This window comes from Halichoerus grypus, chromosome 5 (assembly GCF_964656455.1).
Source record: "Halichoerus grypus chromosome 5, mHalGry1.hap1.1, whole genome shotgun sequence".
NCBI lineage: Eukaryota > Metazoa > Chordata > Mammalia > Carnivora > Phocidae > Halichoerus > Halichoerus grypus.
This window is the reverse complement of record NC_135716.1, coordinates 97,301,878-97,372,887: the sequence shown is the minus strand read 5'-3', so window position 1 is coordinate 97,372,887 and position 71,010 is coordinate 97,301,878. Positions and strand designations below refer to the sequence as shown.

At 43.5% G+C, this 71,010-nt stretch overlaps 2 protein-coding genes across 4 annotated transcripts; both read left to right on the top strand.

Moving 5' to 3' along the window:
- The first annotated feature begins 13,593 nt into the window (after positions 1–13,593).
- On the top strand, positions 13,594–20,655 carry GPR61 (G protein-coupled receptor 61). Of its 3 annotated transcripts, none has more exons than XR_013447997.1 (4): positions 13,594–13,707; positions 16,292–16,351; positions 16,623–18,855; positions 19,524–20,655. XR_013447997.1 is itself a non-coding variant. In XM_078072634.1 (3 exons), the coding sequence occupies exon 3, from the start codon at positions 17,245–17,247 to the stop codon at positions 18,598–18,600; it is 1,356 nt and encodes a 451-aa protein (XP_077928760.1). In that variant the 5' UTR covers positions 13,594–13,707; positions 16,292–16,378; positions 16,623–17,244; the 3' UTR covers positions 18,601–18,874. The 3 variants fall into 3 exon arrangements, 1 of the variants encoding a protein (XP_077928760.1); XR_013447996.1 differs by having other exon boundaries at positions 16,292–16,378; XM_078072634.1 differs by lacking the exon at positions 19,524–20,655 and having other exon boundaries at positions 16,292–16,378; positions 16,623–18,874.
- A 2,105-nt stretch (positions 20,656–22,760) lies between these two features.
- Positions 22,761–69,136, top strand: GNAI3 (G protein subunit alpha i3). The gene is made up of 9 exons (XM_036109866.2): positions 22,761–23,022; positions 51,457–51,499; positions 51,611–51,752; positions 56,297–56,454; positions 58,385–58,513; positions 61,608–61,737; positions 62,150–62,303; positions 67,662–67,875; positions 67,966–69,136. The coding sequence occupies exons 1-8, from the start codon at positions 22,905–22,907 to the stop codon at positions 67,850–67,852; spliced, it is 1,065 nt and encodes a 354-aa protein (XP_035965759.1). The 5' UTR covers positions 22,761–22,904; the 3' UTR covers positions 67,853–67,875; positions 67,966–69,136.
- The last annotated feature ends 1,874 nt before the right edge of the window (positions 69,137–71,010 follow it).

Genomic DNA, 71,010 nt, shown 5'->3' with positions numbered 1-71,010 from the left:
AGGGGCTTCTGCATTGTCATCTCCACAAGTTAGCATGAATATAAAATAGATTATGAGAAAGCTTTAGAGATGCAGAATGAATGAATACACACATGTTAAAATCTGTTTTTCAGATTAATCCAGAAATAACTTCATAAAATTGGCCCTATAACTCGATTAGACACATTAAAAGTGCTCTGTTTTATTGAAACAGATATCTTTAGGTTATCTGAATGTCTGTGGAGTTGATTTCAACGTGTGATGAAGACAAACTCTTCAATAAATCTAATCCTTTAAAAAAATTATGGAATATGTCCTTCCTGTTCTCTTTCCCTTTGATCTGGATGGAGGATTTAGCCAGTGCAGTTGGTGTGGTCGGGAGAATTGGGGGCAAGATTGGGCTGGGCCCACTGGCATATGTGGTGAATCTGGAGCAGAGAAGATGACCTATGCAGTCAGGAAATTGATCGCAAGTAGAGCAATTAAGAAAATTCTTAAAATATTGAGGATAACGGGAGCCATATTTTTCAAGGCTAGTGAAAGGAGTTACATTTATGGAAAGGGAATAAACCCTATGGCAGTAGATCAGAAAAGGGGTACCTAGTTTGAACTCATGTTTTTAATATAAATAGCTGTAGGTGTGTGTGTGTGTATGTGTGTATGTGTGTGTTTACACATATATTTCTAGCTCTGTCTGCTATGAGGTCTTAGAAGCAGTGTTAACCCAATAGCAGCGAGCATACCAAGCACCCAGATCTTGACCTCTAAATATCATTTTCCACTAAAAAGAACCCGGCTGATCAGCCTGGAAAGGACTAGATGAGCCTGGAGCATCTGTTTGTGCTGTAAAGTAAGGATGTGCTCAAAGAATGATGGGAACATGTCCAAAACATACAGAATCCAGCTTGAAGAGTTACCCACAGGCCAAGACTAGGACAAGTGAGGCATCAAAATAAATAATTTTATTATTAGGTTGTAACAGATGAGTTAATATAGACATAGTAAATAGATGGGGAGAAGGGAAGGCACTACCTTGCATTAGAATGCCAAATGACAAGAAGAAGAAGAATGTAGCAGGAGGGGAAGAATGAAGGGGGGGAAATCGGAGGGGGAGAAGAACCATGAGAGACGATGGACTCTGGAAAACAAACTGAGGGTTCTAGAGGGGAAGCGGGTGGGAGGATGGGTTAGCCTGGTGATGGGTATTGAGGAGGGCACGTTCTGCATGGAGCACTGGGTGTTATGCACAAACAATGAATCATGGAACACTATATCTAAAACTAATGATGTAATTAATGTATGGGGATTAACATAACAATAAAAAAATTAAAAAAAAAAAAGAATGCCAAATGACAAATTTGAATGGGGTCCTCTGGAATAGATGGTAGTTTTGTATCCATGTTAGTTTCCCGATTGTAATTGTTGTACTCTGGTTCTGTGGGAGAATGTCTTTGTTTTTAGGAAATATACACTGCAGAGTTAAGAACGAAGGGGGCACCATACCTGCAACTCACTCTTGAGTGGCTCAGAAATTACATATGTATGTTATATGAAAGAGGAGGAGGGGAGAGGAGGGAGGGGAAGTGCATGGGACATACTTGCAAGGAAGCAAGTGTGGTAAAAACGAAACACAAATCGAGGAACTCAATGAAGGGCATAGAGGAGTCCTTTGTACCCTTCTTGCCACTTTTCTATAAGTTTGAAACTGTTTCAAAATCGAAAGTTAAAAACATCATAGACTATAGTAGTACGTGGTATATGGGAGGAGTACAGCACTCAGGACGTGTGTGCCTTTGGTCTGAGGCAGGAGGGACCCTTGGGGAGGGGTGGAAGTGCACGGGAGGTGAGAAGCAGTCAAGCGTCCTGGAAAGCAGACAGGATTTGTGATAAATGACCCAGATTGTCACCTAGGAGTTGGGTGACCTGGGAAAAGGCACTTCACCTCTCCAAGCCTCGGATGATAGTGTCTCCCAAGAATGCCATGTGGCTTAAATAATAGTACATGTAACAGTCCTTTGAAAGTCACAAAACGTGATACCAAATATAATCATAAGTGGTATCTGCTTTCTCTCAGCAAACTACAACTAACGAATGCAGAACTACCCCTTGGGTCCTGACGTCTCTTTCAGTTCTTCATCTGGTTCCCATCACGATGTTATTGTTCTCAAAAAGATCACTCTGTTAATGGACTGAGTACTGAGGAGGCCTGGCGCCTAGGAAGGGGGGCAGTCGATGGCAAGGCCACCCGACATGGCCACGATGCACGCGTCTGTATCGTGTGCAAGCCTCAGTTTTAGGCGCCTTCTCTGCGAGCAGAGAGACCCCGTGGGGACTGCTGAATGCTGTTATAGATTCATAAACATCTGCTAGTGGGGCCTGGGAAGTCCCTTCTAGAAGGAAAGCCCCTTTGCTTCTGTCACCCCTGACAACAATGCTCGTGCGCACAGTGTTATGGTAAAAACCATTCTCTGGCAGCTCAGGATTCAGAGTCCTCCGGCCACGCAGATGAGCTGACAGCAGCGCGCGGTCGTAAAAAATCACCATTCCTGTCTGTACGCTTTCCAAAGCCTCTCACTGCCCTTCCCTCATGTGGGCCTCAGGGCCACAGCAACCTGCGCAGCTCGTTGCTCCCTGTATCTTTTCACAGATGAGGAAAAGCTGACAGTCCGAGAGAGGCCAGGACTGGCCCCAGTCCACAGAGCTAATAAACGGCACTGATGGGACCTCAGGCCAGGACGTCAACTGTGGCCCTCCTTACCGCGACACTCTGACTGGAGATGGCCTCTCTCACTCCCTTTCCATGACCCCTTACCAGCCTCCGGGCACTGCTTCCCTCTGGCTCTGCTCTGAGCTCGCTCACTACCACAGTGGTCCGCTGCAAAGCATCCTATGCTAGAGTTCCTCTCCAGGCCATCTGGCCACCCCCTTCGCCCACATGGTCTTGTGAGAAACACAAGGCTTCAGGGTCTTTGCACCTGCTGCTTAAGGATGTCACTCCCTGGGGCACCTGGGTGGCTCAGTCATTAAGCATCTGCCTTTGGCTCAGGTCATGATCCCAGCGTCATGGGATCGAGCCCCGGATCATCAGGCTCCCTGCTCCGCGGGAAGCCTGCTTCTCCCTCTCCCACTCCCCCTGCTTGTGTTCCCTCTCTTGCTGTGTCTCTCTCTGTCAAATAAATAAATAAAATCTTTAAAAAAAAGAAAAAAGGATGTCACTCCCTGTCTGGAGCCAAGAGAGAAGAGTGAGGATGAGGCTATCCTGCCAGGGGCTTGGGGAAGCTGTCCCCAGGAGCTCATCTAGTGTCCTCTCTGATACCCAGGCCAGCCGCTGTGTCATCTTCTAGTCCATGTAGACATTTCCTTCCTCACCATGCCAGCAGAAGGAGCAATGTTTGATTTCTTCTAGTTCACTCCATCCCAGTGAATCAGGCTGGAGCAAGTTCCAGCAATGCCCCGTTATCACGAGGCTCCCTCTGCCCTAAGTGCTGTTTGGACCCAGACAGACGGACAGATGAACATCAGACACAGCAGAGCCCAGCTGGTCTTGGCTTGATCCCTTGAGTAGCAGCTGCTCCTGACCCGAAGGAGGCTCATGGGAGAAAGTGCTGCTTCTGGTGGCACTGGTGTGACCAAGGAGCATTCTGATGGGCCCCAGGTCCCCTCTGTGTTCTGAGAGCCCTGTGAAAGAGGGTGCACTCGGGGTCTGTTAGAGACAGATTTGCTGGGTTTGTTGGGACATGCTGGATGGGTCACTAGACCTTGAATGGAACCAACACCAACCACCTCGTAGTTGGCAAACCCGTCTCAGATCTGCCTTAACCAGCGAGGTGTCACTTCTCACTGGGACTCAGCTTCCTCGTCTGTAACGCGAGGAATACATTTTAAGGGCCCTTTCCCCCTTTCTGTACTTCTCGTTACTATCAATCTGCAGGCTCTTCAGGGCTGGAGCCCAGCCCGCAGGATCTCAGGTCTGGAAATCAGACCTTCTGACTCTCATGCTCTATTCACTGCTGATTCTAGAAACCAAGACTACCGTGGTACATTTGGGGAGCAGAGTGCAGTGCCTGGCCTCTGTTCAGCAGGGCAGGGAAACTGCCCAGGAACTCAGCATCTGGATCCAACAGGACTTCCCACAATTGGGGCTGTTTCCACGCGGTGGGGCTGGGGGCCGGGGTGGAGGCAGCGGGGAGGGGAGTCTGGAGTCCAGCAGTCTTCTCGACTCTCCTGGTGAGCCAAGCCTCCACCCCTGGCCTGAGGACATGTGTCCAAGAGAGACCCTGGGGTAGGTTAGAACTCAGTACAGGACAAACAGGAGAGGAACAGAGAGAGCTAGCACCATTTGACCGCAATCAGCCAGGCAGAATAGAGCTCAGGATATTTTGGAGGTCTCTTCCAGCCTTGACACTTTATGACTCCATAAATAAAAAGCTGGTTCACTTCACCCTGAACTCGCCTCTGACAGTGGGGCTCCTGGGGTCAGGCTGTGGGGACAGTTTTCCTCCTGCTTGGGTGCTGCCCAGCTGACCTGCTTCCCGGGGCCAGGAGGAGAGAGAAAGAGAACGAGACCTATCACCTCTTCCCTCCCTCCCCTCCTCTCCCAATCCCCTAAGGATCAGAGCATCCCCTGCCATCTCCCCACCCCACAGGAAACCAGACCTAGCGGAGTCCAGGGGCATCGAGAGGTGGGCCTGGGGCCAGCAGAAGCAGCTGCAGGTGTCATCTTGCTGTGGGGGTTGAGAGAAGCTGGACTTTGAAGGTCTCCTCTGAGACCGACGTGGGTAACCCGAACCTCTTTCCTGCCTCACTAACGCCCTGAGAGAGGAGACTCAGAGGGTACCCGTGGGCCGGTTAGGGTCCGCTCTGGAGCCACCAGTCTGTCACGCCAGGCTGGAAGGAGCTGAGCTTTTGTATGAGCATTCCAAGGGGCTCAGCTCCTGGCAGCCCAAGCCCAGAGAGACACACAGGCCAGCGAGTGCCAAAGGAGGGGCCACGGGGCTGCTTCCCCCACAGACAGACGGGGTATTGATCCTGCCTGTGTGCCCCCTCCCTCTCTTCACTTCATGGTGCAGCTAATGGCCTGGAAAAAACTGGCCAGCTGTTCCCCAGCTGTGATATAATGAGCTCAGGGACGATCAATGCCCGTTCCGGTGTCTAATTAGGCCGGGGAGCTGGCTGGGGTGAGAGTGCGGCCTGTTTCCTGAGGGCACCACTTCCACCCCAGTCCCCAGCTGCTGTCTGCTGGCAGCCACCTGGGCCCACGCATCTGCGCCCTGGAGGAGGGGGCAGGGCTTTCCAGTGGCCCTGGGGAGTCTCCTGACCCAGAGCTCCTTCTCTAGCAGCAGAAGCAGGGACTCTATCACCATGTCAGGTGGGGGTGGATAGGCTGGTGGGGAGAGCCTGGCCTGCAGGGGAAGCTCCGGAGTCCCAGCATGCTGTCACAGCCCTCCCTCCATCTGGGTCTGTCACTCTGTACAGTGGCCTTCAATCCCAACCCTCCGACCCCCTGCCCCTGAGACCCTGCCTGGGACCCTCCCCACCCCTGGTCCTGCATGCCCAGCCCTGGGACTCTAAGGAAGAGGCTGCGAGCAAGTCTGGCTCCTGGCCCGGGCTCCCTCTGCTATTTATACCCTCAGTCCAGGGAAGGGTGGATCAGATTCTCAATGTGCTCACTGCAGAGGAGGAAGTGAGGGTGGAGAGAGAGATGGAAAGGGAAAGGTGTTCACTGAGGCAAAGAAACAGAGAGGTAGGCAGCAGAGGCCCAAGGTGAAGAGGCCGTGGGACTTGGAGAGTCCTAAGAACCGAGAGCGAATTCTCCAGAGAGATCAGAGGAGGGAAGCCAAAGAAGAGACAGAAAAGGGAGAAATGGGGCCATGGGGAAGAAAGGAGATGGGATCCAAGAAGCAGGACACACCCTGTGCTGGGTAGAGTCAGGCCCCAGGTACCAGATCAGATGCCCCATCCGGGTAGGTGCTGGCCCGGGTGTCCAGGGGCCTGGTGTGAAATTACAGGCGTCATGAGAATGGCTGCGGTCAAGGAGGCACAGGGAACAGGGCTTGTCTGGAGTTGGGCAAGGACCTTCCCCTAGAATCCAGGCTGTGGGTGCTGCTTTCTGGGGGTGAGGGTATGGGCAGGGAGCTGGGAGCAGAGGTCAGAGCAATGTAGGGGGGAGGAGAGGAGGTGACTGTTGGGGAGTCCGGAGTGCAAAGGCCTGGGACGGAGGGACCTAAGCCTTCTGGCGTCTCCACTTTAGGCAGCCCAATCTGGCCCCAAGGCCTTTTGGGTAGCCTGGGCCTAGCTGGTGACATTCTTCAGGCAGCCTCCAGCCTTCCTACTATTCACATAGTCATATACAAATCAGTCCACTGGAGCTGCTTGGGGGGGTGTCTTTCTGGGGCCCCTTCCCGGTCCCAGCACTGCATTTCTTCCTGACTGTGATTCCCAGAGGAATGACCTGGTTTGTGGAAAGTAGAAGTGCCCACTGCTATTTCTTGCACCTGCCCCCTGCCCCCAGGGCCCTGAATCTTTCAAGCTGTCAGGGCCCTGGCCAGAGAAGCCTCTCAGGGACAGCTGCTGACTCAGACTCAAAGTCTAGAGTTGCAAAGGACCTTAGGGAAATCTACAAGCCTATCCCGAGCACTCCATTGAAACTGAGGCTCAGAGAAATTAGGAGAGCAGCCCCAAGTGCACTGCTCACTTGTGTGGATGCTGCCTCTGGACTCCAAGTTCAGTGCTCCTGCCAGGATGCCAGTCTGTCCATCTCTTCCTAAGCCCCTCCTAGGAGTAAGAGGGATTTTCTCCTGGGACCTTGGCCCTCTTGCTTGGACCTCCCAGCAGACATTGTGGGAAGTCAAAGAGGTGAAAAGGTCGCGGCGCACAGGACAGCAAGTCCCCCAGGAGAGACAAAACCCGTCAGGCTGTCCAAGGTAGAAGCCTGTCCCCTGGAGACTTCAGTCTCTGTGGCCAACACTGCCCTCTTGTGGCTGCTGGCCGTCAGGGCAGCCTGGAGGATGGCTCCTCTTCCCAGCCCAGGCCCTCTCTCTCCAAGGACCCCTGCCCTAGTGCAGGGCGGATTTAGACCCTGCAGGGCTACCCTTCCAGGCCAGGCCATCTAGAGGCCGAGCTTTCACACACCATTCTCTAATAGGGTCCTCAGGCTGACCATCACCCGCCCTCTGAGGGGCCACTTAGAAGCCATCTCTCCAAATCCCTGAGGAGCCCTGGCCCTTCCTTGGACTGAGGGGCCTAAGAGTCGAATGTGGGGGGGTCCTGTGTTTAGGTGGATCAGGAATCCATGGGGAGGGCTTTGTAGAAAAAGAGAATGTCTGGGAAAGAGGCCACAGGGCCTGCATCTCTGTGCCCAGCAGCGTCCAGCCTGCAGAAGGAAGGGTCAGGCTGCCTGAGGGTTCAACGGGGTTGATGGGGTGAGGGCCCCTCGCTTAGATGGGACTGCACCAGAAATGTAGATCAGGGGCGCCCCCAGCCCCCAAGTCAGAGACCAGGCCCTGCTGGCGTGCTCTGTGGAGCCCAAGTTGGGAAACCGAGCCCGGCTCTTTGTTCTTAGGCCAGAGCAAAGAACCTCATTCCTGCACAGGAATGAGCAGCTGGGTGGCCCAGGGCGCTGTGTCCCTGCAGATCAGGCTGGGCAGCTTCTTATGACATCATGAATCTAGAGGGGAGAATTTCCAGGCACCCAAATGACCTTACCACTCCACCCTTCACCTCCTCCACACTGAATGGACGGGCAGGTCGCTCTGAGAGCCCCACCTGGGGGCACGAGTGTCATATGATCTCACTGCTTCATCTCTGACCTCCCCTCTCCTCCCAGTTGACTGTGTTGTATGTTCACGGACACACTGTCCTTGGTGACCTGTTTGTTTTCCCTCCTTCCTCCAGGCCTGAGGGACAAGGACAATTCCCAGCCTGGAGTTCAACCCCTCACTCTGGAACTTGTGAGTTCAGTAAATACTTATTACCTGACTCACTAAAAAGACAGAAGACGGCACATCGGAAGCCCTTCATTTCCCTGCTCAGAACATTTTGCTGTGTTGGCTTTTCAGACTAGCTTACCCACAGCCTGGCCAACCTACCTGTCTACTCTCCTTTCTTCCCAACACGTGGGTTATTTTTCGGTCAAACTGGGTAAGTCACAGCGCCCTGATATTCCCTAAACTTGCCTGTCTCCATGTTTTTTCCAGACCAGCTCCTTCCTCCTTGATTCTCCTCTTCCTGAACCCCCTTCATTTACTGCCAGTTAAAATCCTACCCTCCTTTAAGACCCATGCCTCTTCCTTCACGGAGCCTGCCCAGATTTCCTGAGGGAGTGGGTTCACTTTTTTCCCTTTAAATCTCCACAGCACTTGGACTCTCCCTGGAAGCTTATAACCTGCTTCATCCCCATCCTAGATTGTAAGCACCAAGAGGGCAGGGTTTGTATTCCTTTCATCTTTGTACCCCTCCCTCTCACCCCCTACACAGAGCTTTGCATATAGTAGGTGCTCAATAAACACTTCTTGTATTGGGTGAAATGGAGTTTGCTGTTTGGGCTGCTGGGAGCTGAAAGAGGTGGGAATGGGGTGCTGTGGAGCTTTAGGAGACTATCGGAGTGGGCTCAGAATGGGGAAGCAAGGACCTGTATAGGGAAGTAAGTGGGGGGTCTGGCTCAGAAGTTGCTGGGGAAGAGGAGCACTTTGCTGAAGAGAAGAGGGAGCTGGGCCGGCCTTGAAGATGTGGTGGGTTAAAGAAGGGCACCAGGTGTTAGGGGACCACAGGTTGGACCCCAGCATCAGGTCTGATGGACCCCAACTGTCTGCAACCTTAATGACAAGCAGAAAAGGGAGTAGGAATCCGGAGGCTTGAATTCTGGTCTCCTTCACTGGTCAGCTGGGTGGCCTTGGGCAAGTTGCTTCTCCTTTCTGGGCCTCTTCATCTATAAAATAGGTACCTGACCTCCTATGACCCTTCAAGTTATGTTATTCTGATTCCATGTCAAGTTTCTGAAGTAGAGGGGTGCTGATCGATGGTGAGTTGCACATGCCCCCCCACCCCCCCGCAGGACCAAGCACCGGGAATGGCCCTAACTAGGTCCTGGACAGCCCCAGAGAAGGTGACAGAGCCCAAAGCTGCGGCCTGACTCAGAGGATGTAGAGGTTGGGGGCAGCAGAAGACAGTGTGCCCAATTCAGAGTGAGTAAAGTGCCCAGCAATCAGAGCACAGGGCAGGGTTTTCAGGGACTCCCCTTCCTTTGCTGTGCTTCCCTGTCCTCGTCCTTGCCACATCCCCAGACTCAGTAAATACAGATCTGGAATTTGAAGCCCAGCTGCTCAACTGTGTGGCTCTGAGAAAGTCACTTAACCTCTCTGAGCCTCACTCCCCACATTTATGAATGGAGTGACTCAAATTAACTCAGAAGATTGTCGTGAAACTGTGAAATTGCCCAGGACTGTGTGTCCTGCTGGATCTCCCCTCCCTGAGTCTGGAAAAGGACAACTGATACAGAAGCCTTCACAGGCCACAGGGCCAATGGTTCATGGTGCTTTGCAAGCGCACTGGGGTGGGGTGGGGCATGGCGAGGGGTAGGCAGATGGTGGGGAGGTTGGCAAGGAAGAAGAGGGAGAGGGGTATTGCCCAAGCAATCCCTGACTGCTAGTGAGGAAGGCCCACTCCCCCTGCAGACTGATCTATTGTGTAATCGGCAAGGGCCCAGGAGCTTTCTGTAATTTTTCTTTGGGGGTCCAGCATTGAGACCAAGCTGATGGATGAAGGGGGGGCTGTATGGGGAAGGCTCCCCAGTCTCATAGCAGGCCTGGCCTGCACATGCACTGTGGGTGTTCCTGCCACTTTTTTGAGCCTGGTTCATCCAAGGCCCCCAGTTTCTAATCTGGTTGGGAAGGATTTATTTTTGGGTCCCTGTAACCTAGCAATGGGCTCACATGACCAGTGGCAGCTGCAGGCTGAATATACCGTTGGATCTTGGCTCCTGGCAGGGGGTGTAGGCCAGACTGTGGGGGAATAAAGGGAATGGAAAGGCTCTCACCTCTGCTTTCCTCTGCAGCCCCCTCAGCCTGGTCCCCAGATGGTGGGCACAGGGCGTGGGAGCCTGGGGAGCAGACATGGCTGGTGTTGGCATAGGGGCTCTGGACAGCCGGGAGCTGCAGTGGGGCGGGTCCAGCTGTGAGCCTGCTGTCGCGTGGGGAGAGCTGGGTGTCCATGTGGATGTAGGGGGTGCAGAGAGGATGCGATGCTGGTGTCCTGGGGGGCAAGCCCAGGCTGGGGGGAGCAGGCAGTTGAACCGACAGCCTGTGTTGTGGGATCTCAGGGACACCCCTGGTCGATGCTGGAATCCCAGCATTCAGCTTCTTCCCTTTGTTCCCTGTTAATATCCCTGCGAGAGAGAACACATTAGCTGCTATCAGTGTGAGTGGATTTATCAGCCTCTTTCCTGCGAGCAGGTTTCAACAGAGGCAGAGACAACAGAGGAGGGCAGTGGGTGCCACTAAGCAGGTGAGGGGCTCCCGGGAGGGGGCTGTGGGTGCATAAAAGGCATTCGATAGATATTTATTGAAAAAGTGGATGGATGGATGGATGAAAGAGAAACTTGGTTAGCTTCCTGATCTTCTCTTCAGGCGCAGGAAAGGGTGGCTGGGGGTGGATGTGACCCCATCAAGAGGTGCTGGTGGCCAAGGGCAGGACAGGGCCACCCCAAGGAGCAAGTCTGGGATGGAGAAATCAGACCTCAGCACCGGGGGCCCCACCACAATACTGAGGAGAGAGGTACCACTGACCCCAATGTGACAGGAGTCCCCTCCTGGGCATATGTGCAGCATGCTGGGCCATGGATCTCTGATGTGGTTTGTGGGGCCACCCCAGTTTCTCCACCTCTGTCTTCCCACGTCCTCCATTGCACTAACCTTTGAAAGGAAGGATTGGTAGGGTGGGGTGGGGGAATGTAATGTCAACAGCTACTCCAAACCCTGATTGAGATCATTTGATGAGATACAGCATAAGAAGTGCCTCCCCGATTGGGCGCCCCAAAACTAGTATCATCACCATCATCATCATTACTATTTTTACTATTATTTTTTAAAAAGATTTATTTATTTATTTATTTGAGAGAGAGAGAGAGAGAATGAGCAGAGGGAGGGGCAGAGGGAGAGGGAGAGAGAGAGAATTCTCAAGCAGACTCTCCACTGAGTGCAGAGCCCCATGCGGGGCTCGATCCCAGGATCCTGAGATCATGACCTGAGCGGAAAGCAAGAGTTGGACGCTTAACTGACTGAACCACCCAGACGCCCCTACTGTTTGTATTATTATCATCAGCTGCCCTAAGGCCAGGAAAGGCAGTCTCCCCTCCCTCCCCACTCCCAAGCCAAAATGGCTTCCAGCAACTGAGATGATGCTCCAGGATCCACAGCCTCATTGGAACCACCTTTCCTAACAGCTCTATGGGAGGGGCCTCAGGACCTGGAGACTTGGCCCGCTGGCTACATGCCAGTTGTCTGGCCAGCCGGGTAAACTGTACCAGCTCCCCCAAGCCTGAAAAGAAGGATATGTTTGTATTGCAGGCTTCCTATCCCTATTCAATAACCTGGGGGGTGAAGAATTGTTGCCCATTTTAGAGATAGAAAAACTAAGGAAGATAGAAGAACTAAGGCACAGATGGCCAACGCACCGGCCAAGGTCTTACCACCAACCAGTAGAGTAGAGCCCAACTAGAACCAAGGTTTTCCTCCCAATCCAGTGCTCTTTCTATAATCCTGTGCTGGTGAGCCTGTGTCTGCTCTGGTTCTTTCTCAGGCCTTGGAAGGGGGCCATTGGCTGGGCCCCTGCAGGAAGCATATGGGTGCTGATCAGGCTTTACCCGATCCCGGAGGGTTTGACTAATCTCAAGATGTTCTTGCCAACATGGCGGCACAGGGTTTAATAGAAACCATTTTGCTGTCTACAGGTTTACATTTGGTATTTTAATTTGATTTCCCTGTACTAAGGTGTGTGTTTTGTTTTCGGCTGTTTCCTGGAAGGCAATGGCCACTTCTATGGAATAGGCTTCAGGGCTTCAGCCCAGAGTCTCATGGCAGGTCTCCAGAGAGGTCCTGGGGCATGGAGGAAGGGGTAGATGCTTTGGCTTCAAACAGACTTGGGTTCAAATATTGGCTCTGGCACTTCCTATCTGTGTGATCTGGAGAAAGTCACTTAACCTCTGCCTCCCATTTCCTCATCCATAAAATAAGGTGCATAAAGGCTGCCTCATAGAACTTGTGTGAGGATTGAAGGTACTGTATGTGAAGAATTTGGCACTTGTAAGAGTCCAAGAAAGGGTTTTGGGGGATACTGGTGATCACTACTTCAGCTCTGGGCTGGTCGGTGGTCTCTTCGTGGTTGACCTGGGGCCCGGAGCAGCCACCTTGCCCTCTCTGGGTTTTCTGAATAAGTCATTGTTCTCATGGCTCTTTGGGTTGAGTCTGGTCTTTCTTCCCTTTTGGAGGCAGAAGGAGTTTCTGGACGGGCAAGTCTCAGGGCAGAGGGCTCTGGAGTAGGTATCACGCCTGAATTCCTGGCCTAGGCTCACGGCTCTGCCATGCGTGGCTTTGGACGACCTCTTCACCTCTCTCGGCCTTAGAAACATGGATGCTTCAGCCTGTAGCGTGTCTTACAGCTCTGCAATGTTAGGATCCTATCCTTGGGTGTCAGTCACGTAGCTAGGGGAACTGAGGGTTTCTTCATGGTGGGAAGCCATGTGCCTCCATCTCACTCCCAAAATGCTCATCACTTGGCCTTGGACCCTCTACGGATGGTGTTCCGTGCAGCTCAGTCCAGTCCTACAGATCCAGAGCAATCTGAGCCTTCCCGAGGTCCTGGTGCCTGCTCTGTCTTCAGGGAACAGTGTTCTGGTGGCACCACATGTGGGGGCTCATGGGGATGTTAGATCCCCCCATTTCCATCCGTTCTCCCAGCCCATACCAAATATACATATACAATCTAAGAAACCGATAGTAACGTGCTTTCTGAGGGACAAATGCAGGGTTAGGACAAGGCCTTTAGCTCCCCTTCAAACCTGAATGCTACTCCTGAACCTATTGGCTGTACATATTTGGCAGCTGTCAAAGGAGCCGGACCCTGGAACCTTGGCCCCTGCCAGGCCTAATCCCGGTACTCTGTGTCTCCCCTGACGGGCCCGCTGCAAGAGCATCTTGGTTCTGATGTCACACAGAAGCATACAATGGCAGGCCTGTCAGGAGCCTCAGGATCATCTATCCTATATTCTCTCTGAACAAACCAAGGCCAGAAATGGGAAGTGACTTGCCCAAGGTCATACAGCTAGTAAGTGCCAGAGCCACTTAAGGATTTAAGAAAATCCTTAAATCTGGATTTTCTGACTCCGAGTACCCTTTATACTTCATCAGGCTGGCCAGGAGGGTCTCTCCTGCCCCCAGTCACCTGGCCCCATGAGCGTTTTGCGATCCCACTCCAGCACCCCAAGAAACGTGACGGGGGTTGGAACCACCCCTGAGCATTCTCCCTGGGGGCACTGGTGCCTGGCTCCTTGCTTCAGAAGTGGCTCCAAGTGGCTGGGTGGGAAGCAGGAGGCCATTAGGACCCAGAAGCTCTTGGAGCATCCTGCTCTGCCGGCTGCCTCTCACCGCTCACTGCAGTGGTTCAGGCTTCAGCAGCCTTGGAGAAGCATCAGCTGAGAGGAGCAATCACATGGGAGCCGGGAGCTGCTCAGCCAAGGTAGGAGTTGCTGACTAGGCCAGGAATGGGGGCCAGTCCCAGGGCCTGATGGTGAGTGCTGAGGTACTCTGCAGGAGCCTAGCTCTGTGTCCCAAGGACCAGCCAACCCTACCTTATGCTGGGCAGTTTCGTCAAGGGATGGGCTCCCAGTTCTCTCAAAGGCAGTATTGGGGTGTGGGCATCTCTGAAGCCCAGAGATGGGCGTTGATCTCCTGCCAGAGGGAGTACCCACATCCTAAGGCAGACAGGGTTCCCCATCTGTCTTACTCCATGTCATAGAGATGGGTCCCCCGCATCCTAGGAATGGGTCCGTTGGTATGTAGGCTGATGGGCAACTCTGCATCCTGGGCGTGGGCAACTCTGCTGTGGAGAGGTGTGGTTGCCCCCTGGAGATCCCCCCTGGCTTAGGAGGGCCATGCTCTTGTCTGAAGGAAGGCCGTGCTCGGATCCTTGGGAGGGAAGCTCCGAATTTGGGGAACAGGTGCATGCGAATCCCAACGACACCTCTGTGGCCTTAGGCTGGGCACTTATGCACATCTTGCATCCTGACACAAGGATGTTTGTAACTTGACCATGCCCCGTCTAGGGGGCCAGACCTGAGCCCCTATGGTGGCAAAGCCTGCCAGGTCCTGAGAGGTCCTGGAGGTGAGGGAGGGCTTGCTGGCAGGAAACAGTGGGAAGACAAGAGCGTGTGAGAAGGCATGGTGATGTGAGCTAGGAGTGGAGTGAGGCTCTCTGGGCTTCCCCCCTGACACTGTGATGCACAACCCTCCCCTCCTCAACCCCCATCCATCAGTGAGGGAATGCTGGCGAGCAGGAATGTTGGTCCATCTGTTATGACGGAAATGGGAATCCTGGAATTTAGAAGTCAGTGTGGAGATCCTGGCCGGGCCGAGGGGGTTCTGGAAATGAGAATTGTCCAATGTCTTCTTGTCTAGGGCTTCATCATGGCTGCACAGTATCCCCTCCATCTCCACGTGGAAACCATGTCTGCTTTCCTCAGTCTGGGACCCTGGGTGGGCCTTGCTGGCAGACTCTTGATGTCCATGCAGACACGGAGGGCCTTTACTCCTTTAGCTCCCAGGGCCTCCGAGCCACGTCTTCTGGGCCCCACTCCCAGGTGGAAGGGACGAGGAAGCCACAGCATGGAGAGTAAGGGGCAAGGATGCCTCTCCTAGCGTTGCTTTCTGCATTTTTCCTGGTAGACTGTCTTATGAGCAGCTGATGTCTCCACTTTTAAGCCCTCTCTTCACCTTCTCTGTAGACCCTGAGTCTATGTGGCTATTTTAACTGTGAAATGAGCTTCCTGTTATCCCTGCAGAGAGGCACATCCCTAGGCAATTGTCCAAAGTTAGGGCTGCGCCGAGTCCAGGAGACCAGGTTACCCTTTCCAGAGCAGAGTCCCCTGGCTAACACACAGTTGACCTACTGAGTGTGCTTGGAGCAGGTATTAAGGGGGGCAGGGACTCAACAAACCAGTGTGAATTTGATTCACAAAGTTATATCAGGCACCTATTGCATGCATGGCATGCTTGAAGTTAAATTCGTGCATGGTTGGTGGTAATGCCCAAACCCAAGGGTGGTTGTAAGGCTGTAACTATGGGGAGGGAATGCGGATGGTCTGCCCCATGTGGTCCACTTTATCGCAGTCAGAGAATTGATGGGTTTTTAGACTGAGCAACCCAGGAACTCACAGAGTCATCAAATGTTGTCAGATATGGGAATCTTGGAGGTCATCCAGTTCAACCTTCCCATTTTACAGACGAGGAAACCGTGATCCAGGGAACTTGGGACTTGTCTACAGACGGCCCATCAGACTCGGCATGTCCATAGTTTGCCTCAAATTTGCATATTTTCCCACAGTATACTGGGAGAAACTGGACTGCAAGAATCGGATATGGAAATAAAAATACTTTTTAATTGCATTATTATTTCAATTATATGCAAACTTAATATGGATAATGAGACACATGAAACATCTGATCTGCCATTTGGTCAGGAGAAATGAGAGATGCCGAAACCCCAGACTTCTTCCCCTCCCCATTCCTTCCAGTTGTCTTCTCTGCTTTATACTCAACCATTTCCACAGTCACAGTGACCTACCCACTCTCAGACACCTACTTCTCCCTCCTTGCTCTGGAATGTGCTAACAGTCCAGGGCCAAGAGAACTCTGGGCCAGGGATCTGCTCCAATGATCAGAGATCTGGGGACCCAGGGAGTGGGAGGTTAGGAGCATTTCCTCTCCCACCTGCAGGGGTACAGTGGCCTTGAGAAGCTGATGAGTGGGTGAAGAAAGGCAGCTTTCAAGTGACCTATGCCCTTCTGCTTTGGGGGCAGTGGAGGCTGGATGGGCTGACATCCCAGTTTCCTTCCAGCTGGGACATTTTGATTTCACTGTTCCTTCTCAACAGCCCCCAAATGGCAGCTCTTTGTCTTGAGGATGGTGATGTCACAGGAGACTAAAGCACAGTCCTTCCCCCTTTCAGGTGATCTCTTCCCAGTGGTAACCCCAGAGCACTGACAGACGTTTTTAGAGATGGTTCAGATTCAACAACTATTCACTGAATGCCTATTGCATTCCAGGTGCTGTGGAGGGCACGGTCAGGTGGGCTGAAGTACTGGCCCTGGAGCCGGGGCACCTGGGTACGTACCCAGACCTTGCCGCCTTTGGTAAGTTACTTGACCTCTCTGGGCCTCAGTTTCACCAACTGCAAAATGGGGATGAGAGTAATACCTACCTCACAGGTTGTGTGAGGATTAGAATGAGCTTATTTATGTACAGTGCTTAGAACAGGGTTTGGTATTTGGAAACCGCCTTTATAAATGTGAGCGCTTATGGGTAGTATTGTTATGAAGTCTCACAGGACCCTCCAAACACAGTCATGAAGTAGCTGTTATTCCCTTCATTTTCCAGATGCCTTCATGAGGAAACTGAAGTCCAGAAGAGTCACAGAGTCAGTAATTCCCAGACCTGGGTCTGGAAACCAGATCTCGTGTCCCTTCTACTCCCCAACAGCTCCTGCCATTCTGAGACAAGAAATCAGGAAATTTACATAAGCAACTTGAAAACTGGGGTACTATCCCGGAGTTCAGTGGGACCCTGGGAGAGGGAGAGAGAGGATTTAGAATCTCTGGATAACAGTCCCTGAGAGAGGAGAAGGGTATGGAGAACAGAGGCAAGGAAAAGAAAAAGGAGCGAGAGACCACTCAGAAGGTGGAGTGTTGAGTGAGTGAGGCTCCAGCATCTCTCACGTCTCCTGCTTCTCCGAGGTCACCAAGGCAGACCAGAGCCACCTCTTGCCAGAGAGGAGAGATGAGCTTCTGAGCGCTCAGTTCGGTGGTACGCACAGCCCAGCCTGGAAGGCCGGCGATTAGAGCCCATCCGGGAGGCTCCAGCAGGAGGCGCCCTCTCCCCCCCCGTTCCCCCCCCACAAAATTGGCAAGCCTGGGCCTGGGCTGGCCATCCCAGGGTCACTGGACTAGGATGGGGGATGGGCCTGTGACAGGAGGTGCCCTGGGTGTCCTCTTTCGGCCCCATGGAGTCCTCTCCCATCCCCCAGTCATCAGGGAACTCTTCCACTCTGGGGAGGGTCCCTCAAACCCCAGGTCCCTCTACGGCCAGTGGGGTCCCAGAGGTGGGGCTGAGGGACGTGGCCTCGGAATCTGTGGCCCTCTTCTTCATGCTCCTGCTGGACTTGATCGCTGTGGCTGGCAATGCCGCTGTGATGGCTGTTATCGCCAAGACACCCGCCCTCCGAAAATTTGTCTTTGTCTTCCACCTCTGCCTGGTGGACCTGCTGGCCGCCCTGACCCTCATGCCCCTGGCCATGCTCTCCAGCTCTGCCCTCTTTGACCATGACCTCTTCGGGGAGGTCGCCTGCCGCCTCTACTTGTTCCTGAGCATATGCTTTGTTAGCCTGGCCATTCTCTCGGTGTCGGCCATCAATGTGGAGCGCTACTATTACGTTGTCCACCCCATGCGCTACGAGGTGCGCATGACGCTGGGGCTGGTGGCCTCTGTGCTGGTGGGCGTGTGGGTGAAAGCCTTGGCCATGGCCTCTGTGCCGGTGTTGGGAAGGGTCTCCCGGGAGGAGGGAGCTCCCAGCACCCCCCCAGGCTGCTCGCTCCAATGGAGCCGCAGTGCCTCCTGTCAGCTTTTTGTGGTGGTCTTTGCTGTCCTTTACTTCTTGTTGCCTCTGCTCCTCATCCTTGTGGTCTACTGCAGCATGTTCCGAGTAGCCCGAGTGGCTGCCATGCAGCACGGACCGCTGCCCACATGGATGGAGACACCCCGGCAACGCTCTGAGTCTCTCAGCAGCCGCTCCACTATGGTCACCAGCTCGGGGGCCCCCCAGACCACCCCGCACCGGACGTTCGGGGGAGGGAAGGCTGCAGTGGTCCTCCTGGCCGTGGGGGGACAGTTCCTGCTCTGTTGGTTGCCCTACTTTTCTTTCCACCTCTACGTTGCCCTGAGTGCTCAGCCCATTTCGACTGGGCAGGTGGAGAACGTGGTGACCTGGATCGGCTACTTCTGCTTCACTTCCAACCCGTTCTTTTATGGATGTCTCAACCGGCAGATCCGGGGGGAGCTCAGCAAGCAGTTTGTCTGCTTCTTCAAGCCGGCTCCAGAGGAGGAGCTGAGGCTACCTAGCCGGGAGGGCTCCATTGAGGAGAACTTTCTGCAGTTCCTTCAGGGTACAGGCTGTCCCACGGAGTCCTGGGTTTCCCGACCCCTCCCCAGCCCCAAGCAAGAGACACCTGCTGTGGACTTTCGAATTCCAGGCCAGATAGCTGAAGAAACCTCTGAGTTCCTGGAGCAACAACTCACCAGCGACATCATCATGTCGGACAGCTACCTCCGTCCCGCCCCTTCACCTCGACTAGAATCATGACGGGCTTCTGGCCACTTGGAGGGAGATGGGGCTGGGGCCACTTATGACTGAAGGAACACCTTGTGGGATCACCTGTTCCCGGCTAGCAGGGGCTGGGGCTGGGGTCTCTGCACACAGCTTTTGCTTAGTGTTTTCTGGGTCAGGAACAATGCCAACAGGATGAACGTGTGGCAAAAGCCTTGGACATGGCTATGATCCTTGACTACTGGGGGAGGGAACCTGGTGAGATGGTAATGAGAATAAAGGGTCACAAAGGTGAGATGATTCCTTTCAACCAGCGAACTTTCCATGCCTCAGGAAGCAGAGAGACTCCCTAAGGGTAGGAGTTGGAGGATATAGAGCGGCAGGCCAGGTTTGGAGTTATCCTGGGGATTCTTTAGGATATTTCATTTTTCAGTGTAATTGTCCAGGGCAGTAATTGTACCCAAGCAAGGTAAGAAAATGACCTGTGTCTTCTCCTTTCCTTGTTAGGTTTAAAAAAACCTAAATAAAGTACAGCTTTATTTGAGTTAATGGATCTTTTTCTAGTTTTAGACCTGAGGTTTCCTTAAACTGAGAGGGCCAGCTGGGTATATTCCTTTCCCAAGTTTGGCCAGAAGCAAGGGGAAAAGCAGGGTACAAAGAGGAGAAGGCAGGAGAGCTGACTGCAGCTCTCTCCCACCCTCTGGGAACAGCCCTTCTGTTCTATTTTGCTGTCTTTCTCCTGCACATGGGAGATCAAGCTTCCGGCTTGATCTCAGCAAAGGCAAGGATACAACAGGATGGCTCTTTCTCCTTATTTTTTAGAATGAAGAAGTGGAAAGATTGGGGGTTGGGTGGCTGAAGGTGGGGGTTAGCATTTGAATTGCTAAGGTGGGTGGATACAGAGAGGCCAAATAATCACCTTGACCAATAATACTGTAAATCTTTTTTTTTCTTCCTAGGAGTGGCCTCCCTGATCTCTCTCCTCATGGCAGTGACCCACCTCCAGCCCCCTGGACAATCGGGTACAAGAGACTAAGGTTGGGAATGGGAAGGGTGGGGTTTCTATGGTCCATTAAATGCCTCCCTACTCCCATTCATCGCTCTCAAAATTAGCTTCAGTGACAAAGACTTAAATCTCTCTCCTATCTGCAGCCCTGGGCTGGAGAGAGGGCACGGGAGTTGGGTTCAGCTGTTCACTGATTGAGACCGTAGGAACTTGTTGGCTGGTATCGGTGGTGGTATTTGCAAGGGAGGGGAAATAGTTGCAAACTGGACAGGATGCCCATCTGGGATTACCTGTCCATCCACTTCCCTCAGTTGAATCAAGTAACATTCAAGGGTTCAGGCAGGAACAGAGGGTGCTTTGATCTGTATTTGGACAAATTCCTGCCTCATTGAACATTAAAGGGTAAGATGGGCTGATGGGAGTGGGATAGTCTCCCCTTTGAACGGCCAATAAATACTTATTATAAAAAGTTATACTGATATCAACATTTACTATTTCAGTTCAATTCAGTGCATAATAGTTGAATACCTAGTATTCTATGGGCCCACAGAGTCACTGCCTTTGAGGAGTTCATAGTCTAATTTTATCAGGTACCTTGTATTTTTACAGAGCTTTTGTATCTGGTAAAGCACTAAAGAATGTTTGAGAAATATATTGGAGAATATATTGGAGCTCAGTCCACTGCAGTAAAGATACCTACATGGAAGCTTCCTGTGGATTGTGGAAAGTGTGAGGGTTGTAAATGAAACTCTAGTTGAGGAAAAGAATTTATTAACTGAAACTGGGCAAACAGCTTTCCCCTTTAGATGTAGGAAAATTTACAGGTTTGTCTTCCTACCACCAGACTTACTTTAGTCTAGAACCTATTACACTGAGGAAATCCCCTAGATAGGAGAATTTTTCGTGATTGAAAAGCATGTAATTCTCGCTCTCCTCCCTTTTAAGATAAACTCATAAGGGAGGCATCTCATTCGTAGATAAGGGGAAAAAAACTCTTCTTCAAACATCACAGATCGGCTAGTAGGCCCTAAGTATTGCCAGCAGGTGGCAGTGTGAGTCCAGTGGAAACAGGAAAGGTGCGTGCATGGGGGAGGTGGGGATGGGGAGAAGGAGTGAGGAGAGGGGAGGACAGGAAACATTGCCGGGCAGCCATTTTGTTAATTTATTTTGCCTTTTCCTGTGACTTTGCCCTCCAACCCTTCCTTCACATACATCAAAAAAGAAAATTTTAAGTGCAAGGATATCTCTAATTCGGGCTGATATTTCCTGACACTGTGATCTCACTGGTGTTTATTACAGAATTTGACATAGGCTGGTTCATTTGCATTTATTTTTCCCTGTCTGAGTGGATCATGAAGGAAATAAAAATTTCTCTTCTATTATGCTGAGAATTCTCCCAACAGTTTCTGCCATGACCACCTTCCAGTTGTTTTCTAGTCACCAGGATTGCTTGCTAAAGTTTGCTATCTTGGCTATGAAGGCTGTTCCTGGACAAAATTTGACCTCTCTAGTGGGCTCAAGAATCAACAGGCTGAGACAACCGACCCGTCAGTTACTTTTCCTGCACCTGGGTGGTGTTGGGGTAACTCTCAAGCCTAGATGAAAACTTTCTGTTGTCAGGTCTCCCCAGGTAACATCTTATAGTGGCATGGTAGAAAAGGGGTGAGTTTGGAGGCAGACATCTACTTACTCACTGTGTGAACTTGGGAAAGATGCTTAATTTCTCTGAGCCTATTTTTTCATCTGTAAGAATGGGGGTAACATTACCTACCTCACAGGGTTGTTGTGAGGATTAAAAGAGATGACCATATGGAAGAACCTAGCCATACCTGGCCAATAGGTATTCAATAAATATTGGTTTTTCTTCCCTTTCCTCTTGCCCTATCCCCCCATAAGTATTGATTATGGGAAAGCCATCCTTTTTATTGTAACAGTCATTTGAGAATGAGTAGGAGGCTTTTCAAACTTTGAAGAACTGGCATTACTAAGTTACAGTGGATGAAGTTGTTTAAGGCGGCTCTCAAGAAATCCCTCTAATCAATGAAACATCATCATATAGACCTTTCTGTTGGGACCTTATATGCTAAGGTTTAAATTCCATTAGGGAAATAATTTTTAATCCCAGGGAACGGTTTGGGGGACCACAAGAGTTCTCCTCTCTAGAATATATGGTGAGAGTATTTGTGCAGCTATTTGGCAGTAAAGGTAATTCAGGGCCACTTTCACGGGTAGTACCCAGGATTATGAATGAAAAGGCTAGGAGTCTGAGGCTTTCATGGAGGTTTATTTTCAGGTGATGCTAGAGCTGAGAGACAAATCTACTAGAACTTCCCTTTTTGGGTGGTACTACAACAGGAAATTTCAGTAGGGAGATTCACAGGATGCACTGGTTTGTTTTGGGGTGTGGGCCTGAGGTTAACTGATCTTGGTAGGAGTCCGAAGCCCCTAAAGCAGGATCATTTATCCGCGCTAAAACTGGCTTATACTGGAGAAAGGTAGCACGGAAATCTTGTGGAGAACTACACTCTTACCTTTCAGGAAATAGAATATTGGGCGATTTCAGGTGGCCTTTTGTCAACATAGTCGCTGGGCAACTCGTAGGTAACGGCACAAGGACCGGGATACATCCTGAGAGCAGGAAGCGGTGGGACAGAGGGGAGGGCAGAAGGGGATGCTAAGGTCCCAGGCGTGGTCGGCCTTACAGATCTCAAGATGTGAAGCGTGGCCGGCCCCAGGCTCTGCTGTTTGTTCCCATCCCGTAGATCGGGCTGAGACAACCCCGGCAGTGTCGTACACTTGGGAAGGGGCTTCGGGTCTCCACAGCCAGAGATCAAAGGGGCTTTCTAACCAGTGAGAAATTCCCAGCAGAAATTCCTGTGCGGGCTGGGGACTCTTATTTGGGAACCCCCAGCCCCCATCCAAAGCCGGCTTGACCTCAGGAGGGCGCCGCCAACTGGGGAAGCCAGTCCCTAGTTTTTCTACATTTATCCAAATAAGGCAGCCGAAAAGGAGAAGAGGCACTAAGGTCGAGCCGCGTACCAGGTGCCCGACAAGACATCGCTACTCCGGGAACCACCGCTCGGACTCACAGGTCCTCTCTCCGTACTTCCGCTTTCCATTGCTCCTCCTCTACCCCAGCTGGAGAGTTTTGAGCAGTAACCGCCGTGGGGCGTTGCCGGAAGTGTCGTAACGCCGGATATCCGGTTCCTTCGGGCGCTCAAGGAGCTGACGGAGAGGGCCGCCGCCCAGCAGTAGACGCTGTCTCAGGCACCCGAGTCGCAGTTTCCGCGGTGTGTGAGTGAGCCCGGGCTCGGTCCCCTCTCCCGCCGCCGCCATGGGCTGCACGTTGAGCGCCGAGGACAAGGCGGCGGTGGAGCGGAGCAAGATGATCGACCGCAACTTGCGGGAGGACGGAGAGAAAGCGGCCAAAGAAGTGAAGCTTCTGCTACTCGGTGAGGGGCTGGGGGCGGGGCTGGCGGGACTGGCGGGGTGAACGGGAGGGTTTAAGCACTTGGAGCCCTGGGGGGTGGGGGGTGGGGGTCTGGCCCGGCCGGCTGAAAGGACCCTGGAGGGATCTGGAGGGCGTGACGGCCGTGGGGCGGGGTGTTGGGTTGGTTGCTTAGGCCCCGGAGGGCGTGCTGAGGGGGTGGGGTTTGGGGTTGTAGGAATTGGTCTGGAGGGAGGGTGTGACTCCGTGCTGGAATTGGCGTTTAGTGGAGAGAGTTTGGGAGTGTGGGCAGGAGGACTTTGAGACTGTGTTAGGAATACGCGAAAAGCTCATAAAGGAAGAGCTGATATTAGGGAAGGTTTTACAAGGGGTTGGAGTATGTTGATAGCAAAGAGGACGGGATAGAGTGTGGGGGGCTTGTATAATGGCTTATGAGTTTGGAGCGTGGTGATACTTTGACTAGGATGAAGTTGGGATGCTTGAATGATTAATATAAATAGAGGGGCTGGGACAGAGTGATCACGTAAGGACCCTGTCATTTATTATGAAGTGGGCATTTTGAACTGTCGGTAAGGTGGAGGAACCCTGGATTACTCAGGAACGTGAAGGTGTGTGGTTGAGATAACTGACAACAGTTCTCGGATACAAAGGAAAAGAGCTTGGGTGCAGAGGCTGTCTATATTTCCACCTCCTTCTATCATTTTTACTCTCTTAAGGCTTTATAATTCCTTCCCTTGTTTTTGTAAAAAGGGAAGGTGGTGTGAGCTGAGGAAATTTAAGGACTGGCTGGTTTGAGGTTTGTGGCAAAAGATGTAGTGGACAATAGATTACATATTGGGAGTTGCTGAATAGTTGCTAGCGATGATGTGCAGTGGGAATGGAGTTACCTTAGGATAAATTATAAAATTGGATACACTATAAAAGCTGTGACAGACTTCTGGTGAGCTGTCTCTCCAAACTAAAAACATTGACTTCAGAAAGTTACAGTTTATTTTACCCGACACTCGTTTTGAGCAGCTTTTTTTTTTTTTTTTTTTTAAAGATTTTATTTATTTATTTGACAGCGAGAGAGGGAACACAAGCAGGGGGAGTGGGAGAGGGAGAAGCAGGCTTCCCGCAGAGTAGGGAGCCTGATGCGGGACTCGATCCCAGGACCCTGGGATCATGACCTGAGCCAAAGGCAGACGCTTAACGGCTGAGCCACCCAGGCGCCCCTTGAGCAGCTTTTAGGTATGGTCAGATGCATTTTACTCAGCATGATTAGTTTAAAGATTTTTGAAACTTTTTTTTTTTTTAGATTTTATTTATTTATTTGAGAGAGGGCAAGAGTGAGAGAGAGCATGAGCCGGGTGAAGGGCAGAGGGAGAAGCAGACTCCTCGCTGAGCAGGGAGCCGGATGGCGGGACTTCATCCCAGGTCTCCATCCCAGGACTCCAGGATCATGACCTAAGCCGAAGGCAGACACTCAGCAGACTGAGCCACCCAGGCACCCCGAGACTGGTTTCTAGAGGCTCAGTAAATCATATAAAGTACCCTGGCATCAGCTTACCAATTAGTTAAGTCACAGTTTCTTTACTATTAGTATTTTCTACGGTTCTGTTAGAGAAGAATAAGTAGGAGTAATGGTTTCTGTAAGTAACAGAACCTTCTTTTTCGCAGTAGAACTTTTTTTTTTTTTTTAAGATTTTATTTATTTTTCAACAGAGAGAGAGGGCACACAAGCAGGGGGAGTGGGGGAGGGAGAACCAGCTTCCCGCGGAGCAGGGAGCCCGATGTGGGACTCGATCTCAAGACCCTGGGATCATGACCTGAGCCGAAGGCAGACGCTAAACGACTGAGCCACCCAGGCGCCTTCAGTAGAACTTTTTAAAATAATTAATTTTTGAGAAAAAGAAGTTGCTTTAGGAGAAGTGCCAAGTTTTCATGGTGTAAAGCCCTGGAGGACAGAATGCACCACCATAACCCAAGCCTTATTTTGTACTCCAGGATGTGCTAGGTGCCCATGCTAGTCTCTTCATGTTAACATACTTAGTGGTTTGTAGATTGCAGAAGCCTAGGAGCGGCTCTTTGGATATAGGGGGAAAGTTATGCATTGGAGCTTGAGCTTTTGGTTTGAATACCTGACCTTTCATGACACATGAATTCAGATTGTAATTCTAGACTGCCACTCTCTGTTTAACAGGTATGATTTGTGGATGAGCATGGTCTGTGGCACATAGTAGATGCTTCTTAATATTTGCTAGCATGAACCACCTAATGTTGGACATTGCTCCTTGGGCTCTTTCAGATGTTTAACTTAAACCATAATACTCAAGGCATTAACATCTGTGTTGATTGATTGGTTATGAAATTAAAGGTATATTTTCATCTTCTGTAAATGTTTTGATTTACATTAGCCCATCAGAGATCCCCTCAGGACATTAGCCTATTATAATACAGTTGTAAACTGTGAGGCTTTCTTCCAAATGGCAGGATTTGGCAGGCAGAATTTAGGCAAGCAAATGTCTGGAAAAATCTTTATTCGGGACTTTATAAATAGTGCATTTAATTAAAAACAAAATTAAACTCATGATGACTTCGCGAACTTCAAAAGCAGTAAGTAAAAATCAAAGTACTAAAACATTTGCTTTTAATTTTTATCAATTTCATTGTTTTAAGTAAGATTTTTTTAATATTCTTGAGCAAGTTAAGTCAACAAATATAAATAGTTGCAGACACAGATGCTCTTGCTTGAACCATATCATAATGCACAGAAGTTGAAGTATTTTCTGTAAACAGAACACACTCATCACAGTATATGGATAACTTTTTTTTTTCCTGTAGAATACCTCCTTTGATGCACATGCAAGTAATTTTTACTTCATCACTGTGAAACTGTCAAACTTAGTCTAAGTTGAGATATATTTGGTTACCTGTGTCTCTCCTGGCACATAATAGGTGTTCATTAGATATTACTGTATTTTCTTTTTTGGAGGGATGTAGTTTAGTATAATGAGTAACAACATGAGCTATGAAGTCAGACTATTTCAAATTCTAATTCCCATTTACCAGCTGTAACCTTGGGAAAGTTATTTACTCAATTTTGCTCTGCTCCGTTTCCTCATCTTTAAAATGGAGAAAATAGAGGCACTATAGGAGTGCTATGAGCATTAATGATAATAATGTAAAGTGGAATACAGCCTGGCACATAGGATCAGCTCAGTGAATATTAACTATTATTGTTATTATTAAATCAAAAAGAATGTTACAGATTATAGGTACTATAGAAATTAAAATTAAGAAGCCAAGGTGGACAGGGGCGCCGAGTGGCTCAGTCGTTAAACTCCTGCCTTCGGCTTGGGTCATGATCCCAGGGTCCTGGGATCAAGCCCCACATCAGGCTCCCTGCTCAGCGGGAAGCCTGCTTCTCCCTCTCCCACTCCCTCTGCTTGTGTTCCCTCTCTTGCTGTGTCTCTCTCTGTCAAATAAATAAAAATCTTAAAAAAAAAAAAAAGCAGCAGCTAGGGTGGGCAGAATTAGTTAAGGAATACTTAAGTGTTAGAATTTTTTTATCACCTTTGATTTGAGTTTCCTTTAGGTGTGTTATTGGGAAGATCTTGATAATGTCAAATTAATATTTAATCACAATATTATGTAGAAAGACAAAATTGTATTATGCAAAGCTTCCCAACCAGAGTGCAGTATATAGGATGGCATACAAGTTGCTGTTTGTAAATTTTTCTATAGTTTTGAAATTTCATTTTTTTAATTTTAATTTTTTTTAAAGATTTTTATTTATTTATTTGACAGAGAGTGCAAGAGAGCATAAGCAGGGGGAGCTGCAGAGGGAGAGGGAGAAGCAGGCTCCCTGCTGAGCAGGGAGCCCCTTTGGGGGCCTCAATCCCAGGATCCTGGGATCACAACCTGAGCTGAAGGCAGACACTTAACTTATTGAGGCACCCAGGTGCCCTTATAGTTTTAAAATTTTAAATCATTTCATAACTTTTTGAAATTTTGCAACGGTTGAAATGATATTTGAACATTTTTAGTATGATTTCTTTAAACTTTGGGAACATGGCAATTGCAAATATTTTATTAGGAAGGTTTATGCTAATTCGTATTTAATACCATCTGTAATACTTTGTATTTTATTTTTCATGTCATAATTTTATGATATAAAGAAAATATACATTATTTTTACTTACTTTAATAAGCCTTACAAATATCATTTTCAGTGTGTGCCATCATGTGACAAAAGTTGGGAAGCACTGGTATAATGAATGGATAAGAGTACTGCTTTCAGAGTCGCATAGAAATGAATTCAGTTCCCACCTTTATTTACTAGCTATGAGACCCAGAGCATATAACGTAGTCAATGAATCTTATTTTTCACATATATATGATGGGGATGATGATGTCTATTTTATAATATGCAATAAGATAATATATGTAAAATGCTTAGCAAACAAGTATTCAGTATTGGTAGCTTACGTTATTATGATAATGTCTGTGAAAGCTTATCATTTTAGCTACTTTTTTCAAGGGTGTTTCAGACAAATAATTTGAAAAAATAATATATTCTTTTCAGAGGTCTTCAAGGAATTTTAGTAAATACCACTCTTGTGATACTTATTAAAAGGAATTAAATATTATAATTAGTTTTATAAGTTATTGAATGATTTACTCCTGTGCTGTTTTAGGTTTTTATTTCTTGATAATTCCCCTTAGCAGATCTTGAGAGAACATTATTATACAAAATGAGATTAATGCTTTGTTCTCTAGGATTTTTGTGGTGGTGGTATGGCAAAAATTAAGTTGCATGCAGAGAATTGGAATCCTCTAATTCACTTAAACCTTATACAATTTTATTCACATTTAAATATCTGTATTTACCAGCTAAATATGCTTATTATTGAAAGTTAGTATTTTTGATAATTAGAGAGTTGTAATACTGAACTTTTCCTTTAATTTAGCCCACACTAGCTTCTTAATTTGAATTTTTATACTACCTATAATCTATAGCATTCATTTTGCTTTAATAATAACAGTACTACTGTTATTGTTTCATTAAATTCTCATAGGATGATATTCTTTATAAGGTTTGCCATTTACTGGGCATAAGATTCATAGACATGACATTTCTTTTGAAGATGTACCTTGTGTCTGGCAAAAAAAAAAAAGAAACTGGCATAAAAAATAGAAATTTACATTTCAAAGATAGGTTTGTTTTTTATATGCACTTAACTGTTCTTTGTGTCTTTTATTTATTTATTTTTTTAAAGATTTTATTTATTTATTTGACAGAGAGACACAGCCAGAGAGGGAACACAAGCAGGGGGAGAGGGAGAAGCAGGCCTCCCGCAGAGCAGGGAGCCCGATGCGGGGCTTGATCCCAGGACTTTGGGATCATGACCTGAGCTGAAGGCAGACGCTCAACAACTGAGCCACCCAGGTGCCCCTGTGTCTTTTATTTAAATGTATTTATCATCACTTGTTCAGTCTGGAAATATGGACCTTTTCAGGAATTACAGTACTGTAATATTCTCCAAGTGTGCTAATTCTGAAGTAAGTACAGAGATGACCGTAGAATAGGGTCTTAGTACTTAATAGATTTGACAAGGGGTGCCCCGGTGGTTCAGTCGGTTAAAGCTTCTGCCTTCAGCGCACATCATGATCCCAGGGTTCTGGGATCAAGCCTTGTGTCAGGCTCCCCGCTCAACTGGCAGCCTGCTTCTCCCTCTCTCTCTGCTACTCCCCCTGCTTGAGCTCTCTTGTGCTCTCTCACTCTCTCAAATAAATACATAAAATCTAAAAAAAAAAATAAATTTGACAAGCGTGTAACCTTTTAGTCATTCTTGCAACTGTCCATGCTTTGTCTTTCTATGTTTAGTTAGTTTAATTTAGTTTAATTGGGAATGGGGCTTGTCAGGGAAGGTGGGGAGGAAAAGATGCCTTAAGTACTCAGGAACTAGAATATTAGCAGTAAAGACCAAAAAATAAAAATATGGGTCTCATAAGAAGTGTTTAGAGCAGTGGATACTAAATTTGTTCAGGTAACTGAAGTTTGTTTTAAAATCTTGTTTTCTAGTGAACAGAATATAGTAGACTAGCAGTAATAAAAGTTCTTTGAACTGGTAACTTAATTCCTAAATCCCATGTAGTGTAGGGTTCAAGAGCAAAGATACTGAAAATTGGGGGATTTATCCTAATCTCTGAGCTTCATTTTCCTTTTTCTGATCTCAGGGGTCTCTTGTCTGTGATGTTAATATTATTAACCAGATTAAATATTTTAGCAGGGTTATAAAGAGGGCTGTTTTTGTGTTGTTATTTTTCTTATTCCTGAGTTTGACTGAAATTAATGTAATAAAGCTGTTTAGGAGGATGGTTAAAAACCTGAAAGACATAAATTTATGAAGTGCCCATAAAGTAGATGTTTAAGAGAATTTAAAGAGAAGAAACTGTTGTAGTGTTTGATTTTCCCTCCAGTTTTAACTGTCTTGTTTTGGTAAAATTCTTTTTTGGTGTTTAGCAAGTTAGAGTTATCTTTTTTTTTTTTTTTTTTTAAAGATTTTGTTTATTTATTTGACAGAGAGAGATACACAGCGAGAGAGAGAACACAAGCAGGGGGAGTGGGAGAGGGAGAAGCAGGCTTCCCGCAGAGCAGAGCCCGATGCGGGGCTCGATCCCAGGACTCCGGGATCATGACCTGAGCCGAAGGCAGACGCTTAACGACTGAGCCACCCAGGCGCCACCAAGTTAGAGTTATCTTTAAGCCTTTATCTCTCTAGGCTGTTACCTGCTTAGCAGTCATCTGTATCATAGCTGTAATTGAAGCTGCTTGAGCTGAATAACATTGTCTTTGGAGCACTGCTTAATTGTCCCAGTTTTGATACAGTGCTCTCTGTAAATGAAATAACTTATTTTTCATGTCTTGATATTAGTAAGTTGTAACAGAAATGAATATATCAGATACAAATCAAACAAAGAAGAAGAACCAGAAGACCAAATTTGTTTGACTTGTACCTGAATAATGGCCTGGTAATCTTAGAAACAAGTTTCAGGAAGGTATAGTCTTTAGTGGATTTCCTTTGATTTTCAAGTTAGACTTGGAAGATACTTAAAAGTTTAATAGATTTGTTAAGGGCTAGTGGAGACATTAGTGTGTTCATTGTTCCATTACTGTTTTGCTGTTACGGGCCTCTTTGTCACCAAGTCTAATTCACAAATGGGTAAATGTTTTTAATATTGATACAAAAAGACTGAATTTTTTGCATGATTGTTAGTGTTTTATATCTTGAAAATTTTTTGTTGCTTAACTTTGAAATAGATAGTATTCTAAATTTTTTCTAGTTGCTCTTGTAAATCTACAGCTGTATAGTTAGGGATGTCTCACCATGATTAAAACGTACACTTATTTATTTATTTTTAAAGATTTTATTCATTTATTTGTGAGAGAGAGAACAAGCAGAGGGAGTGGCAGGCAGAGGGAAAAGCAGGCTCCCCCCTCAGCAAGGAGTCCGATGTGGGACTTCATCCCAGGACCCTGGGATCATGACCCGAGCCGAAGGCAGAAGCTTAACGACTGAGCCACCCAGGCATCCCTACACTCTTGTATTTAAGTTGTGCTTGTATCTCCTCCTTTTTTAAGAGATTGTATTAATTTATTCATTTATTTGACAGAGAGCACACACAAGCAGGGGGAGGGGCAGAGGGAGAGGGAGAAACAGACTCCCCACTGAGCAGGGAGCCCAGAGGCTGGGCTCAATCCCAGGATCACGACCCCAGCCAAAGACAGCCACTTAACCAACTGAGCCACCCAGGTGCCCCTCTCCTGCTTTTATTTATGTGGCCTGCTGTTAATAGTTATTACTCTGGTGATATGGGGACCATTTAAATCAGACTTCTTTAAAGTTAATTAGCAAGGTAGCTTGATTCTTGTCATCTTGTAATTTCCTGTAGTAGTTGGATTTTAAAATTAAAATAGTATTCCATTGAACTCTAAGAGCTTATTATGGAAATGGTACAGTGTATTTGGATTTCTGTTTTAGTCATGTATTGATATCCCTAGTTTTTATACTTTTTATTAAATGGAGAATGTTGTATGGAAATTTTGCCCAGGACCTTGGAAATTATATTTTATAGATTACTGTAAATTAAAGGATTGTTTTAGAGTGATATACTTTTGATAGAACATTTTCCCCTCTGTTTCCTGAAGTTAGAACATCAGAATTGATAACTTCAGAACAGGGTTCCGTTTGATGTAATGATAAAATCACTACCATGATTTACACAGATAGTGTAGTTCTGATGTATGTGTTAGGATAATGCAGTCTTAAACTTTTCATGGAAGTTATTTTAATGTTGAGTTATGTATTTTTGAAAATAAACATTGAATTACTTCAGTTTAATGATATAAATCTCTTTCTCCATTTTTCAGCATTAATAAATCCTCACATATTTTGGTTCATTTCAGGTTGTTAAAAACTAATTTCCTTCCTTCCATCCTCTGCTTTTTTTTTTTTTTTTTTAAGATTTTATTTATTTGGGAGAGCGCAAGTACGAGAGATCATGGGGGGTGGGGAAGCAGACTCCCCACTGAGCAGGGAAGCCTGAGGCTTAGGGCTCTATCCCAGGACTGTGACCTGAGCTGGCAGAAGCTTAACCGACTGGGCCACCCAGCCACCTCTCTTCTCTGCCTTTTTTTTTTTTTTTTAAAGATTTTATTTATTTGACAGAGAGAGACACAGCAAGAGAAGGAACACAAGCAGGGGGAGAAGGAGAAGCAGGCTTTCCGGGGAGCAGGGAGCCCGATGCCGGGCTCGATGGCAGGACCCTGGATCATGACCTGAGCCAAAGGCAGACACTTAACGACTGAGCCACCTAGGCGCCCCTCTTCTCTGCTTTTAAGAAGAGAAATACGTTTCTTACCCTTTTATTTTTGTTATTATGGTAATAACTAAAATCCACATTCACGTCCTCATCAATGTTTGTAGTTTTTTGAGTTTTTCTAGACTACTTGCAAGGATTTTGTGTGTGTGTGTGTGTTTTGTTTTTAAAGATTTTATTTATTTATTTGACAGAGAGCACAAGCAGGAGGAACAGCAGAGGGAGAGGGAGAAGAAGGCTCCCTGCTCAGCATGGGGCTTGATCCCAAGACACCGGGATCATGACCTGAGCCAAAGGCAGACTCTTAACCAACTGAGCCAGCCAGGCACCCTTACAAGTTTTTTTTAATAAACTTTTTATTTTGCAATAATTTCACATTTATAGGAAAGTTGCGGAGATGTACGAACGTAGAGTACCTATATACGCTTCACCTGGTTTCCCTTAATGTTGACATCTTACATAGCTATGGTACATTTGTCAACACTGCACAATATTGGTGCATATCAGTGCACAATATTGGTGCATTAATGTTAACTAAACTACATACTTTATTTAGATTTCAAGTTTTTCCATTAATGTTCCTTTTCTGCTTCAGGATCCAATTTAGGACACTGCATTGCATTTTGTTGAGCTTTTTGGTTTTCAGTGTTGCAGTATCCCCAAGGAGGCTCATTTATTAACTTATTTATGATTTGGTATCTCTGATCACCTTTTATGTGCACAGGTACTTTCTTAGCCTGGAGATAAATGAGAGATAGACAAAACTCTGAAGCAGTTAAAGTTGTGGAGATATAGGAGTAAACGGTGGTTAACATGTGTGGAATGTGGTTACAGGAGTAGCTGATTTGGGGAGGAGGAAAAAGAAACATGTCAGGGAAGTCCTCCCAGAGGAGGCGACATCTGAGATGGACCTTGAGGGATAAATAGGAACTCTGAAGACAAAGACCAGAGGGAAGTGCATCCAAACAGAGGGAGTAATATGTACAAAGGCTCAGAAATATGAGTGAGCAGATCGTTAGATTTGCCTGGGATAAAGGGTTGGTATAGGAGGAGCATGGGAGATGAGGCTGGAAAGGTGTGCAGGGGATTTGGAGAGGTTTTTTTTTTTTTTTAAGATTTTATTTTTATGTATTTGACAGAGAGATAACGAGTGCAGGAACACAAGCAAGGGGAGTGGGAGAGGGAGAAGCAGGCTTCCCGCCGAGCAGGGAGCCTGATGTGGGGCTCGATCCCAAGACCCTGGGATCATGACCTGAGCCGAAGGCAGGCGCTTAACGACTGAGCCACCTAGGCGCCCCTGGAGAGTATTGATTTGAATTTTTAGTAGCTGTCTTTTAAGTCATATTTTATTTTATAGATAGAGATAAATATAGATGTAATTTGGGGGAAATCATTTAAGGACTTTGCATTCTCCTCCCTCATTCCACTACTCATTTGTGTTGTCACAAAAGGTTAGTAAAAGTAAATACATATATGAACCCCAAACTTTTGAGTTTTGACTTACAGCACCGATGAACATTTATATGATAAGGGAAGTTGAAATTGTAGGAATCCTTATGATCTGGCAACTGAGTTTATAATGTTTTGCTATTTGTGGATTTTTAAAATGTGGTATTTGCATTTGATAAATAGATGTGTAGACAAGTGCTGTATGCTGCCATCAGTGTTTGGGAGACTTAGGTAGGGATATGATTCTAACATTTTTAAGTGTAAAATTTTGGGATATATGGGTTTTGGTGAATGGATGTAACATTACAATTAACTTTGGAGGACATCTCCATTATGTATAAAAATTTATTTGTATGGGTTAAAACTGAGTATTTAACATTTCTTTTTTTTTTTTTTTTTAAAGATTTTATTTATTTGACAGAGACACAGCGAGAGGGGGAACACAAGCAGGGGGAGTGGGAGAGGGAGAAGCAGGCTTCCCACTGAGCAGGGAGCCCTGTGCGGTGCTCGATCCCAGGACCCTGCTGAAGGCAGACGCTTAATGACTGAGCCACCCAGGAGCCCCTTTTACAGTTCTATTCACAAGAAAATTTTGAGGCAGTGGTAGAATGAAATACACCTTTGCAAAAATAGTTTTCAGTCATGTCCAATGTACATACCATATAATTTAGCGTTAGCACAAAAATGGCTATTTGTTGCCCTGCTTTTAAAGAAATAAAAGGAAACTTACTCACCAGGGCCCAAAATTAGAACATTGAGGCAGCCAGAGGATAATCCCTCTCCTTGCTCACAAATAACTGCTCCCTTAAGCATTCTTTTTATATTCCACAAAAGTGAAGAAGAAACCCCACTCTCCTTCTTAATTGGCCAGTTGCCCAAAGAGAACACATGATCCTTAGCAACACTCAAGTTACCTTTTTCATATTCTCAAGTGATAACATTTTGAGGAGAGCTATGTGGCTAAGTGAGCTGCTCTTTTTTTTTTTTCCCCCCTTTAATCCAGGATTTCACACACTGTGATCTTGCAGTTTAGGATGACCTTTTCTGTATTTTCTAGTGCAGATTCCTCAGCTAATCTGATTGGTTTTATTCATCTTTTGGAGCTCGTTCACACAGGGTGTAGGCCCTCTGTAAGCCTATGACTGGGTGATTCCTGCGTCAGGTATTTACCACTGATCCAATCACAGAGAGGGGCATGACTCGGTCATGTAGGCGATTGCCCACTGAGGAAGCTAAGTAGGGATTTCTCTAGGGGTTATAGGCAGGCATATATTCTGAAACTATGTTTAATATATATCAGTTAAGGGTTTTTGTGTGTGTGTTTTTTTTAAAGATTTTGTTTATTAGGGAAAGAGAAAGAAAGAGAACCAGAGCACTAGCTGGGGGAGGGCAGAGGAAGAAGCAGATTGCTGGCTAACCACAGAGCCCACACAGAGCTCTATCCCAGGAACCCAAGATCACGACCTGAGCTGAAGTCAAATGCTTAACCGACTGAGCCACCCAGGCACCCTATATCAGTTAAGTTTTATCAAAACTTCTTATATGTGCTTTAAGCCTTTTTGGTTGTTAGTATGTGATTGCTTCCCAGAAAAATCTTTTTCAGGGCGCCTGGATGGCTCAGTCTGTTAAGCATCCAGCTCTTGATTTTGGCTCAAGTCATGATCTCAAGGTTGTGAGATCCAGCCCCAAGTCAGGCTCCATGCTGGTCCTGGAGCCTGCTTGAGATTCTCTCTCCCTCTCCAGAGGGAAAAAAAAGTCTTTTTCACAGAAGAGATCCATTATCTGCTGGGATACAGGATGTTCAGGACAGATGTGTAGTTTATTTCACTGAAGTGGATGGTGGGTGCAAGGGAGCTGGGGCAGGGTTTGAGAGGTTTAGAGGGAATTAAGGAGAATAGGAGGCTTGTGAGTGAGTCCAAATTTATTGTCAGGTGTAGTTGTGGGGTGAGAGTTGAAAGCTTAGCCAGGAATGGGCGTGGGGCTGAATAAAGATAGCAGAGGAATGGAAATCTGTTTCTGTTAACTGCCCACATTGAAAATTCCATTCATTGCAGCTGGCATTTACAAAATGTGATTAGGCAACTACTGAATCTCATAGAAACTCAAGCCATTCATCCCACAGTTATTATGTGCCTACTCTGTCCTAGATATGGGGGGGCGGTAGTAGAAACAAAAAGAAGGTACTGTTTTGTGCTTTCGAGGAGTGTGCTTTTTTGAGTTTAGGACTAAGGGAGTCCTTAAACAGGTACAAACCCAAGTAATTACAATAATTTGGCCAGGTATTAGTGTTGTGGTGTTTGACACTAAGCTGTAGGGCCAGGTTGAGCCTTGTCAGGGTGCCCTTGAGGAAGCAGTACACAGATGTGAAAGGGTTTTCAGGTCATACTAGAGTTTCATTACTATTTTCATCAAAATCAAGAAAACCAATTAGCAGTTTATGAAAAGCAGGATTAGGATCTGGAAAGATTGTCAAATAATTTTTTTTTAGAGTAGCCAGACTTGGCTAGAGATAAAAAGAGGCTGGGAAGGACAGTTTGGGACTTAATTTTAGAAATTAATCTCTAGGACTAATGCTGAAAGGGAAGAAAATGTGTCAGCCATCAGAATGGGAGTAATACCTCTGTTGAGAGGGAATGGAGAAGGTTTCAGCAAAGAGTTGAAGTTTGAGTTAAATAAGGTTTTCAAGGATGTTCATAGTAGAGGCTTGGCACGCTTAGAGGGACAGTGGGCTGGGTAAAGAGATTATTCTGATATTTTAGACTATGGAAACTTGCTAATTTCACACGAAAAATAGATCTAACTTCGCCATGAGACCACACATTCCTTAACTTACTTGTATTTGTGTCCGGCAGTTCTAGGCACATATAAGAGACACGTTTGTTTAAAAAAAAAAAAAAAATGAACAACAATTTTAATTTGCTTCATAATGTTTTTCCCATTTGTAATCTAACCTTTTCTTTTATTGAATTAGGGGGCAACTGGTTTTTGTATTAAGTATGGTACATTGAAAAGCATTTTGAATGAAATGTCATTTTTAACTTTAATCTGAATTTTTACTCTGTTAGTTACTTATGCCTGTCATAAAAAGAAATCAGTGGGAGCAATAGATTAGCTTATTATTGGAAATAGTATGGACTGTGCTGCTGTGATCTTTTGTTAGAGATACATTTTTTCTTAGGAATAGCAACCTAACTTGAATATTCTGTTAGTTTGAGACTGTGTAATTGTAGAATACCCTCAAGCATGAATATAGAAGGTTGACTGCCAGACAACTCTTCCTTACATTGCTGCACTCTTTCTTTGTATTCTTTGTGCCCTCTTGATCAGGAGTGTGTGATTGGAGAGCATGCTGATCACTGTATTATGGCAGCTATTTTGAATGGTTGGGTTAATAGGAAGATGTGGATCCGTGGTTTGATTTGAAGCCTCCGTGTGTCAGAAGTAGAGATTTCATCTGCTTTTAGCATTATAATAATTGTAGTCATAGAATGTGAGAGAGCAACCATAGGGCACATCTAGGCCAAAACCCTTCATATGTTATATGTATAAGGAGATAGGCATTGTGAAGTTAGGTGACTTGCTCAAGATCACACAGCTAGTCATGGTAGAGTTAGGACTAAAATCTACTCTTCCATTGAATTTATTACTACATGGTATTATTGACTAAAATCTTTTTAAGTGAAGTTAGAAAAATCAAATATATGTGCTGATCAAGCTTTCAACCTGCTGTGGGAGGAAGGCTGTCTATGCCTGTTCTTGTCATATGTTCCCATGTGTCTGGTAAGGGGTGGGGGGCATGGGTGGGCTGTAGAGAGACCAAGAAGAGTGCCTTGGTCTAGCGCTCGCTAGAGTGTTACCTAAAAATAGTGCCGTATTGGGACTTAGCTGTGCAGACCTCCAGAAAGAGGGCTATGTCCTAGTTATAATGTGTGCTTTTAGAAATTTCAGGATTTCTCCACAGAAACGAGTATTTAAAAGGAAAGGAGATGTTTCAGTTGCTCCTGGAATAAACCACTAGTACACATGATAGTGGTACAGGAATCTTTGAGGAGCGTTCAAGGAAAAGCTATAAGTACAGATGGCTGGCAAGTGTGGGAGAGGAGGTAGTTAGACAGGACTATCTAGGGGTTGAAAATATCTTTAAGGAAGAGAGTGTTTTTGTTCCTCATGGTGGGGTGGAAAAATGATTAATGCTTTGACATAGTTTGCTGTGGCATTTACGTTCTAAGTTGCTGTTTTAGTGTGTGAATCCAGACTCCATCTAGGGTTTTATTGTGAACTAGCTGATAAGTAGTTGTATCATTTCTGCTGGGATTTTGAACCAACATCAATATCTAGAGTTTTTATTAAATTAAACTTTTGGGAACTTAACATTACTTGGTGGTATTCCAAACAGTGAAAACAGCATTCACGAATAGTAGTTGGGTAACATTTATTGAATCCCTACTACGGGCCAGGTACTGCTCCAAGCATCTCCAGTTGACCCTACAGATAAGGAAATTCATTGTGCCTGAAGGCACAGGAAGATAAAAGCATAATGTACTTCCTTAGACTGGCTTTAAGTTTTCTTTTAATCAAAGTGAAAGAAGAAAAAGAAGGCATCAGGTGACACAATGTTTTTGAGTATCAGCCATCTTTTAGGGTTAATTTTTATTTATTAAAGATTTTATTAGAGAGTGAGAGGAGAGAACAAGAGTTGGGGTGGGGGGGCTTCAGAAGGAGAGGGAGAAGCAGACTCCCCACTGAGCAGGGAGCCCCACTGGGCTCGATCCTGGGACTCCAGGATCATGACCTGAGCCAAAGACAGACGCTTAACCGACTGAGCCACCCAGGTACCCCTAGCGTTAATTTTTAAGATCAGTGTGTATGGGGCACCTGGGTGGCTCAGTCGGCTAAGCGTCTGCCTTCGGCTCAGGTCGTGATTCCGGGGTCCTGGGATCAGAGTCCTGAATTGGGCTCCCCTCTCAGTGGGGAGTCTGCTTCTCCCTCTGGCCCTCCCCCTGGTTCATGCTCTCTCTCTCTCTCAAAAACCAATAAATAAAATCTTTAAAAATAAATAAAATCAGTGTGTATTTAAGTTGAATGTGTTTACACATGGTAATGATTTACTTGTATTAGTAATTCACTGGCCTATAAAAATTTTGCAAAGACATTATCACCATCTCTTGTTTTTCATACCCATAATGTGTATGTTATGGGAAGAAGTAGGGAGAACACGTGATGGTGCCTGCTCTCCAGGAGCTCCTTAAAAATAAAATTTAGGACGTTTTTAGATAAATTAGTGTTTTTACAGTAGCATGTGTACTGGTGAATTATTTTTCTCCTGACCTTCTTGGTGATCATACTCACCTGCACACATACTTCTTACTCATTCTATTTTTTTTTTTAAGATTTTATTTATTTATTTGACAGAGAGAGCAAGCACAGCAGGGGGAGTGGCAGAGGGAGAGGGAGCCTGATGCAGGACTCATCCCAGGACCCTGGGATCATGACCTGAGCTGAAGGCAGACACTTAACCGACTGAGCCACCCAGGTGCCCCTGTTTGATTGTTAATAAGGTTTTCTGAATTAATTCTACCCCTTCATCCTCTGCAGATTGCCTGCCTTCTTTTATTGAGAAGACCGTCTAACTTGGATCTTTCTCTCCTTTTTCTCTCAAAAATCTCTATAGCTTCCCCCTTCATCCTTTCTTTCTCTTTATATAAGATGTCCTTTAGATGTATATTGTTTTAAGGATGAGTCTTCTAAGTTGAACTGATTCCATTCCCTCCTGTTGCTGGGACCTTTCAGACTTTTTTTCCTCTGTAAATCCTATTCCCTGCCCATTTCCTTCCCTCCTGCCTGAAGTCATCATCAGTTCCTCCCTCTCCAAGCCATAGGTTGGTTCTTTGCAGTTCCTTTGTATCCATTCCATTCTTTGTAATGTTACTACCCTGGTAGATTGAAGATGGACAAATGAATCTCTCCTTAAATTTGTGATGAAGTTTGAAGAAAGGTAGATTAAAAGATGTAAAAAAAAAATTAGGAAGTTCCAAACATCACATAATATGTATTGGGGGTGGGAGATGAGATGTGGGAAGCAGTTTAAAACCTAAGCGTGAGATGTTATTAGAGAGAGAACTTACTACCAAAGCACTGGAGCACAGAGAATTGAAGTAAAAATGAAGAGTTCAGACCTAATAAGAAAGGGTTATAGAAAATGTTAGAGAATTATTAGTGCCATTTGGAAATGATAAGAAAAGAAGAGGGGCTTTGAGCTGGAAGTTTGAGAATACTACAGCAGTAACATACAGTAGGTGCATTGTCAGCTCGGCCATGTGAAGAGTAGAAAGGATTAATTTGAGAAATGCATAAGAAGACAGGTTTCATTACAGCTTGATGTAAGGAGAGAAGGTGATTCTTAGATTTCGTAATTGGAAGAAAGGTAAGGTGGTGGCACTTTTCTTGCTGATCTGGAAGCAGAATGGGTCGAGGACTTTTGGTATAAAGCAATTCTTTTTTTTTTTTTTTTGCAATTCATTCTTTATTTCTATAAAATGCCCTGGACCACTCAATAAGATAAATCTTATATTTACTTATGTGGTCAATAAGAGGTGCCTTCAGGAGGTGTAACTGGATGCCTAGTAAAAGCTTGGGTGAATATATGTAGTGTGATACTAAAGAGAAAGACAAAGTGACATTTTATCAGGGATGAGAGAGGCAGGGCAACATAATTCTTTGAAATCAGCACCTTCATAGGATAGAACTAAATGAGATGGGTGGAAATTGATTCTGAGAATAATAGACATATTATTTCATTCAGTCCAACATAAATGGTAGAAATCCTGTTTTCAGGGGCCCCTAGGTGCCTCAATTGTTAAGCATCTGCCTTCGGCTCTGTCATGATCCCAGGGTCCTGGAATCGAGCCCTGCATCGGGCTCTCTGCTTAGCGGGAAGCCTGCTTCTCCCTCTCCCACTTGCCCTGCTTGTATTTCCTCTCTCGCTATGTCTCTCTGTCAAATAAATAAATAAAATCTTTAAAAAAAAAAAAAGTAAAAGAAATCCTATTTTCAATATGTAAAAGAATGGTGAACATTACTTCATTAATCTCTACTTTACCTAGTAAATTTAGTAGCTGGTGCTAACATGGGATCATCTGGGAATTCTGTGTTTTAAACTAGTATTTATTTATTTTTTTAAATTTTTTATTGTTATGTTAATCACCATACATTACATCATTAGTTATAGATGTAGTGTTCCATGACACCCAGTGCTCCATGCAGAACGTGCCCTCTTTAATACCCATCACCAAGCTAACCCATCCTCCCACCCCCCTCCCCTCTAGAACCCTGTTTGTTTTTCAGAGTCCATCGTCTCTCATGGTTCGTCTCCCCCTCCGATTTCCCCCGCTTCATTCTTCCCCTCCTGCTATCTTCTTTTTTTTTTTTCTTAACGTATATTGCATTATTTGTTTCAGAGGTACAGATCTGAGATTCAACAGTCTTGCAAAATTCACAGTGCTTACCAGAGCACATACCCTCCCCAGTGTCTATCACCCAGTCACCCCATCCCTCCCACCCCACCCCCCACTCCAGCAACCCTCAGTTTGTTTCCTGAGATTAAGAATTCCTCATATCAGTGAGGTCATATGATACATGTCCTTCTCTGTTTGACTTATTTCGCTCAGCATAATACCCTCCAGTTCCATCCACGTCGTTGCAAATGGCAAGATCTCATTCCTTTTGATGGCTGCATAATATTCCATCATATATATATACCACATCTTCTTTATCCACTCATCTGTCGATGGACATCTTGGCTCTTTCCACAGTTTGGCTATTGTGGACGTTGCTGCTATAAATGTCGGGGTGCACGTACCCCTTCAGATCCCTACATTTGTATCTTTGGGGTAAATACCCAGTAGTGCAATTGCAGGATTGTATGGTAGCTCTATTTTCAACTTTTTGAGGAACCTCCATACTGTTTTCCAGAGTGGCTGCACCAGCTTGCATTCCCACCAACAGTGTAGGAGGGTTCCCCTTTCTCCGCATCCCCGCCAACATCTATCATTTCCTGACTTGTTAATTTTAGCCATTCTGACTGGTGTGAGGTGGTATCTCATTGAGGTTTTGATTTGGATTTCCCTGATGCCAAGCGATGTTGAGCACTTTTTCATGTGTCTGTTGGCCATTTGGATGTCTTCTTTGGAAAAATGTCTGTTCATGTCTTCTGCCCATTTCTTGATTGGATTCTTTGTTCTTTGGGTGTTGAGTTTGATAAGTTCTTTATAGATTTTGGATACTAGCCCTTTATCTGATATGTCATTTGCAAATATCTTCTCCCATTCTGTCGGTTGTCTTTTGGTTTTGTTGACTGTTTCTTTTGCTGTGCAAAAGCTTTTTATCTTGATGAAGTCCCAATAGTTCATTTTTGCCCTTGCTTCCCTTGCCTTTGGCGATGTTTCTAGGAAGAAGTTGCTGCGGCTGAGGTCGAAAAGGTTGCTGCCTGTGTTCTCCTTTAGGATTTTGATGGACTGCTGTCTCACATTGAGGTCTTTCAACCATTTTGTGTCTATTTCTGTGTGTGGTGTAAGGAAATGGTCCAGTTTCATTCTTCTGCATGTGGCTGTCCAATTTTCCCAACACCATTTGTTAAAGAGACTGTCTTTTTTCCATTGGACATTCTTTCCTGCTTTGTCAAAGATTAGTTGACCATAGAGTTGAGGGTCCATTTCTGGGCTCTCTATTCTGTTCCGTTGATCTGTGTGTCTGTTTTTGTGCCAGTACCATACTGTCTTGATGATGACAGCTTTGTAATAGAGCTTGAAGTCCGGAATTGTGATGCCGCCAGCTTTGGTTTTCTTTTTCAACATTCCTCTGGCTATTCGGGGTCTTTTCTGGTTCCATACAAATTTTAGGATTATTTGTTCCATTTCTTTGAAAAAAGTGGATGGTATTTTGATGGGGATTGCATTGAATGTGTAGATTGCTCTAGGTAGCATTGACATCTTCACAATATTTGTTATTCCAATCCATGAGCATGGAACGTTTTTCCATTTCTTTGTGTCTTCCTCAATTTCTTTCATGAGTATTTTATAGTTTTCTGAGTACAGATCCTTTGCCTCTTTGGTTAGATTTATGCCTAGGTATCTTATGGTTTTGGGTGCAGTTGTAAATGGGATCAACTCCTTAATTTCTCTTTCTTCTGTCTTGTTGTTGGTGTATAGGAATGCCACTGATTTCTGTGCATTGATTTTATATCCTGCCACTTTACTGAATTCCTGTATGAGTTGTAGCAGTTTTGGGGTGGAGTCTTTTGGGTTTTCCACATAAAGTATCATATCATCTGAAAAGAGTGAGAGTTTGACTTCTTCTTTGCCGATTTGGATGCCTTTTATTTCTTTTTGTTGTCTGATTGCTGTGGCTAGGACTTCTAATACTATGTTGAATAGCAATGGTGATAGTGGACATCCCTGCCGCGTTCCTGACCTTAGGGGGAAAGCTCTCAGTTTTTCCCCATTGAGAATGATACTCGCTATAGGTTTTTCATAGATGGCTTTTATGATATTGAGGTACGTACCCTCTATCCCTATACTCTGAAGAGTTTTGATCAAGAAAGGATGCTGTACTTTGTCAAATGCTTTTTCTGCATCTATTGAGAGGATCATATGATTCTTTTTCTTTCTTTTGTTAATGTATTGTATCACGTTGATTGATTTGCGGATGTTGAACCAACCTTGCAGCCCAGGGATAAATCCCACTTGGTCGTGGTGAATAATCCTTTTAATGTACTGTTGGATCCTATTGGCTAGTATTTTGGTGAGAATTTTTGCATCCATGTTCATCAGGGATATTGGTCTGTAATTCTCCTTTTTGATGGGGTCTTTGTCTGGTTATGGGATCAAGGTAATGGTGGCCTCATAAAAGGAGTTTGGAAGTTTTCCTTCCATTTCTAGTTTTTGGAACAGTTTCAGAAGAATAGGTATTAATTCTTCTTGAAATGTTTGGTAGAATTCCCCCGGGAAGCCATCTGGCCCTGGGCTTTTGTTTGTTGGGAGATTTTTGATGACTACTTCAATTTCCTTAGTGGTTAAAAGGTCTGTTCAGGTTTTCTATTTCTTCCTGGTTCAGTTTTGGTAGTTGATACATCTCTAGGAATGCATCCATTTCTTCCAGGTTATCTAATTTACTGGCATAGAGTTGCTCATAATATGTTCTTATAATTGTTTGTATTTCTTTGGTGTTGGTTGTGATCTGTCCTCTTTCATTCATGATTTTGTTGATTTGGGTCATTTCTCTTTTCTTTTTGATAAGTCTGGCCAGGGGTTTATCAATCTTGTTAATTCTTTCAAAGAACCAGCTCCTAGTTTCGTTGATCTGTTCTACTGTTCTTGTAGTTTCTATTTCATTGATTTCTGCTCTGATCTTTATTATTTCTCTTCTCCTGCTGGGTTTAGGCTTTATTTGCTGTTCTTTCTCCAGCTCCTTTAGGTGTAGGGTTAGGTTGTGTACTTGAGACCTTTCTTGTTTCTTGAGAAAGGCTTGTATTGCTATATACTTTCCTCTCAGGACTGCCTTTGCTGCATCCCAAAGGTTTTGAATAGTTGTGTTTTCATTTTCATTGGTTTCCATGAATTTTTTAAATTCTTAATTTCCTGGTTGACCCATTCATTCTTTAGTAGGATGCTCTTTAGCCTCCATGTATTTGAGTTCTTTCCTACTTTCCTCTTGTGATTGAGTTCTAGTTTCAAAGCATTGTGGTCTGAAAATAGGGAATGATCCCAGTCTTTTGGTACTGGTTGAGACCTGATTTATGACCTAGGATGTGATCGATTCTGGAGAATGTTCCATGGGCACTAGAGAAGAATGTGTATTCCGTTGCTTTGGGATGGAATGTTTTGAATATGTCTGTGAAGTCCATTTGGTCCAGCGTGTCATTTAAAGACTTTATTTCCTTGTTGATCTTTTGCTTAGATGATCTGTCCATTTCAGTGAGGGGGGTGTTAAAGTCCCCCACTATTACTGTATTGTTGTCATTGTGTTTCTTTGCTTTTGTTATTAATTGCCTTATATAATTGGCTGCTCCCATGTTAGGGGCATAGATATTTACAATTGTTAGATCTTCTTGTTGGATAGACCCTTTAAGTAGGATATAGTGTCCTTCCTCATCTCTTATTACAGTCTTTGGTTTAAAATCTAATTTGTCTGATATAAGGATTGCCACCCCAGCTTTCTTTTGGTGTCCATTAGCATGGTAAATGGTTTTCCACCCCCTCACTTTCAATCTGGGGGTGTCTTTGGGTCTAAAATGAGTCTCTTGCAGACAGCATATCGATGGGTCTTGTTTTTTAATCCAATCTGATAGGCTGTGTCTTTTGATTGGGGCATATAGCCCATTTACATTCAGGGTAACTATTGAAAGATAGGAATTTAGTGCCATTGTATTGCCTGTAAGGTGACTGTTACTGTATATTGTCTGTGTTCCTTTCTGGTCTATATTGGTTTTAGGCTCTCTCTTTGCTTAGAGGACCCCTTTCAATATTTCTTGCAGGGCTGGTTTCGTGTTTACAAATTCCTTTAGTTTTTGTTTGTCCTGGAAGCTTTTTATCTCTCCTTCAATTTTCAATGACAGCCTAGCTGGATATAGTATTCTTGGCTGCATATTTTTCTCATTTAGTGCTCTGAATATGTCCTGCCAGTCCTTTCTGGCCTGCCAGGTCTCTGTGGATAGGTCTGTTGCCAATCTAATGTTTCTACCATTGTAGGTTACATATCTCTTCTCCCGAGCTGCTTTCAGGATTTTCTCTTTGTCTCTGAGACTCGTAAGTTTTACTATTAGATGTCGGGGTGTTGACCTATTTTTATTGATTTTGAGAGTGGTTCTCTGTGCTTCCTGGATTTTGATGCCTGTTTCCTTCCCCAAATTAGGGAAGTTCTCTGCTGTAATTTGCTCCAATATACCTTCGGCCCCTCTCTCTCTTTCTTCTTCTTCTGGGATCCCAATTATTCTAATGTTGTTTCGTCTTATGGTATCGTTTATCTCTCGAATTCTGCCCTCGTCATCCAGTAGTTGTTTGTCTCTCTTTTTCTCAGCTTCTTTATTTTCCATCATTTGGTCTTCTGTATCACTGATTCTCTTTTCTGCCTCATTTATCCTAGCAGTTAGCGCCCCCATTAATAGCCTTTTTGATTTCGACTTGGTTAGATTTTAGTTCTTTTATTTCTCCAGAAAGGGTTTCTCTAATAACTTCCATGCTTTTTTCAAGCCCAGCTAGTATCTTTAAAGTGATGATTCTGAACTCTAGATCCGACATCGTACTAATGTCCATATTGAGTAGGTCCCTGGCAGTCGGTACTACCTCTTGTTCTTTTTGTTGAGGTGATTTTTTCCGTCTTGTCATTTTGTCCAGAGGAGAATAGATTAATGAGAGAACAAAATGCTAACAGGGTAACAGCGTCCCCAGAAAATATACTCTAAGCAAATCAGAAAAGACCTGAAGCAGGGGGAAAAGAAAGGGAAAGAGAGAAAAAAGAAAAAGAAAAAAAAAGAAAAAGATAAAAACAAACAAAAACAGAACAAAACAAAACAAAAAAACAGAATATGATCAAATATGATCAGGCTGGTACATAGATCAGTGCCATACACTAGATTTTGGGTGTAATTTGGTCTGTTAGAAGAAAGTGCCTCCGAAAATTTTAAAGAAAGAAAAACTTATATATGTACAAAAATAAGGGTTGATATGATGAAGGGATGGAATATGACTGTAAAGATGAAAATTATAAAAAATTTTATAAAAGGAATTGATAAGAAGTTGTTTGAAAGAAGAAAGAAGAGGATTTAAAAAGGAGAGAATGTGATCAGGCAGGAGAGTAGAAAAAAACCATACACTAGAGATTTAGGGTATATTTTGATCTGTTAGAAGAAACTATATCAAAATTTTAAAGAGAGAACAACTTATATATATATATATATGCCAAAAATACCGGTAACTACTATGAAGGGATAGAATATGACTCTAAAAATGAAAAATAAAAATGGTTTTTAAAAAGGGATAAGATGTTGGTTGAAAAAGGGAAAAAGAAAAATTCAAAAAAAAAAGTTAAAAAAAAATTAACTTTGAAAGACTAAAGAATCATGGTAAAAAAGCCATGGATTCTATGTGCAGTATTCCCCTAGCGCTGGAGTTCTGCTGTTCTCATTGATCTGTAAACTTGGTTTTTGGCTGGCTGGTCTTGCTGATCTTCTGGGGGAGGGGCCTGTTGCCATGGTTCCCAAATGTCTTTGCTGGAGGCGGAATTGCCCCGCCCTTGCCCAGTCAGGACTAAGTAATCTGCTCGGGTTTGCTCTCCGGAGCTTTTGTTCCCTGCAAGCTTTCTGTAGAGCTTTGGAGGACGAGAGTGAAAATGGTGGCCTCGCAATCTCCTCCCCGGAGGAGCCGAGAACTCGGGGCCCCGCTCCTCAGTGAGCCCCCAGTCAGTCACTCCCGTCTCCCCGGTCTCCGGCCGCACTGCGTGCTCACCCGGCCTGCGACGGAGGGAGGATTTCTATCTCTGGCACCCGACCCCGTGTGGAGTCTCCAAACCCAGCAGATCCCTGTGGTGCGCTCCCGCGCTGCTCCTCCTGGGGGAGGAAGGGGAGTCTCCCCGGATCTGCAGCGTGTTGGGTCCCTGCTGGAGGAGCAGTGGCCCGACTGTGCCGCGGATCACGGTTTATGGCAACCCCAAGCTGAAAGCCCCCTCCTCGGCTCCGTCTCTGCAGCCAGCTTCCCTGCTCCGATACCTGGGATTTCCGCCGCACTCAGGCACCCCCGGTCTTTCTGTGACCCTGAGGGTCCTGAGACCACACTGCCCCGCGAGGGTTCCACCCCCAGCTTAGCCACTGGAGCGACGTCCCTCAGTGGAGCGGACTTCTAAAAGTTCCGATTTTGTGCTCCCCGGCTCTATCACTTGCCAGAAGCGGCCGACGGAGGCCCCTCCCCCCCGTCTAGCCTCCCGAATATTGCCTCGGATTCACTTCTCCGCACGTCCTACCTTCCAGAAAGTGGTCGCTTTTCTGTTCAGAGAGTTGTTGCTATTCTTTTCTTAGATCTCCTGTTGAGTTTGTAGGTGTTCAGAATGGTTTGATCCCTATCCAGCTGAATTCCTGGGACCAGACGAAATCCAGGTCTCCTACTCCTCCGCCATCTTGCTCCGCCCCCTAAACTAGTATTTAAAATATAGTTGGTATGCTTTTGTATTCTCTTCTTCAGAATTGAATCAATTTTTTTTTTTTGTAGATATGCGTGGGAGAAAACACTTTCTTAAAAGATTTATTTCAGAGAGAGAGAGAGCGGGCACGCAGGCAGGCGAGCCGAAGTGGGGAGAGGGGGTGGGCAGAGGGAGAGAATCCTCAAGCAGATTCCTTACTGAGCACAGAGCCTGAGGGGATGCAGGGCTCAGTCCCAGGACCCTGAGATCATGACCTGAGCCAAAATTAAGAGTTGGCTACTCAACCGACTGAGCCACCCAGGCGCCCCTGGAGAAAGCACTTCTTTCTAACAGTATCATTTAAAAAGTTCTTTGTAGGGGCACCTGGGTCAGTTAAGCAACTGCCTTAGGCTCAGGTCATGGTCCCAGGGTCCTGGGATGAGTCCCGCATCGGGCTCCCTGCTCAGCAGGGAGCCTGCTTCTCCCTCTGCCGCTCCCCCTGCTTGTGCTCTCTCTCTGACAAATAAATAAAATCTTTAAAAAAAAAAGTTCTTTGTGTGTTACATAAATAGTGCTACTGCTAATTATTATTAGATGATAAGAGCAGAGGTAAAGTCAAATTGAGATGTCCTTTTTGAGTCTGTAAAAATGTAGATGCTTGGAATTTTTAAATTATTTGAATTTTATTTTAACAGTTTGGTTGATAGAGTTGAGAAATATTTATTAAAGGATCATGCTTATTAAGCATTGGTAATGTATCTGTTCAACAATACTTACTTGCCTAGCCAATTTATGTCACACCCAGTTCTAGGCCCTGGGAATACAAGGATGAATAAACCATTATGGGGTTTATATTTTAGTTGGATAGGAAATGAACAAATTGTAACGTGAAGTGATAAGTGCTTTTGAAAAAATATAACCTAGAGTGAGGAGAGAGAGTATGATGGAGTGGGGACTATTTAGATAGATTAGTCAGGGAAGGCTGTTTTGAGGGAAGAAGAAAATCTTGTAAAAAGTTACTCTGGGCAGATGGAATAGTAAATGGCGAAGAGCATGAGTCAGGATCTAGCTCATTGAGAACCAGTTTGGTATGTTGGAAGAAAGGCAAGAAAACTGGTCTGACAAGAGCAGAGAGAATGAAGTGGAGAATGATAGGAATTGAGGGTAAAGTGATTGGCAGGGGCAGAGCATGTTTGACCTTATTGCCCATGGATTTTATTTTGAGTGTACAGTTGACATACGACATGGAGTTAGGGGTGTCAGCACCCCCCCCACATACTGGAAAATCTTCATATAACTTTCTGACTCCCCCCAAAATTTAAATAATAGCCTACTGTTGATTGGCAGTCTTACTGATAATATAGTCAGTTAGCATATATTTTATATGTTATATGTATCATATATTGCATTCTTACAATAAAGCTAGAGAAAAGAAACTTATGAAGAAAATATTACAATGCTGTACTGTACTTACCGGAAAAAAAAAGTCATGTATAGGTGGACCTGTGTAGTCCAAATCTGGGGGCAGAGTTGTGACATGTTTTGATTTTTTACAAAGTTCAGTGCAGCTACTGAGTGGAAAACTAGCCATAGGAAGGGCAAGGTCTCAAGCGGTGGACCATTTAGGAAGATTTAACAGTGATCTAGGCTTGTGGTTTCCAATGTATTCATGATGATCCATGTGGTGCATAAAAAAAACTGTTAAGGGGCGCCTGGGTGGCTCAGTTCGTTAAGCACCTGCCTTCGGCTCAGGTCATGATCCCAGGGTCCTGGGATCTAGCCCCACATCGGGCTCCCTGCTTGTAGGGAAGCCTGCTTCTCCCTCTCCCCCTCCCCCTGCTTGTGTTCCCTCTCTCGCTGTCTCTCTCTCTGTCAAATAAATAAATAAAATCTTAAAAAAAAAAACTGTTACAACTGTATTTATACTTATTTTTTTTAATTAAGCTTTATTAATATTTGATATACATATTGGTACTGGCACCCACATTCCATTTGTATATTAGTTACATGTGACCCACCATTTTTCGCCTGAGCAACTGGGTGAGTGCTGGTATTTACTGAGATGGAAAACAGGGCAGAGTAGGGTTCGTTTGGGGGTAAGGATGGGGAAACAGTAACACAATTTGGGGCATTTTAGGTTTGAGATGCCTCTTAGAAGTCTAACGAGATTTATCAGGTATGTGGTTTAAATGTATGACCTGGAGCCAAGGTTAGAGATACAAGTTTGGAAATCATCAGCATAGAGGCAGTATACAACTTTGGAGCCAAACTGTGTGAATACAGATTTCAGCTTTGCCACTTACTGACTTGAATTGTGGACAAGTTAACTTGGCATATCTCTGTTTCATTTACCCCACCTATAAAATGGAGATAATGAGTGTTTGCCTCACCGGGTTATTGTGAGAATTAAATGAATTAATAAAAGCAAAGTCCTTAGAACAGCATCTGGTATGCAGTACACACTAGATACTAACTATCACTATCAGTTTATGAATGGTGTTTAAGACCAGGAGATTAGATGAGATGACCTAGGGAATGAATGTAGGTAGAGAAAAGGGCCCAAGGAAGGAGTGCTCAAATAATATAACCTTTAAGATTCAGAGATAGGAGGGAGGAGACTGAGGAGTGGGGTAGGGGTCCAACCAGGAGGATGTGGGGTCTGGAAGCCTGCCTAGTGAAGAAAACATTTCAAGGGGAGAAGTCATCATTGGATAAATTCTGCTCAAGAGTTTGAGTAAGATGAGGACCTGGAATTGATCAATAGGTTTGTTAAAATGGAAGTTGTTGGAGACCATGGGAAGTGGTTTCAGTTGGTGTTGGATATGAATATCTGATTGGAGTGGGTTAAGGAGAGAATTGGAAGTACAGAATTGGAGAACATGAGTATAGGCAACTGAGAGGGGTTTTTCTATAAAGAGGAAGAGAGAAAATAGAGTGGTAGTTAGTCCACCAATATGTGCGGAGTCAAGGAAAGGTTGGAGTGGGGTATGTGTTGATTTAAAATGGAAGATAATGCAGCAAGTTTGTATACTGATTAGAGTTCCCCAGTGGGAAGAGAAAACTTCACATATGAGTGACATGGAATAGTTGCAGTAGACAAGACCTAGAGTAGGTAAAATCAGGTGGTTTTTAGGGCACAGATGGAGGGATTAGTCTTAGATACTGGCAGGGACCCTTCATCCATTGATGAAGGTAGAGAATATTAGTGGAGATTACAGATAGATTGGTGGATTTGGTTTTTGAGTGCTTTAATTTTTCCAATAAAAGGCAAGATTATCAGGTGAGAGAAGTGGGAAGGAGTTTGTAAGGTTTGAGAGAGAGAGGAAGTGAAATAGGCGTCTTGGAAGGTGGGATAATGAATTGACTAGGGAAGTGCAGGTGAAATGTCAAGGAGTTCCAGGGGCTGATCTGACACTGGTGATCATTAAAGTGATTCCAGGAGACAGACGAGGGAAATGTGTGGTCTTGAGAGCATATGCAGTGAAAAAGCAGTGGGGATAACGTCTCCTCTGTTTCTGTTTTGAACTCTAGTCACATGGCTGAGAGGATTGCTCTTGGAACATTCCTCAGATCCATGGATATTGACAGAGAAGTTAATAAAAGCAAATAGGCCAAAACCGAATCATTTCATTTTTGCCTATGTTCAGTTTCTGTATCATGTTATTTTGTGTAGAGGATGAGTTTTTAGAGGTGTTTATGTTGCCATATCTCCTTGAGCATGCCTGCTTTACACAAATGATATCAAATAGGTTCTGGGCTACTTTTAGTGAATTATATTTGGTTGCTGTGTTACGTTAAAGTGAAAAACTCTAATAGGAAAGCTTAATGGTTAGATAGCCTCACCTAAGTTTTCCCTGGGACCTGTGGTTTGCATTAATCTAGGATTATCACTCATGTTGATTTCATACTTTGTGTTTGATTACAAGTCAATTCAAAGTCTAGTTTTCTTTTCTTTCAGGTGCTGGAGAATCTGGTAAAAGCACCATCGTGAAACAGATGAAGTAAGTTGGAACATGGCCTTTTGTAAAACTACATTTCCTCATAATGCGTGAAAGTCCATAGTATCTTTTTTTTTAGGTCTGTGGTAATGATTTGTGGTTTTCTTTTTAAAGAATCATTCATGAGGATGGCTATTCAGAGGAAGAATGTAAACAATATAAAGTAGTTGTCTACAGCAATACTATACAGTCCATCATTGCAATCATAAGAGCCATGGGACGGCTAAAGATTGACTTTGGGGAAGCTGCCAGAGCAGTAAGTGTTTCTCATTTCTTCTTCACTTGCTTTCTTTTAGTAGATGCAGTTAAGCAAAATTTGCTCCATGTTTTAGGGAAATGAATTCAAACAACAAGATAAGATGTAGCAAGTACTGTGCTCATTTGAGAAGTATTAGTAACCTGCTTTAGGAGATGTAAGATAACCACCACACAGAGGAGTCAAGGAAATGGGGTTTTGTGGATATCCTCTAGGTTTCTGTGACAGCCGTTCTTTATTCACTTCTTTTATAGCACTGTTTTGTTTTATAGTAGTAAATGCTAGTTAATTGAAATAATCTAAAAGAGGTAGCTCTGCTTTTCTGCAGTGTAAAGATAAAAGGCAAATATCAGTCTCCTGAAACATACTTGAGAAGGACATGAACATTTAGTCACAATTATAGGGACAATTTTTAGATATTCAAAAATTCCATATCCCTGTACTACTTTGGACTATAACCTATACAGTTGGATTATACCATGTCCTAGGATAGTTCTTGCACACGTCAGATATTCAAAAGTTGTGTTGATTAATTATAATACTTAGTGCACCATGAAGTTCTTGTTTGTAAATTAGGATGTTTGATGCAGTGGAGAGAGGGCCAAAATGAAGGCAGGAGATCTTTTACATCTCCAGCTGTACTCCTAAGAGAAGGCTGGGAATGTATAGAATGATTTCGTAGAACTAAGGGAGTCTTCAGCTGTGTTCAGAGTGTTGTTCTTAGGTGCTGTGGACAATAAAAGGAGGTGACTTGGGAAGGCTGCCAGGAAAGGCAAAGCCTATGTGTCTGTGAAGTAGCTTAGGGACTCTTAGCTGCTCTCAATTTATCAATTAACAAGCTATTATTAATGCAAATTAATATTCAGTAAACAAGTAGAGAAATTGTTGATGAGAAAGATCACAAAAGGATGGTTATAATTGGATGGTATTCAACTAGGAATCCTAGAAGTGGAATAAGGGAAGAGGAGCTGGGGTAAGGATTATAAAATGATTGAAGAGAAGAGCAGCAGAAGAGGGGACAAGGAAATATGTGAGGCACAACTTTTATGTTTTTGTTTAAAAAAGGTGCCGTATCACAATTAGAGACTTTATTTTTCTAGGCCTCTGAGAGGGGGAAATAGGATAGCGAATGCAAGAATAAACAAGGCATTTCTGTCTTACATCTTTCCATCCTTTCTCTACCTCCTGCTTTTCTTTCCCTCTATTCCTTTCTTCCCTCTGCCCCCCGCCCCCAGCTCTCTCCAGTGTTCTTATTTTCTCATCCCTCCCTGTCACCTAACTCTTTTGTCTCTGTCATGTTTGCCCGATCCGATAACTGGTTGATGCTACTGTATTTAGTTCTTTTCCTTTCTTTACTGGCTTTTTCTCCATCTCAGTTATTTACACCTTCTCTTTGTTTCTTCCTTTTTTATTTCTCACTGTCTGTCCTCCTTTATATCTCTTGATCATCCGTCCTCCTTTCATTTCTTTCCATTTCAAATTGGTTGTTATTAATGTTTGGGTCCTCACACTACTTTGTCACCAATACAATTGACATTTTCTGTCTTTGTCCAGTTGCGCTGCTGTAACAAAATACCACAGACGTAGTAGGTTGTTAACAACAGACATTTATTGTGCACACTTCTCGGGGCTGGAAGCCTGAGATCAGAGTGCTAGCATGGTTGGATGAGGGCCCTCTTCAGTTGTAGGCTTCTCACTGTGTCTTCACATGGCAAAAGGCGAAGGGAGCTCTCTCCAGTCCCTTTTATAAGGGCACTAATCCCATTCATGGGGCCTCCACCCTCATGACTGTAGTACCTCCCCAAGGCCCCATCTTCAAATACTATGATATTGGGCATTGAGATTTCAACATATGAATTTTGGAGGGACACAAACATTCAGACCATAGCATCCCTCATCCTTTCATTGCTTCCCTTTATCAAATGAGTGTCATTTATCTTTGGGTGTTAACACTCCTATATCCCCAGATGCAGCCAACATCTCCTTAATTCCTTTTAGGCCTCCTGAATCACCTAGCTTTCCAGCATTCACCCATCCTAATCTACAGCCCTATGTAATTTTTTGAAGTTTCCTTTTTTTTCCTCCATATGTAAGGGTTTCTATTTCTAGTTCCTCAACTTATCCTGGTCTGGTTTCTTATGGTTGATTAGAGAGTGAATGGACAAGAATAGAGATGATGAGGGGTAGGTTGCTTTTTCATATCTCCTTAAGGGTAGAGGTATGAAGTTCATTGTAAAGAGGGGCCTCCTTAAAGGCCTATAAGAGGGCTTATTGTGGAGAAGCAAGAGTAGGTCAGTGGAAGAGATTAAGTGGTAAGGGAAAAGTGCTTCCCCTTAAAACTGTGTTTACGAAGTCAGGACAGCAGAAATATGTAGCAATAACTCTCTCTCTGTTTTAAAGTTTCTAAAATTAAATTGTGTTATTAAAAAAGTAATGCTTATTGAGGCTTTTGAATAGCTTGTATGAGTAGTTCAAATTTCAGAATGGACTATAATGTCTTCATATGTTAAATAAAGCACTATATACATAGAAGGACATGCTCAATATTGAGTATGTTTGCCAGTTGGTATAATTTTTCAACTTCCCTCAGTCATTTGTTCCCTTATTTAAAATGTTTATCTCTGAAAGAAGAGGGGAATATAGATGTTAGATGCAGTTTCTTAGAGAGGGATGGACATAAAGTATTACTAGAAAGAATGCAGGTAAGCACCTTATAAAGGAGGGCTGTTAACTTGGCTGAAGACCCCGAGTTTGGCAGCATTTCCTGGAGTGCACAATGGTTAGTTTTGTTTTGTTTTGCTTAGGTGGGTGCATGAGTTTTGGGAATACACAAGTCTTAGGAGTTTTGGGTTGTGATTTCACGTGTGGTCGGAAATGCTTTTTGCTTGCTAGTTTATTGTCCTAATGACTACTTAGGATACAGTTGATTGCTCCTCTTCCCCCTTTACTTTTTCTTTACCCAGTATAGGTATTTTTTTAGTATCTGCATTTTACTAGTTATTTGGAACTCTCCTTGAGGCAGACAAATAGGAGATTTGAGGTGGGGAAAGCATCCCATGCGACTTGGGTCTATTCAGTTTTTTAAAGATTTTATTTATTTTTTTAGTAATCTCTGCACCCAAAGTGGGGCTCGAACTCACAACCCTAAAATCAGGAATCACATGCTGTACTGATAGAGCCAGCCAGGCACCAAGTTCGTTCGTTTGTTCTTTCTTTCTTTCTTCCCTTTCTTTCCTTTCCTTCCTTCCCTTCCCTTCCCTTTTTCCTTTCTTTTTTCCTCTCCTTTTTCCTTTCCTTCCTTGAGACCTGGGTTTATTTTTAAACTATCTGACAAGGGTGGGTAGACTAAAGCAAAATTATCAGAGTTCTCGTAGCCCTTTTCTGTCCTCTTTACAGCTCACGTTTTAGGTTTAAAAACTGTAGCCACTTACAAAGCTTTTTGACTCATGAGTTTTTTTTGTTGTTGTTGTTTAAATATTTTATTTATTTATTTGTCAGAGAGAGAGAGCATGAGCAGGGGGAGCGGCAGGCAGGCAGAGGGAGAAGCAGGCTCCCCACTGAGCAGGGAGCCCGAAGCAGGACTCGACCCCAGGACCCTGGGATCATGACCTGAGCTGAAGGCAGAAGCTTAACCAACTGAGCCACCCAGGCATCCCTTGACTCATGAGTTTTGATCAAATCTCTTTGTAACTTTCTTTTCCTCTTACTGTCTCCCCCCACCGCCCCCCACCTTATTTAGAGGATTATTATTCTTTGGGGAATCTAGAAACTGAATTTTTCCCTGAGGGATTTATTTCCCTCACTAGGCTTCCGGACTTCTTAAATAACTCAGTCTCCTCTTCTTCCTGTTGTTCTGTCTGAGCTGAAGGGGGAAGAAGAGAACACTTTTTCCTTAAACTCGATTAATATTTTACTCCCTCTGACGTGTTTAGACTTTACCTCTTACATGCCAGGTTTTTCATTTCTATTTTTATTGTAGACTTCCTTTAACAGAATGGGGATGTGTTACATATGCCTATCTCACAGAGCAGTTTTTCTGTCAAAAAATCATGACTGGGGCGCTTGGGTGACTCAGTCAGTTAAGCATCTGCCTTCGGCTCAGGTCATGATCCTAGGATCCTGGGATTGGCCCGTGTTGGGCTCCCTGCTCGGCGGGGAGCCTGTTTCTCCCTCTTCCTCTGCCTGCTCCCCCCTTCTCTCTCTGTGTCAAATAAATAAATAAAATCTAAAAAAAAAAAATCATGAGTAAGCAGGGTGGAGATTTGTAGGCCAGTCAGAAGAGGTCTTTTTCGGAGATGGTGGTATGTGGTAGGGGGACTGAAATCATTCCTCAGCTCGGCTCTGCACTTCTAACTACAGTGGAGTGAGTAGGGGGAGTGACTTCATTGTAAATTCTCTCAGACTGCCCTGCCTGGAAAGGTCTCTCTAATACTTGTCTTAAAATAATGAAACATATAATGTGCTTGTGTTTTAGAGAGACTCTTGTGTCAAGTCTTTAAGAAGTGGAGAATCATTTGTCTCTCTTTCTTAACTGCTTTCTTCAGGATGATGCCCGGCAATTATTTGTTTTGGCGGGCAGTGCTGAAGAAGGAGTCATGACTCCAGAACTAGCAGGAGTGATTAAACGGTTATGGCGAGACGGTGGAGTGCAAGCTTGCTTCAGCAGATCCAGGGAGTATCAGCTCAATGATTCTGCTTCATAGTAAGTAATTTTTCCATAACAGAAAATAATTTGGTGACCCTAAGAAAGTTTAGGGTCTGTCCTTAACAAAACATTTAAGTAACAGACGCTCTTAGAAGTCTATAGCATTCCTTTGAAGATGGTTTCAGTTTAGGGTTATATAGCCCTTGGTCATTTTGTATGACTTGGAGAAGAACGTTGCCTCTTGGAATGTAAATGGGAGAATTGGCACCATGAAAAGTAGCTCCATGGTAGCTTATAATAAGGAAGTGAAAGAGGAGAGAAATCTTTTGCAGCTGGATCCTGGATCTCTTCCAGTTCCCTCTGCATAAGGACTTTGCATTAATTGCCAGCTAGTGAGGGAAATTAGAATTGTGATACCCCTTTTTATGCACCCAACTCTGTGGCCGGGCTGCACTATGGATTTCTCTGGTACCAGTCACCACTAATAAATCTTTTGCCAGATCAAGATAGTAGACTTTGTACAGAAAGAGAATGTTGAGTCTTGGAAGGAAGTCAAAGCATCTGTTTGTCAAGGAAATTCTCTTAAGAGTTACATAGTTTGAGAGAATTTGTAATTAATACTTGAGCAAGGCTATTATATGCTATCCTATCTTCTTTTACAACATGTTTGTTTATAAAGACATATTCAGAATGTACTTTTTAATGTGCCTTTTGGGGACTTGGAGAGTTCTTGGTAACTGTATCTATCTCTGTACTAATTGGGGACACTAAGCATTAAGGTATTTTCTCCAATATTCTATTTTCCTATCCTTCATTCTTGTTTAAGTTGTTATAAGAAGGAGTTAAATTATATTTGAAAAACTTAGTTATTCTTGAAATGAAAACTTTAGAAACATTTCAGGATTCTTGCCCATTTTTAAATATTTTTTAGTTGCATATGTTGGTAGTTTCAGTAATTCTCCCAATAGTCATGAAAGCTATATTGTTATTATTTTTTCTATCATACATTCATTAAGCTCTGAATCCTTTAACTACACCAGAGAACATTGATTTATAGAGGTTTTTTTTCCATAATATTTGATCTAGGCTTGACTGATTCCTTAACATTAATGGTAGTACTTTTATAGAAGCTTGTTAATGATTCACTTATAATAGTGCCACCTGTTCTTCAGTTTTCTAGCCAAAAAATCTTTAGGAATCCTGAAATTACCAAAAATTTAGTTTAGCTTTAAAAAAAATTAATTTAGCTTTGAAGCAGTCTTTTAATTATTTCACTGAATAAATTACATTTCTTTGGAAGTATTTACAATTTGTTTTTGACTTAGATTAAAAAAAACACAACTTTTCTGTTTCATGAATGAAAGAAAGAAATACTCATTCTTATTGAACATAGTTCTTATTTTAATTTTAGTAATTCAAACACCATTCTCGAATGTCCTATCAAATGTAGGAACATACAAATGACCTTTAAATGTCTGAGGGCTTTTGGTTTGGTTTGGTTTTGTACTATGCAACACACAGTTGATTCAGTATTTAGCATTAAGTTTCAGCAATCTTTTTTTTTCTCCAAGATTTTTTTTTCAAGATTTTTTATTTTTAAATAATCTTTACATCCAACATGGGGCTTGAATTCACAACCCCAAGATTGAGTCACATGGTCTACTGACTAAGCCAGGCAGGCGCCCCAGAAATCTTTTTATAATAAGAGTAACATTTCCATATTTGTTTGCTTTTAATTGGCCTTCACAGCTTAATTTTGGTAGAATTAAAACCACTTTTGTGTAGTGTATATAGAACCTACTTCAGTTGTCCTATGCTAGGTTCACACTTTTTCTCATTATCATTTCTGTGATACTGAAGCTCTGATTTTGTTCTGCCACTTTAGTGACAGGTTCAGAATCTTTTGGGAAGGAACTAGTTTAGTCTGTTGATTTGCTATGTACATGGTTGGCTTCACCAAGTAAAAATAAATGTGTGTTTTATTTAGTTACCTAAATGATTTGGATAGAATATCCCAAACCAACTACATTCCAACTCAGCAAGATGTCCTGCGGACAAGAGTGAAGACCACAGGCATTGTGGAAACGCATTTCACCTTCAAAGACCTATACTTCAAGTAAGTCATTAACCTTTTTGTTACATGTGTGAAAGACAAATATCTTTCCTTTAGTTCATATCTCTTAATCCGGGCAAAATTTCTCTAGGCAATAATCTTTGGTTTAAAAACCTGCCATCATATTCATCAGTTGGTATTTGAATGTTTTAACTGAATGGGGGCCCAGGCCTTTCTTCTTTCTCCAAATAGCATCAAATAGTTTTGTCCATTTGGAGGAATTTAAATTCAGAATTAAATTATAAATAGCAATAAAAGTAATCATACGGTTATCATTTTATTTTATTTTTAATTTTATTCTTTTCAGCTGCTTTTTTGTTGGAATCGTCAAAACAGGTATTGAATGTTTGTTGTTTAGAAGGGTAACAACAATACTAAGGATAGATACTTAGTGATGTGGCTTTGTTCTGCCATTTTGATAATAAAATAGAAATGCTTCACTCACCCGTGTTGATCCTTACCGAAGCGCATTTAGGTTTAATGGAATGGAGCTAATATTGTCATGGTTCTTGGACTGATTTGTGCACAGTATCATGTAAACTAAGTTCTTGCTGTAGTGTAGAATGGAAAATTGATACAGCAATAAAGGTATTTTGGCTAAGTATGATGACATAAAAAGTGGTTGTTATAGAGAGAGAAAATTCTAGTACATGAATACAAAGGACTTTCTCATTAGCATTAGTCATTCTGAAATAGGCTTCGGCTTGTCTCTGTGTTAATGGTCTTTTGTAAATATTAGAACTGTCTTTTTGGTTCCCACTTCCTGCTTTTGTGACCTTTGAGATTAGGGGTAAACTTTTCCCCTTCAATATATATTTGTTCCAGCTGCCTCATTACGCTCATATGTGATCTGTGATTCTCAGCACTGTCGCACACAAATGTAACTTCTAGCTCAGAACTTCTCCGTGTTCTTTTCTCTGAAAACAGTTGCTTCACAGGATTTGGGAAATCCATACAGAGTTTAGGTATTACTAGATACCACTTGAGGTCTTGAAATCTTAACAAACCAAAACAGGTCAGAAACATGGTGCAGGAAAATAGCAGTTCAGCTGAATATTTGTAGAATAGAAGAGCTGCTTATCTTTAGCACTGATGAATTTATTTAACTGGAGTAGCAAAGGCCATATGGATTTATATCACCTGTGCAACCATAAGAATGAGATGTCTTTTGTGTACGATAAGATTAGTAATCCATTTATAATTCGATGTGGTGAACTTTATTTAGTGTGGAAAGCATTCTTGTTGATGTCATAGATTGATCTTTAATTGGGTAAATCCTACTGGTCTTCTTATGTCAGGATCAACAGCCAGATCTAGTTAAAGTGCTGCACCCACTTTATTGTTGGTATGTAGATATCTTGTTATGAAGTACTATCACTTCTTCCTTTTCCTCTTCTCTCTAGGCAAAACCACTATCCATTTATTCAAACATTTATTGAGCATCTACTATATGCAAGGCATTGTGTAATTGCTTACTTGCCTCTCAGTTATGAGGTAATGTTTATAAAATGTTGATCTGTTAGTGAATTATATTGTAAATGTTAATATGTGCTAAAAGCCCACCTTGGGAACGTCACAGTATTCTACTAGTTTTATGGACTTTGTAGAAGAAAACGGAGGGGTAAACTGAAATTATTGGTGTTCCAGCGTGTGTCTCCCCTTGAAAGACGTCTATAGTGATAATATGTGATGTTCACTTTCCTAAAGCCTATAATATGACCCTGTATTAAAGCCAGCCTGTGACTGCATCATTCCAGGTGACATGACCAAAGGCTGAAAAAAAAAACTGCTAGATCAACCAAAAGAAAAGGCTGGGTCATAAAGAGAGAAGATGACTATTCTCTTTCAAACATACATTGAGAAATTACTCAGTATGTCTTATTTCTCTCAATCTCCAGGGGAAAATTCTTTGGAAATAGACCTTGAGTCACTTTAGATCTGACATACTAAACCAGCTTGGCAAAGTTTACCTTTTAAAATTTTGTCCTAGTCATCAGACATCTATCTTCACTCATTTGTATGCATACCTCCTCAGACGCTGGTACCAGCTAAAAGACAAAGCACTGCCGGTGTTCCTCTTACTGTAGGAGGTAGATGAGGACACTGTTGACAGAAGTACAGCAGTTGAGCCAGGATATCAAGTAAGACCCCCAGAAGGGAGTGGTGAACTAAAACTAATCTGGAGTGGAACATAAAGTTTGTGAACAGCTAAGGCTTTGTTGTTATTAATTAGGTTCAAATGAGACATAGAGTTGGGAAATACTGGTTACGTTTTGTTTTTAAGATACTGGGTTCTTAGAGTCCTACCCTGAAATATAATTTACTTTTTCCCCATAATTAATCTCTAAAGTAAGGAAAACATATCTCAACCATACCTCAATTAAAAAAAAAAGAAAGTTAAAAAGTAAGGAAAACAAACTTTTTGGAAGCAGAATGCAAGTTGGAGATTTCTATTTTTTCATTGTTCTCTTTAACTAAAGAGGTAAAGCATTTTGAGGGGTAAGAGCCTGGGTGCTGGAGTTAGAGTGCCTGGGTGTAGAACCCCAGTCCCCATTTGTTAGTAGTGTGCCTTTAGGTACTTAACATACCTGTGCCTCAGTTTCTTCATCTGTGCACTGGAGATAATAGTACTTAGAGGAGTGTTGTGAGGGTCAAATGAGTTTAGTGTACTGAAGGTGTTCAGGATCATGTCTGGCACCATGGTAAACAATAAGTATTAGTTAGTATTCTTGTTATTACCTTATATTATTCAGCTCTTTGTTTTTCTTGTCTTTTTTCCCCCTCCTTCCTTTAATCCATTTCAGTGCTTATTCTGCTGACTTTTGGCACACCTGATAGAAGCTTTGATAGAGAGGAGGCGCAACTAGTTATCTAAAATGAGAATTTTGATTATTCCTAGAGTTTTTCTCATGTTGTTCTCTTTTACTTTTAACCACAGAGTATTAGTTTGATTACATTTTATTTGCTCCTTGTTTGTCTTTTATGTTATAAATGGGGTTTTGAATACGCAATAGTGGGAGGTTCCCTAACCATTTCAGTTTAGGGAGAGCTGTATTTGTGACCTTGCTGAATTTGTGCATTCTTTCCCTTTACTTAGGATGTTTGATGTAGGTGGCCAAAGATCAGAACGGAAAAAGTGGATTCACTGTTTTGAGGGAGTGACAGCAATTATCTTCTGTGTGGCCCTCAGTGATTATGACCTTGTTCTGGCTGAGGATGAGGAGATGGTATGTTGGATCTTCTGGTAAAAAGCCTGTTTAATGCAGCCGGGAAGTGGAAAACAACTTTTAGGAAGATTTTGTGTATCCATTTGCTCATTAAACCAAATCTTGATCCCTTAATTTTTTCCCCTGTGAGATTAGACTTTTAAAATATTGATCTGTGCCCTACTAATTCTTAAGAGATAAGACAGTGCATTGAGTATGTGAGCAGGATTAAGTCCTCTTGTTAGCCAGTCTTCTTCCCACCTCCCAACCTCCAAGAATTACGAAAATGAGGACTGACTTAGCTTTTGTGTTATCAGTGTCTAGCTTATTTCCACGCGTGCCATTCAGTGCTTCTAAAACTTGGTCTGTTTTTTTCATTAATAGTTATCCACTTTTACTTTTTTACTATTGACACCCCTTTTTTCCCCCTCAGAACCGAATGCATGAAAGCATGAAACTGTTTGACAGCATTTGTAACAACAAATGGTTTACAGACACTTCAATCATTCTCTTCCTCAACAAGAAAGACCTTTTTGAGGAAAAAATAAAGAGGAGTCCATTAACTATCTGTTATCCAGAATACACGGGTAAGGAACCATGAACGATTTTGTTTGAGGTACACATTGTAGATCAACACTTAGTGACATTCCTACACCTGCCTTTTATTTTGAACGATGCATGTATATCCTTATGGAGAGTGTTCACTGGTAGTGGTATTAACATTAAGCATGTGATTAAGACCCCTTAAGTCTAAAGTGCTATTCCAGACATAATCGAGTTTACTGTGTTTATTTTGTATTTCTATCCTCATTTTTTGAGTAAAATAGAGAAATATAAAATCAAAATTTGGTGTATGTATGTTCAAAAAAATACAAGGATAAGGTGCAGTCATTGATCACTTAAGACACAGTAGTTGTAAAGAGAGGGACACACACATAAAGAATTTCATTATAGTAGGAAATGTTCACTAACAGAAGAAGGGGATACTGCTGTGGGTTCAGTGTCCTCTTCTTTCTAGAGGAAATGACACTTGGAGTGCGATAATGAGAGGACGAATTAGAAATCACCAGGCAAACAGGATTAAAAGCATTTTAGGAGGAAGGGATAGCATATATGAAAATGACATGAGGGGTGCCTGGGTGGCTCAGTCAGTTGAGTGTCCAACTCTTTTTTATTTTTTTTTAAAGATTTTTTATTTATTTATTTGAGAGAGAATGAGAGACAGAGAGCATGAGAGGGAGGAGGGTCAGAGGGAGAAGCAGACTCCCTGCCGAGCAGGGAGCCCGATGCGGGACTCGATCCCGGGACTCCAGGATCATGACCTGAGCCGAAGGCAGTCGCTTAACCAGCTGAGCCACCCAGGCGCCCCTGAGTGTCCAACTCTTGATTTCAGCTCAGTTCCTGATCTCAGGGTCATGAGTTCAGGCCCCACATTTATTAAAAAAAAAAAAAAAAAAAAGATTGTAAAAAAAAATGATACAATAGGTTTTGGAACCTAGAAGGAATTTGGTATTGCCAGAGCTTAATGTGGTGGGAAGGAGTCATTGGAGTGACGGGCAGGGATGTTCATGGAGGGCCTTGTATCTGATGCTGAGATAGTGGGGAGCTATTGAAGGATTTTGATTGGGGTACATGATGTAGTAGAAACTGTACTTTAGAAAGATACACAATAGGGGCGCCTGGGTGGCTTAGTCATTAAGCGTCTGTCTTCGGCTCAGGTCATGATCCCAGGGTCCTGGGATCGAGCCCCGCATCGGGCTCCCTGCTCCGCGGGAAGCCTGCTTCTCCCTCTCCCACTCCCCCTGCTTGTGTTCCCTCTCTCCCTATTTCTCTCTCTGTCAAAAAATAAAATCTTAAAAAACAAAACAAAACACAAATGTGTTTAGAACTAGGAAATAGAAAGCTGTCAAGGACCCTAGAAGCACTTCTTTCCCCGTCTCTTTTCTCTTCTTCTATGTGTGCATCTTCTTTATTCTTCTCTCTCTGCTTAACAACTTTCTGTGCTACTCAGTTTATGTGATACAAGATGGCCCTGCCACAGTATCTCTCCTGCATTTAAAAGACCTCGTTAGGGGCACCTGGCTGGCTTAGTCAGTAGAGCATGTGACTCTTGATCTCAGTGTTGTAAGTTTGAGCCCCACATTGAGTGTAGAGATTACTTAGAAATAAACTCTTAAAAAATCGGGGCACCTGGGTGGCTCAGTCGGTTAAGCGTCTGCCTTCGGCTCAGGTCATGATCCCAGGGTGTCCTGGGATCGAGCCACACGTTGGGCTCCCTGCTCAGCGGGAAGCCTACTTCTCCCTCTCCCACTCCCTCTGCTTGTGTTCGGTTCTTTCGCTGTCTCTCTTTGTCAAATAAATAAATAAAATCTTTAACAAAAAAATCTTAAAAAATAAAATAAAGACCACGCTACACTGATACTGGTTGGCCCCAGGTTCAAATTACTAGGAGAGAGATGCTGGCCAAGGTTAAGGCAGGCAAAAATCCTTAGCCTTGTCAGTCAGTCAGTCAAGGTCAGGGACACAAACATGAATGCCAGGGCTGCAGCACTATAACCTTTAGATCGGAGTTGGATATTTTCAGGGAAGGAGAACTCTTGTTAGCTGGGCAGACACTGTAAAGCTTTCTGTAATAAAGTGAAAGAGTATAGCTAGGGTGAGGAAGTGGGAAGAGTACTACCAGAGTTCTGCCTCGATTGGCTGCTGGTGTTGTGATCTGAAGTGATATTTAGAAATGTTGATTTTTTAATCAGAGAAAGACAATTATCATATGATCTCACTGTTATGAGGAATTTGAGAAAGAAGACGGAGGATCATAGGGGAAGGGAGGGAAAAATGAAGCAAGACGAAACCAGAGGGGGAGACAAACCATAAGAGACTCTTAATCTCAGGAAACAAACTGAGGGTTGCTGGAGTGGAGCGGGGTGGGAGGGATGGGGTGGCTGGGTGATGGACATTGGGGAGGGGTATGTGCTATGGTGAGCGCTGTGAATTGTGTAAGACTGATGAATCACAGACCTGTACCCCTGAAACAAATAATACATTATATGTTAATTAAAATAAAGAAAGGAAGAAAGAAGGAAAAAAAGAAAGAAAAAGAAATGTTGATTTTTGAAGCATCTGTGGAACATCCAGATGGAGGTATCTAAAAGGAAGATATATATGTGGCCTTGGAGCTTTATGAGAGATAGGGGGTTAGCTGTATTGATTTGAGATCATGTATAAATACAGTATGGAAATGGATGAGATGACGTGGGGTGATGTTATAGAATGAGGACAGAAAAGACCATGGATAGAATGAGAGAGAGAATACCAGATTCTATTGGCAGGAGAGAAAGAAAGGTTTATATTGGATACAAAGAGAATAACCAGGAGAGCCAAAGTATCAAAAAACTAAGAAATTTAGAAGTGAGGGGTGGTCAGTGATGTTGTGTGCAGACAAAGTAAGCTACACATTGAAAAATGGCCTCTGGAATTAGCAGTCCAGGAGATCGTGAGTGTTATTGAGGGCATTATCAGTGAGAGCAGAGCCAGGGCAGTGAGTTACTGAGTGGGAAGTAGAGAAATCAAGACAGGTGTAGCCTACTCTTGAGCAGCTTGGATTACAGGGAAAAGAAAGATTTAAGAATGTTCACCAGCTTAGTGGTAAGATTTTATAGCAAAAGAGAAGTTGTAAAAAGTGGATATAATTGATGGAGCAAGATTTGTAAGCAGATGGAATTCCATACGTTGGAATATTATTCAGCCATAAAAAGGAACGAAGTACTGACACATGCTCCTACTGTATGAACCTCATAAATGTTATGCCAAGTGAAAGAAGCCAAACACAAAAGGTCACATTTGTGCGATTGCTTTTATATGATATACCCCAAATAGGCAAATCCATAGAGACAGAGAGCAGGTTGGTTGGTGGTTACCAACCAGGAGAGGCGGGGGGGGAGGGGTCAGAATGAGGGGAATGAGGAATGATTACTTAATGGGAATGGGGTGTTTTTCTGGGTTGGTGAAAAATTTGGAAACTGGAGAGAAGTGGTGTTTGCATAACATTGTGAATATACTAAATGCCACTGTATTGTACACATTAAAATGTCTTACTGTGTGTTACATAAATTTCACCTCAACTTAAAAGAATCTTGGTAGAGGAATTAAATTTTGAAACTGGAAGGAAGACCTCTTTAAGACCAAAGGTACAAATATGTGGGAATATAGGTGACTTCTAAGTGAGGTGGTAGGCTCAAGAGTTGAGATGTAGTAAGCCCTCTGGTCTTTGTTTTCTCAGGGAAGTTGGAAATGTGGCCAGGGTTGGGAATGATGAGTTCATAGAAAGTGGCCAGGTTTTAAAGTGGAGAGAAAGCTTACTTAGGTATAAGGATTGACAGTGTTCTCACTGGGAATCTTCCACATAGCAAAGAGCTCTCAATGTCATATCCTTTTTTGGGGGGGTGGGGGACGACCTTCTAAGCCATTGACTTCATTCTTCTTTTAAGAAGTCACACATCTGGGGCACCTGGGTGGCTCAGTCCTTAAGCATCTGCCTTCGGCTCAGGTCATGATCCCCGGGTCCTGGGATCGAGCCCCGCGTTAGGCTTTGTGCTCGGCGGGAAGCCTGCTTCTCCCTCTCCCGCTCCCCCTGCTTATGTTCCCTCTCTCGCTGTGTCTCTGTCAAATAAATAAATAAAATCTTTTAAAAAAAAAGAAGTCGTCGTCTCACAGTCTTCATTGCCCAGGTATCAGTATTTGTTCCTACCAGACACAATTCTCAGTGCTCTCTCTCCTTGAATTTACAGAAGTTCTGCCAATCTCGAAAAACCTATTTCAAGCACCTACCAAGCTATCTTCCTTTATTTCTCTAAGTAGTCTGTTTAAATAACATTCTTTTCTTTCTTAAGCTTTTCTTTGTTTAGTCTTTTTTTAAACACTTAATTGGTATTTGTTGTCATGCTTAATGTCACTTAATCTCACAGATGTTATTTGGTGAAAACAGCCTCTAGTTTACCGGAATAAAGTCTTGCATTTTCTTTGTTGAGGTTTCCTGGTTCTGTAGTCAATTTCTAGGGCTATTCGGAAGGCTCACAGGTAGAGGAGATGATGTAGGAAGCTTGTGGTTTAGAGTGTTAATTACAAATATTGAAAATAAGGTTTACTTTTGAGACACCCCACCTTTAAAAAATAATAGCTTTGGGGCACCTGGGTGGCTCTGTCGGTTAATCGGCTGTCTTCGGCTCAGGTTATGATCCCAGGGTCCTGGGATCGAGCCCCATGTCAGGCTACCTGCTCTGCGGGGAGTCTGCTTCTCCTCCCTCTGCCTGCTGCTCTGCCTACTTGTGTTTGCTCTCTGTCTGTCAAATAAATAAATAAAATCTTAAAAAAAAAAAAATAGCTTTATTGAGATGTAATTTATATGTCACAAAAACACATTTTATTTATTTTTATAAAAACACATTTTAAAGTGTGTAATTCAGGCCCTTTCCCTTTTACATGTACTTGTTTACCTTTAATTATAAGGCTCTGAAGTAAGCCCCCTTAAAATTGATATGCTTTTGAAAAGAAGTATGATTAACTCTTGAATTGTTTATTTCAAGATCACTCCAAGGAGCACAGGCTCTCTGACCTTTTAAACAGTTGTGTTCTAGCAATGCATCTTCCTACTTCTCTAGTTTCCTTTTATACATTCTAGGTTTTTTAGCTGAAAAATCAAAATGAAAGGAGAAAAAGAAAGTTTTGTTTCCCTAGATCTTTTTCTGTGATGATTTTGTTTTACTTAGAGTCTGCTCTCAAGAAAAATCTAATGATTATAGAAAAACTTAATGATTATAGAAATAAATCTGTCTTATATTCTTTTGGGTTATATTCCCTGTCTTCATAAGTAAATGGTGATGGCCTGACTTAGTTGAATTCAGGCAGCTTTTATGATTCGAACTGAGAATATTGGGTGTCTGCTTCAGGTTCCAATACATATGAAGAAGCAGCTGCTTATATTCAGTGCCAGTTTGAAGATCTGAACAGAAGAAAAGATACGAAGGAGATCTATACCCACTTCACCTGTGCCACAGACACCAAGAATGTGCAGTTTGTTTTTGATGCTGTTACAGATGTCATCATTAAAAACAACTTAAAGGAATGTGGACTTTACTGAAGAGGGTTGGATGTTAATAAAAGGTAAAACTTCAAGATAATTTAGTTCTAGTGCTGTAGTGATATCTCTTGACCTTGTAAACTTTTCTAATTAAGAATGTTCTTTTTTTCTAGTTATTACAGTGTGGAGTGTTGAGACCAGACTTCTTTTGCTGTCTCATTGGGCAGCCCCAAGCATGAACGGGACCAGGGAATGGCAGCAGCATGCAGAATCTTAGCACTCTTTAGCACAATCTTCTGTATTAGGGAACTCTTAATTGACACGAGATGCTAAAGTCAGACATTGGAATTGGAACAGCTGTAAAGTATGATTCGATCATCAAGACATCACTTGGATTTCATAATCTCAAACGTTTAGGGCCGATGTGAAGTTGAGGTGCTGCATTCCAGAACTTTAATATGTAGCTTACTCTTTTTTTCCTTCTTAACAAACCACCAGTAGTTCATTTTTAAAGTTTTTTTTTTTTTTCATCAGGAGAATAACATGACTAAATTTTATTTCTTTGCAAAAGAATCTTTATTAAAACACGATCTTAACTATGCACATGATGTGGCCAGATCATCTTGAAAATTTTCCTCTTAGTAGGAACTCTTTGTTTTTAACTTTTGGTATGGTCAGAACATAATACTTCCATAATTACTTAATTCTTCATGGTTATTGGGGCTATGATTATAGCTTTTTTGGGTGAAATTTATGTTACTCTCCTGTTCAAAGTACCATTATGGTTTCAAAATGGTAATGACATTGGAGAGTTCTGTAATAAGATTCTAGCTCTCTAACTTTTGTTTAAGCTTATGGTTTAAGGTTAACCTGGTTTATGCTGATTACCAAATTACTAGGGAAATGCTGATGTAGTATGTAAAGTTAGCTTCTTGGATACAGACACACCCAGGGCAGCTGTCGATTAGAAATGCAAATTGCTAAATTCCAAACAGAAACAGTGACTTTGCTGCTACAGATCTAAATTGACCCCTTTGGTTCTTGCTTGTTTGTCTCAGTCATAGGGAGTTCTGTAAAAGATGCCCCTTGTTTTCCATCTTCCATGGCCTTTTCTGTTGGGTAACATCTAAAGTGTATTAACAATGCATGCTTTTACTTTGTAAATGTGGTGCCAAATCCCTGTTTGCCATTGTTTTTATTGTAGCAATGTTAATTGTAGTAATCCTTAGTCAGTACCTTCTTTTGCCGGAACTATTGCATTTTGGGACTTTTTCCACTATGTTGTGTGTACAGATTTTAATCTGTTATAGTTGGCAGCAGTATTAAAATGGTGAGTAAAGAGTCCAGGTTTGTTCCTGTTTGTAACTAGACCTTTCTGGAAATATTTTCTTCTGTTTCTTTTTGTCCCTGCTGAATGTGCTTTGGCCTTTGTCTGAGAATGGGTTTAGGTAGAGGGTTCCCTGAAGGGCTAGTCTTTTGGTGTAATGGTATTGTTGAATCTTGGCCTGACTGAGGGTCTTATGTCCTATCTGTGTAAGTGACATGCAGTCATAATCCATTTTCCAGGTTTACATTTTGGTTTTGTGGAGAGCTTTATTCACCTCAGCCTGCAGTCCTTTTGTATAATGTACAGCAAATGTCCTTAAATACTGAATGGGCCTTTGGGGGAAGGCAAATGAAGAGAATGCATTTTGAGCATTCCAAATCAGCAGTTTGAGCAGCGCCTTTGGGGTCCAGTCTTTTTGGATTGGATTCTGTGTCATCTTTTGATGTAACCTTTTACTAGTTTAAAACAAAACAAAAAGGTTGGTGGTCATCAAAGCTGGTTCAGAAAGCAAGCCACAGCAGTTCAGTGCCTTTATTGGAATTTTTTTTCGTACTCTTTTTGGAAAAGTATAACTATGCAGATGGTATAACTGTTACTGTCTAAACAGTTTTTTATTTTTTAGGGTTGGGAAAACTGGATCTAAAAGAAAATGATCAGCTTCAATTGGTGATTAACTTATGCCCACATAAGTTGATAGTTCTTGTTCATTTTGAATATATCTTTTCCTTATTGTATTCTGTGATATAGGATCATCTGGAAATGAGAACTGGTGGAATATTGTTTTAACTGTAGTCTTTCTATAGTCAGGGCTAATGGGGTGGTATTGTTGATAATCCAAAATAACAAATAATCTAAGTAAGTTAATTATACTTGGAAATGCATTTTGTATTTTCATTTGAATACGTCTGTCTGTTAAGTTCATTTTTTAGCTTTTCTGTTAATGAAAAATAGTAGTTCTCCACTTTTCTGCCTTTATACCATTTACCTTTGTTCTATATTTACATGAAGATCACCCCCTACCCTACCATTCCATGTAACTTATTACTTAAATGCACATTTCTTGAGGACACAGGGACACAATTCAAGTCAGTGGTTTTCAAGTATGCCTTAAGTCAAAATCACCAGGATCCATCTCAGCAATTAACTCTTGGCCGGTGGGCTAGTGATCTATAATTTTAAAAAGGTGATTCTGATCATCAGCTTCGCAAACCCCTGTTGTATTTTGAAATAAAAGATCTTTTCTCATAGCAGAGCCAGAGTGCGGGGGTTAAACATCATGTGTATTAGCCTGGAGAAAAAGGATTGATATTTGTAATCAAAGAAACTAAAAGTTGCCTTGTATCTTTTCTGCAGAGAATGCTGGAGGTTTGTGATGGACCACATTTCAGTATTCATGTGGCCAGGCCTTGGACCATCTAAGAAACCAGCACATATAAGAAAATTAAATTTTAATGAATAAAGAACAGTAAATAGACCCTAGTAGGAAGGACTACAACAATAGCTTTATTTTGTTGACAGTCACATCTTCACCTGATTAAAACCTTGGGCTGTAAAAAAAATGCCATTCATTAGGCTCTATGTAAAGTGGAAGTATTCTCCTTAATGGCCATTCTTCCCCAACCATATAATTCAGACTTGCAAAAGATTTCACCTCCTGGCATGAAAATTCCAAGAAGTTTTACAGTTACTCAAAGTGAATCTTGGGATGACATTTCATCTAGGACGGTTTGAATTCTAAATCTCTAGTTCAGTGTGTCATTTTATTATTTCCAGTGATGGATTGTTCTTTTTTTAAAAGGTGCTGCATTCTAAGAATAGATGGACCAAATTTTAAAAACTATCTTCTTGCTTTGTTTCTTATTCTCTTACGTGTTCTATTGTGTTTTATTAC

Coding starts and splice junctions, on each gene's coding strand:
- GNAI3 (XM_036109866.2), top strand. CDS start 22,905: ATGGGCTGCACGTTGAGCGCCGAGGACAAGGCGGCGGTGGAGCGGAGC. Junction 51,753..56,296: donor TTGGGGAAGCTGCCAGAGCA/GTAAGTGTTTCT, acceptor TGCTTTCTTCAG/GATGATGCCCGGCAATTATT. Junction 58,514..61,607: donor TTCAAAGACCTATACTTCAA/GTAAGTCATTAA, acceptor CCCTTTACTTAG/GATGTTTGATGTAGGTGGCC.
- GPR61 (XM_078072634.1), top strand. CDS start 17,245: ATGGAGTCCTCTCCCATCCCCCAGTCATCAGGGAACTCTTCCACTCTG.